At 46.6% G+C, this 72,089-nt stretch overlaps 1 protein-coding gene across 1 annotated transcript; it reads right to left on the bottom strand.

Moving 5' to 3' along the window:
* Positions 1-12,835: 12,835 nt before the first annotated feature.
* LOC120914263 lies at positions 12,836-36,367 on the bottom strand. Its single transcript, XM_040324889.1, has 3 exons — positions 36,272-36,367; positions 36,062-36,190; positions 12,836-14,046 (listed from the first exon to the last, which is right to left on the bottom strand). Exons 2-3 carry the CDS (start codon positions 36,146-36,148, stop codon positions 13,510-13,512), a joined length of 624 nt encoding a protein of 207 aa, XP_040180823.1. The 5' UTR covers positions 36,149-36,190; positions 36,272-36,367; the 3' UTR covers positions 12,836-13,509.
* Positions 36,368-72,089: the final 35,722 nt, after the last annotated feature.

Genomic DNA, 72,089 nt, shown 5'->3' with positions numbered 1-72,089 from the left:
TACGGCAGTGGTATTTGCCTTAACAGCCTCAATAAGGCAATCCACTTTGGTGACCAGGTTGGCAGTGGTGGCCTGCAGGTCAACCACACAGGTGGTTACTGCAGAGCTATTGCAGCTCACCTCCTGCACTGCCTCCCTTAGTTGTCCAGCATTCTCAGCCATCTTCTGCAGATGCCCCGGAGATATCCCCCATATGCCGGGTCTGCTGGCTTTGATCCTGGGCACTCTGGTCCTGTACATCCACCGCTACACCCCTGGTCTTCCTGGTCGCCTTCCTGGGGCCAGAAGAGGCAACTGAGCGGGCGTATGGGGAGCCCCTGGAGGTGGTTCCCCTGCTGGTGGGTGATGCAGAGGGGCTTTCGATCATGGGGGTGGAGGTGTTAGAGGGCCCAACCATCAACATGGACTCCTCAATGATAAGCCCAATCTGGCTAAGGTCCACTGACTCATCCAACACCACCTCAATAGGAGAGGTGTGGACAGTCCCCACCACCACAGCATCTTGGGGGTCTTCCTGAGGCTCCTCGGACGATGTGGTGGGACGGCCACCGACACCAGATGTGCCCTCCCCTTCCTGCACATCTGTGGATGACATAAAGCAGTCACATGTTGGGGGACCCACACACTTGTCACATGTTCCCTTCTCCCACCCACACATGCTACACACCAGATAGGAAATATAAAACACACTTACCTGTCCTCAAGACCTCTTGCCAGGAATCAAACCCCTCAATACCCTCCACCTGCTCCCTATGCAGACACCGGGCGATCCGCTCATCCTCCGGCGTCAGCTCTACATCACAGGGTGGTCCACCCCCAGTGCAAGTCCGGTGCTTGTTAATTTTGGCAAGTTTCTCCCGCACACAAAGCCGCATGTCATTGATCTTTTTGGAGATGCCCTTTGCAAGGCTAGTGGCTATGGTGTCCAGGATCTCCTGCTTCCTGGCACGGGTGGTATTTCGGCTTTCAGGTCCAAGGAGGAACTCGTCAAACTCCTCCATCCCAGAGATGATGATGGCCCTCTCCTGGGCAGTAAAAATTGTTTCCTCTTGCTGACAGGAGTAGTCATCAGACAGAAAAAAACAAGCCGGGAGCAAAATTGCCACGCTCAGGGGGGGGGGGGAGCAGGATGTAATTTTGCGTCGGACGGACGCATGTCTGGGCGTATTTATGCGCTCGGCGCAAGCCAATAGGCCAGCGTACAACGGGAAGTTCGGCCGACGTAGATGCGCACAAGAAGGCTCTCTGGCTTGGACATCACTGCGCATGCTCCGTTGAAGTTAGGCCGGGCGTAAGCCACTGCACCACGCTCACACAATCATTTGCATAAGTTCACACCCACTTACACCAGCTTAAGCCTCCAATTTGAAGTTTGGCCGGCGCACATTGGCGAGCAAGTGCTTTGTGAATCATCAACTTTGCTCTCCGGCTTATGCCGGCGTAGCGCATATATGTTGCGTTACGCCGGCCTAAATATGCGCCCATCTACCTGAATCTAGCTACTTATGTGAATTACCAAGGCTCAAGTTGCTAAATTTTCAGTGCAATTTTGATCTGACTTTACTCTCTTGTACTAAGCGTCATCAAAGTAGTGTAGGCACCTTTTTAAAGTTGCTGTGACTTTGTGGCACCAATCTGTACGTGTGCCATTAAAAACCATGGACTGTGACTGTGTTCAAAGTCACATGACAATTCTCACAATTGTGAATGGAGCCTAAAAAAATGACTTTTCTGGCCTGTGTGCACTACAACTTTCCTGTAAATGTCCTCTGATCCTGTCAGGTGTTTGCATTGAACACATGCCAAAGTAAAAAAACAACTCCTTTTAGTAAAAAGGTACCTGTAGTTTATTTGGGATCTGGATGTAGGGACTGATGGCTTTGTGTGAGGGTCACAGAAATTTGGAACTGTGTACTATTCATGTGGGTCCCTAGAGAAGGGATAACAGGAAACCTATGGTCAGATAACTAAGGGTAACCATACATGTTACAACCTGACCATACAATCTTTATACAGTCAACCTTAGATTTAGTAAAACTATGTAAAATAACAAAAATCCAATCGGACAGGCATGTGCATGGAATATTTGTTGGTATATCTAAAGGAGGTTGTACAGAGGTGCAGCACTTTGCCATGATGATGCCCAAAAATAGTGCATAGAAAGGGGGAATAAAATGATGGTGTCCTTGCCTCCTGGAAACCCATCGCTTCCAGTTTAAGGGGGTCCATTAAGGTGTAGTCTACAACTGTTGTTTATATTAATCAGCCCAGCTGTTGTATGAAATCACGTGGACCTTTTAAAAGCAAACTGCCGAACATGACAAGGCAAACATTATCCAATATCCAGCTAAAAACAGGGAAGAGCAGTAACTAGAGATGTATAGAACGGTTCGCCGGCGATTTTCGCTTGTTCGCGTTCGCCGGCGAACATATGCGATGTTTGACCCACCTCCTATTAATTAACATTGAGCAAACTTTGACCCTCTATCTCAGTCGGCAGACACATTCCAGCCAATCAGCAGCATACCCTCCCTCTCTGACCCTCCCACCTCTAGGGCAGCATCCATTTTAGATTTATTCTGAACCTGCATTCTTAGTGAGAGGAGGCACAGTGTTCCTGCTGCTGATTTTATAAGGAAAGCGATAGCTAGGCCAGTGTACTCCAGTCCTGAAAGACTCCTCTGATCTCTGCTGTTAGAACAGCACCCCAAACAGCCCTTGTTAGGGCTAATCAATCAGTCTGCTTTTTTTTTTTTGAGAGAGAGATTTTTTGGAGTTAGGCAGGCTAGTCATTTAATGTTAGTGTGTGTAGAGGATATATATACATCCCAGGAGTTGTGTAATGTAAGGGGCCCAGTGGTGCAGGGTGCTGTGTAATGTAAAGGGGTCCAGAGGGGCAAGATGCTGTGTAATGTAAAGGGGTCTGTGGCAAACCTAGCCACTTCTGGAACACTGGACGTTACATGTCAAAGGGTTGTCTGAATTGTATGCTATGTATTCTGCTGGGTCTTATGTGGGCATAGTAATTTGTATGCTAGCAGCCGTAAGCCACTAGCATTCAAGTATTTCGTTTTATGTTGCCCAATCGGTGTTCGGCAGTTTTAAACCGAACTACCACAACACATAACCCCAGACCCCAGCTATCAACCGACTTTTCCCTCGTGCAGCAATGCCTGATGGGAGAATTATCCAAACTGTTAAAGCGGTTCTCCACCCTAAAGTGGAGTCCCGCTGATCGGAACCCTCCCCCCCCCTCCGGTGTCACATTTGACACCTTTCAGGGGGAGGGGGGTGCAGATACCTGTCTAAAGACAGGTATTTGCACCCACTTCTGGCCACACAATACGGGCAAAAGACAGGTTTTTCTGACTTCCCGTCTGTCGCCCGTTGTGTGCTGGGAACACTCGGCTCCCAGCACACAGCGTGTGAGCCAATCGGCGGGCGCAGCGCGACTCGCGCATGCGCCGTAGGGAACCGGGTAGTGAAGCCGGAGCGCTTCACTTCCTGGTTCCCTCACTGAGGATGGCGGGGGGAGCAGCAGAGAGACGAGCGATCGCTCGTCCTCTGCTGCGATCGGGGCTGGACTCCAGGACAGGTAAGTGTCCTAATATTAAAAGTCAGCAGCTGCAGTATTTGTAGCTGCTGGCTTTTAATATTTTTTCCCATGGCACATCCGCTTTAAGTTCCCCATGTGGTCCTCACTGTATTACCCCTGCTAAATCTGTTTGGCTGTTTGGAAACCCCTTGCATGGGGAATTATATAAATATGGAAGCCTGTGAATAAAAAGTCAGTTGACTCCCAGAGCTGTGTTTCGTCCGGTTACTGGGGGGGATTTGGGACATTGGCTTACTTTTCAGCGCTGACTGTGGATTCACCCTGGTTACCAGCGGAGATCGTGGATCTTAATATTGTACTCCGCTACAGGGTCCAAAGGTGCTGTGTAATGTAAAGGGGCCCAGAGGTGCAAGGTGCTGTGTAATGTAAAGGGGCAACGCAGAGAGAGGAGTCTGAAGAAGAGGAGTCAGAGGAGGAAGGTGGCTTTGAGGAGGTGGAAGACCAACCACAGCAGGCGTCCCAGGGGGCTTGTTGTCACCTTTTAGGGACCCTTGGTGTTGTACGTGGCTGGGTGAAGAGACATTCAATGACGTCAGTGAGGACAAGGAACAGGACATGGCTAGCTTGGTATCCAACCTTGTATAAATGGGGAGTTTGCGGTTGTGCAAATGGACTGTTTGCGGTGCGTTAAACAGGGAGTTTGGTCTGTCACTGTGAACCCTAACCCTGTCTGTAACCCTTGCACTACCTGATCTATGCGCAGTATCTCTTCTACTCTAAATAATACATGCTTTTTATTTTACTTATTGTAGCGCTACCCCCGCAGGAGGCGCTGATTTGTTTTGGGATCGGCGTATTAAGTTACCCTGCAGTATATCTAGGGGTGATAGCAGTGAGTCAAAACAGTGAGCGAATGTCCAGACCGTGAATAAAGTTTTTTTTCCAATGCTTTATGCTCCAGGCCAACATCAACATAAATTGGGAAGGACAAGGTTGATGAAGAGAGAGAGAGAGAAAACCTTGCAGTATCAGGCCTGGATATTGAATGGAGCAGTCAGTACTGCTGTATAGTACCAATTTGTAACTCGTCGCTACTCCAACTGAGTGGGCAAAGTGCTCCCGGACAGACCCCTTTCAAGAGCCTAGCAGCCGAGATGTCACTTAGGATTTCTGGGAGGAACAGGCCTCTCAGACCTGGCTCTAGGGCCTCTGCCACAGGCCAATTACAATAACTGAGCTAGATGGATAAATGGAGCGAATCCTCCCAGTAGTTTTCTGCATTGGTAACCAGATGACAGCAAGCATACCTGTCAGTACTCTGGTCACCAGATCCCCAATTGGTTTGTTCAGGCTCTGTTGGACAACCTGCCTCCGGGTCCTCCTCAAACCGACTCCCCAATCGAACGGCACCCAGCCTGGGATCCTTTCAATAGAACCGGGAACCCAGTAAGTCACTGGGGTCCCATTGTACCTCCGGATGAGGTTCCAAGTAGTCTGCAACTTTGGGCAGGTGGGCCGCGTCGGCGGGGTCCATGGATGCGCGCACCCTGAAGGTGGATGCTGGAACGGGGACCCCGCAAAGATTTTAGAACACAAGACCCCTGTCACAGATATACCCCTCTGCCAGAACCCCTATGGCGCCAACTGCCGGCCAGGGATGGTATCACATCCCTGGAATACAGACTGACTCAGTGGACATTTCTAAAAAAAAAACGCAATAAGCGACTGGTTTGCGCAAAAGCTATAGCGCCTACAAAATAGGGGACAGAATTATTTTTTTTTTTTTACTAGTAATGGCGGCGATCTGCGATTTTTATTGGGACTGCGACATGGCGGACACATCGGACACTTTTGACACATTTTTGGCACCATTCACATTTATACTGCGATCAGTGCTATAAATATGCACTAATTACTGTATAAATGTGACTGGCATTGAATGGGTTAACCCTAGGGGGTGAGGAAGGGGTTAAATGTGTACCCTGAATAGTGTTCTAACTGTGGGGGAAGGGGACTGACTGGGGGAGGTGACCGATCTGTGTCCGTATGTACAAGGGACACAGATCGCTCTCCTCTCTCCCTGACAGGACGCTGTCTCTGTGTGAGCCGGCAATGAGAGATGATCTCATATGTTTTACATTTGAGATCATCTCTCATTGGCTGCACAGATCGCATACCAAACGGCCACTCCGATTGGCCGTTCACGGCGATCTGTGATTGGCTGTGTCCAAGGGAGCGAGGAAAGGTTAGGATGTCAAATGACGTCCTCCTGGATTTTCAGGTCTGCGCTGAAGCCGTCATTCGGCTATAGCGTGGGCCTCAAGTAGTTAAGCATCATTAAAATAACTTCTCCAGAAAAAACGACCGTTTTTAAAACTTTTTTTCCATTGATGCATGTTCCCTGGGGCAAGACCCGGGTTCTCAAAGACGTTTTCAGACAATAACTTGGATATTAGGCTTTAAAATTAGCACTTTTAAATTTGAACGTTCGAGTCCCGGGGTTCTAAATGTTCGCGGGGGGCTGTTCGGCTCATCCCTACCTATTATGATAGTGATAACAGTATTGCTGAGTAGTTCTTTGACAGACTGGCTGTTGATACTTGTAGTTCCACAGAGGTGAATCTACTTTTTCATAGACCTCACACAGCAGGTGCTTGGGGCCTAAAGTTAGTACTGTAATCAACTTCTTAATACAGTTAAAGAGGAACACACATGTGATAATACGTCTTTAGACAAAGCTCCTTTTCTTCCCTACTTTGGATTACAAATTACACTGCAGTATAAACAGGTTAGCAAAAGATATCTGCAATTGAAAGAACATTTATAATTTTCTCTTTGCTATGCACCACTGCTTTGCATTCTATTGCTAAGTCATTGAACTACAAACCTAGGGGGAGCCAATCAGTTGAATATTGTCCAATTTACATTGCGGTTAAAACGGAGGTCCACCCGTTTTTTTTTTTTTTGTTTTTTTTTTTAAAGCCAGCAGCTACAAATACTGCAGCTGCTGACTTTTAAAAAATGGACACTTACCTGTCCAGCACTCCCGCGATATCAGCAGACAAGGCTGAACAATCGCTCAGTCCTCGGTTGCTTCCGCTGCCATTCTCGATGAGGGAATCAGGAAGTGAAGCCTTGCGGCTTCACTGCCTGATTCCCTACTGCGCATGCGCGAGTATCGTGGTGGGCCGTCACTGGTCCCAGCTCTCTCCTGGAAAAAGTGTTTTCCAGAAGACAGCGGGGGGGGGGGGGATGTGGGGGCTCGATGTGAAGGGGCTAGACTCCTGCGGGAGTCAGAACCCGGAAGTGGTGCAAATACCTGTGTAGCGCCCCCTTTGCTTTTAGCATGGGCACTACGCTAGAGTTAGTGGGGAATGGGAGAGTTACTTTGCTCCCATTCAAGATTTGTTCAAATCCCAGATGTCTTTCATTCCAGAATTGTCCACTGGGTCAGTCTGTGGTCCAGGGATACAGTGCCATCCCTGGCCAGCAGTTGGCGCTAGAGGGGCTCTGGCAGAGCAAGTTTTTCCAGCAGCTAATTAGAGGAGTTTTCCCTCGCAAGGCATGCTGGGGGAGAGTATATCTGTGACAGGGGTCATGTGTTCTAAAACTTTTGCGGGGTCCCCGTTCCAGGTGCGGTATGCGCATCCATGGACCCCACCAGCGCGGCCCACCTGGCCAAGGCTCAATACTGCCTCAAATCTCATCGGGAGGAAAAGGTGGACTTCAGTGTTTCGCTGAATTCCAGGACCTATTGAAAGAATCCCTGTCTGGGATCGGGTGTTCGGATCACTGACAGGTATGCGTGCTGTCATCCGGGGCCCTGTTTAGGAAAAAAGTCTACTGGGAGGAGTTGCTCTTTATTCACCCAAGTCCTTTATTGAAATTGGCCTGTGACTAAGGCCCTAGAGCCAGGTCTGTGAGACAGACCCGTTCCTCCCAGACGGTTCAGAGTGACACTTCGGCTGCCAGGCCTATCATAGGGGTCTGTCCGGGGGCACTTTACCCACTCCGAGTAGAGTGGCGACGAGTTACAGAAGTTGGTACTATACAGAGTAGTACTGACTGCTCCATTGTTATCCAGGCCTGATACCGCAAGGTTTTCTCCTCCTATCCTTTCATCAACCTTGTCCTTCCAAACTGATGTTGATGTTGGCAGTGTTGGCCTGGCAATAAAGAATTGAAAACCCTTCAATTACTGTCTGGACCTTCGCTCACTATTTGTTCTACCACTGCACCCCTGGAGCTATGTCAGGGTAACTTAATTTACCGATCCCAAATCAATCAGCGGCTCCTTCGGGGGTGAGCGCTACACCTGTCTTAGACCGGTATCTGCATCCCCCCTCCTCCCTGAGAGGTGCCAAATGTGACACCAGAGGGATCCAAAAAGCGGAGGTTCACTTTTTGTGTGAACCTCCGCTTTAATATATGTACAGTTGTGTTCAAAATTATTCAACCCCCAATGCTGTAAAGGGTTTTAGGGAATTTAGTGTACATTTGTAATTGTATTCAGAATGAAATCCTACAAGGACTTCTTAAAGAACCATATGCAACTAAAATGACATCAATCGGTTTTGTAATACAGTAGTAAATGTTTCTTTTGTGAATTCTTCATTTACACAATTATTCAACCCCTTAAAGACTACCACTCTGAAGAACAGAGGTTAATTGAAGTGTTTTCAATCAGGTATTGAAAACACCTCTGGATGTCAGGGAGCAGCAATAAAGCCTAATAAGCACCAATTAGGCAGCTTTAAAATGACTGTGATACTCAGCTCCTTCTAGACATTTACTGGTGTGGTTACAAACATGGTGAAGTCAAAAGAATGGTCCAGGAAGACAAGAGAAGAGGTGATTACTCTTCACAGGAAGGGCAATGGCTATAAGAAGATTGCAAAGATGTTAAACATACCAAGAGACACCATAGGAAGCATCATTCGCAAATTCAAGGCAATGGGCACTGTTGAAACGCTACCTGGTCGTCGCAGAAAGAAGATGCTGACTTGGACTGCTGTGCGCTACCTGAAGCGTAGAGTGGAGAAAAGTCCCCGTGTGACTGCTGAGGAACTGAGAAAAGATTTGTCAGATGTGGGTACTGAAGTTTCTGCTCAGACAATACGGCGCACACTGCGTAATGAAGGCCTCCATGCCAGAACTCCTAGGCACACCCCCTTGCTGTCTCCAAAGAATAAGAAGAGTTGACTGCAGTATGCCAAAAGTCATGTGGACAAACCACAGAAGTTTTGGGATTGTGTTCTGTGGACTGATGAAACAAAATTAGAACTGTTTGGGCCCATGGATCAACGCTATGTTTGGAGGAGGAAGAACAAAACCTATGATGAAAAGAACACCTTGCCTACTTTGAAGCATGGCGGGGGGTCATTCATGCTTTGGGGCTGTTTTGCTTCTGCAGGTACAGGGAAGCTTCAGCGTGTGCAAGGTACCATGAATTCTCTTCAGTACCAGGAGATATTGAATGACAATGTGATGTAGTCCGTCACAAACCTGAGGCTTGGGAGACGTTGGACCTTTCAACAGGACAATGATCCCAAGCATACCTCCAAGTCCACTAGAGCATGGTTGCAGATTAAAGGCTGGAACATTTTGGAGTGGCCATCGCAGTCACCAGACTTAAATCCGATTGAGAACCTCTGGTGGGACTTAAAGAAAGCAGTTGCAGTGCGCAAGCCTAAGAATGTGACTGAACTGGAGGCTTTTGCCCATGACGAATGGGCGAAGATACCCGTAGATCGCTGCAAGACACTTGTGTCAAGCTATGCTTCAAGTTTAAAAGCTGTTATAACTGTAAAAGGATGTTGTACTAAGTACTAAGATTGAATGTCACTTGGGGGTTGAATAAAACTGATAATGATGTGAGCACAGAAAAGACATTTGTGGTTATTTCATTATAAATGTTATGTTATATTTGTCTGACCTACACGTGCCTCTTTGATTTAATTGTAAGCAGGATGACTGAATGATCAAAATCAATGTCAAACTGGCCAAAACAATCAATTTCAATGGGGGGTTGAATAATTTTGAATACAACTGTACATGTCTATCACTGTTTGCTGGTCTGTGTGTTGAGGCTTCAGAGGGACGGTATCTAATACATGTTAAAATGCACCGTTAAAATCCCTTTTCTCCTCTCTTCAATGTTCTAATATCTTTGTTTGGGATGTGGTGCCTATAAAAATGGGTGTTTCTACATGTGTTTGGACTACTTTAAAACAATCTAATACATGTGCTATGAGTGTTGGATATATATGTAGCCCAGGGGTTGCTACTAAATTTATTATGTTAAGTAGTTTATTGTTTCATAAGTGAGGGTTTAGCTCCCTCTAGTGACCACTGAACTCTCAGTATCTTTCCTTCTTTTTAAAGTGGTGTTCCGGACAAAAATTACACTTTTTAAATTAAAATGCCCCAATAATACACAAGCTTAATGTATTCTAGTAAAGTTAGTCTGTAAACTAAGGTTCGTTTTGTTAGGTTATTACAGCTATTTGAAAGTTTATAAACTAGCATTAGACCGTGGCCATCTTAAGTGTGGGCATCTGAAGTCAGACTGTGTGTTATGTCACCCCAGGTTGCTAGGCCAAGCCAGAGGCCTATCCCGGGCACACCTGGCTGCCGGGGACCTGTCCAGGAGAAGTAGCGCAGGTTTGGGACTGCAGGATTGTAGTCAAACCGAGTTTTGAAGGTTCAGCCGGATGGGGAACCAGTCATGGTTGGAGGTAGAGGGGAAGCTGTTGCCACTAAGGTACCATCCACCTTGTTACCGGAGACTACAGTGAGTAAGCTGAAGCCAGTACCCGAGCAGTATTCTCACCAGCCGGGGATGGTGAAGAAGGGGGAAAGCTTCAGCAGGTGCCAAGCCAGGGACCCAGCAGGATAGTGGAGGGGAAGCTTGAGGAGCATCAAGTGCCAAGCCAGGGACCTAGTAAGACAGCAGGGTCGATGCTTGAGGATCATCGAGTGCCAAGCTAGGGACCCAGCAGGATAGCGGGGGTGATGCTTGAGGAGTATACAGCATGCTAGCTGTGGAAGAGCTCAGGAGATTCAGTGGTGATTGGATCTGGAAGTCTAGTGAGAGACTGGGAGCTCAGGAAGTAAAAGTCTACAGTGAGAGACTGTAGTGTAAGAGAAGAACTATTCTGTGTTGCCAATAGTTAAGTACAACTACCATTTGTACTCGGTCTCCATGCGAGATAGAGTAAGAATGTGGTAAATAACATATGAACAAGACCTGGGGTGTGCCAAATGTCACGTGGTCAGTATGCCTAAAAGGGGTGTAAAGTTTGGGGAACCAGCTAGATCGCAGGACACAGGCTATTCAATCAAAACCGAGGTTTATTAAACTTAAATGGTCAACATTGGATCATTCAGAGATTCTAACTGAACTTCTGGAGAGAGTTTGCTGCACTGAAAGTAAAGAGGCTGAATAATTTTGCACACCCAATTTTTCGGTTTTTTATTTGTTAAAAAAGTTTGAAATATCCAATAAATTTCGTTCCACTTCATGATTGTGTCCCACTTGTTGATTCTTAAAAAAAAAATAGTTTTATATCTTTGTTTGAAGCCTGAAATGTGGCAAAAGGTCGCAAAGTTCAAGGGGGCCAAATACTTTCGCAAGGCACTGTATCTTGTGGTGTGTGTGTGAGTATACATATACTAGACGTGCGCCGTCAATAAATTAATTTTGTTTAGTTCCGTTTCGCATTAGCCGTTATTTCGTATTTTGTGCCCGAAACTCAATTCGGGTTTGTACGAAATACACATTTTTGCTAGATTCGTTCACTTTTCGAAACAATTACCAACATTCGTTATGATGAATTTAAAAAGCTGGAAGCTTAAAGAGGACTTATAGTATCTGCTGTGCTCATTATGAGGGGTTCCCACCATCCCTGTGCTGTGCTGAGTTCCTGGGGCTGTACTTCTGCTGTGCTCATTATGAGGGGTTCCCACCATCCCTGTGCTGTGCTGAGTTCCTGGGGCTGTACCCCTGCTGTGCTCATTATGAGGAGTTCCCACCATCCCTGTGCTGTGCTCATTATGAAGGGTTCCCACCATCCCTGTGCTGTGCTGAGTTCACCTGCTGTGCCCATTATGAGGGGTTCCCACCATCCCTGTGCTGAGTTCCCGGGTCTGTGTACACCCGCTGTGCTCATTATGAGGGGTTCCCACCATCCCTGTGCTGAGTTCCCGGGTCTGTACACCTGCTGTGCTCATTATGAGGAATTCCCACCATCCCTGTGCTGTGCTCATTATGAAGGGTTCCCACCATCCCTGTGCTGTGCTCATTATGAAGGGTTCCCACCATCCCTGTGCTGTGCTGAGTTCACCTGATGTGCCCATTATGAGGGGTTCCCACCATCCCTGTGCTGAGTTCCCGGGTCTGTGTACACCCGCTGTGCTCATTATGAGGGGTTCCCACCATCCCGGTGCTGAGTTCCCGGGTCTGTACACCTGCTGTGCTCATTATGAGGGGTTCCCACCATCCCTGTGCGGAGTTCCTGGGTCTGTACTCCCGCTGTACCCATTATGAGGAGTTCCCACCATCCCTTTGCTGTGCTGAGTTCCTGGGTCTGTACACCCGCAGTGCCCATCATGAGGGGTTCCCACCATTCCTGTGCTGAGTTTCTGGGTCTGTACACCTGCTGTGCCCATTATGAGGGGTTCCCACCATCCCTGTGCTGTGCCGAGTTCCCGGGTCTGTACACCCGCTGTGTCCATTATGAGGGGTTCCCACCATCCCTGTGCTGTGCCGAGTTCCCGGGTCTGTACACCCGATGTGCCCTATTATGAGGAGTTCCCACCATCCCTGTGTTGAGTTCCTTCTGCTTCCTCCATCCCCCAGCACAGCACATTGCCACTCAGGGGCGGACTGACAACTCATGGGGCCCCCGGGCAATAGAAGACTATGGGGCCCCTGGGCTTACAAATGGCCATCACGCCAGGAGGCAGTGCAGAGGCGTGGGCAGCTAAAATCTCTGTTGGTTTCAGACATATCCAGACCCTGTAGTTCCACGGCTGTAGATCTGCTGCACCCGAGCATCTTACTTCCAGACTTTGGGGCCTTGCTTTTCTTCCTCCATGCTGTAAGGTCAGTACTGTATTACTCACACATTAAAGGAAGTACAAGTGGGAATATTTCTTCAGCTAAGGAATTCATAGCATCCTATTTCTACAGTTATTGCTTTTCCTCCGTTTCTCTTGGATTACAAATAATCACACAACTCAAACACTGCAGTATAAAATAAGCTAGCCAAAGACAAATTGGAGGAACATTCACTTCTTTATTCCTTTACAAAGCTTTACTGCTCTACATTGGAGAATTACTCTGAACTGCGACCTAGAGAGAACCATTTTGTGAGATATAGTTAGAATCTGTATTGTATAACTGTATTCACTGTTGTGCATTCTCTTACTGCATTGGCCTGTGTGCTGAGGCCTCAGTGGGAAGGTAATCAATACATGTGTTAAAAATATTGAAGATCTGTCTCCCTGTGTACCTGTTCACATATACCCTCATCAGATTGCTACTGGATACAAGTGTATGATATTATTTCATTGAACAAATACCTCTGCCAATCATAACATGTGTTCATTCATTGTTTAATCATACTATTTCGTTTACCATAGTAAACGTTCTTTGAGTGGTTCAGTGACTGTCTAAGTTTCTCATTACTAACGTGGTATTTTACAATGGATCCCAAGGTATCAGAGGTAAGAGAGAGTCTGCAGAGTCTGGGTGGCCAGTGGGGTATAGAGTCAATCAGCCGCCCCCATGGGGGTACCGCTACATTTGGAGGTCCCACGAGATACCCCATTTGGGGCACCCGAGCAGATCAGTTGACGTGTCCAGAGTGGAAGAGACCATGGATTCAGCCACAGCTACACAGTGGAGTCAGGAGTATGGAAGTCAGCCAGAGCAAATCATAGTTCTGAGGTTACCAGGAGTCCTGTGGTTTGACAGGGAGGTATGGAAGTTGATGAGGAAGGCTGTTCCAGAAAAGGGGTCCTACCTCTTGGACCTGAAACGTGAGTTCCAGAAGGTGTTGTGAGCCTAGCCAAAGGTCTGGAGGGCCAGGTGATCCAAATGCAGCTACCAGAGGGAGTTGGAGGAAGTCTTCCTGGGTCACCACCAGAAAGTCCTGAAGCCAGCAGCCCAACGGCCGGCAGTCCAGTTGCAAACGGTCGAGCTGTAGGAAGCCCAATGGCAGTAATGCCTCCATTCTCTTTCTATCTGGACATGAGTCGTCTGGTTGACAGCCTGATAAAGAAACACAATACCTCTGTGAATCAGGGATACAAGAAGCTGCCCACCTTTTCAGGTCAGGTCCCCAGACCAGATGGGGGGAAAAGAATTTGACAGTTGGATGGATCAGGCTTTGCAGGCAATGTAAGAATGGGAAGTGTCGGAAGCAGTGAAGAGGCAGCAGATCAGTGAAAGCCCCCGCAGTCCAGCAGCAGATGTCATTAGAAGCCTAAAAAGGGGGAAACCAGACTGTTAGGCTATGGACTATATCAAGGCCCTGTATAAGCTATGAGTAAGCACTAAGTGTTAATGCGAAAAGCGACAGTGTGTGTATTGATTTTTTCTTGCTGTGGCATGTAGTGTTTTATCCAATTTTACCAATAAAGACTATTTAAGGAATTTATACCTTGGAGTGCGGCTGTCCAAACATTCTCTTCGTTCTCTGCTATATGCATTGCCAGCACCCGTGGTCTCTAGGAGGAGACTGATTACCTAAGCACATTCATCTAGAGTGGTCACTTTCCAAGGCCCTGTATGCCTAGAGAAGCTAACGGATCTGTACAAATTCGAGCGCACTCATCAGTGGAGGGGAGAAAAGTTGTCCAACTATGTTGTTCAGGTGGATCGAATCCTGCACCAGAGCATCTTGAAGAAGGGAATTGACCCCCGAGAGGCAGATAGTCAGGGCTGGTGCAAGAATTTTTGACACCCTAGGCGAAACCTAATTTTGCCGCCTCCCCCACTCTCTCTCACACACACACACACACACACATTGACTCCGCCCCTGACTAAAAAATGTGCGGCACCTATTTCTTGAGCAGTGGTCCACAGGTTTGCACCTGTGCCTCTGGACCTTCTCACCCAAACACTGTATCACTCTGCACGCCTGTTCCCCTCTGCACACACCCCCTCCCCGTGTACATCTGTCCCCCACACACATCTGCTACACCTCTGTAACCTCTGTACCCCCCTGCACATCGCCCCCCCCACACACACATCTGTCCCCCCCCACACACACAAATATCTGTCCATCTGTCCCCCCCACACACATTCAGTACCCCCTGCACATCTGCCCCCCCACACATATCAGTATCCCCCTGCACATCTGCCCCCCCACACATATCAGTACCCCCCTGCACATCCGTCCCCCCCCCACACACACATATCAGTACCTCCCTGCACATCCGTGTCCCCCCCACACACATATCAGTACCCCCCCTGCATGTCTGCCCCCCCACACATATCCGTACCCCCCCTGCATGTCTGCCCCCCCACACACACATCAGTACCCCCCCTGCATGTCTGCCCCCCCACACACATCAGTACCCCCCTGCACGTCTGCCTAAGCCGCCCCCCCCACATATCAGTTCCCCCTGTGTACACAGTGCAATGCATAACAGAGTCCATGCAGAGTCAGTGTTTGCTTTTTTTGTGACTGGGCGCAGGCTACAGCACGGAGCACTGCCTGTGCTTCCACTATACCTGAGCCAGTGGCGGTGATTTAGTTTATTCCGGGTCCAGGAGAGTGGCGCTGCCCCTGCCTGTCCTTTCAAACCAGATCCCGAGCGTCCAGGAGGAGGGGGGAGCGGATATCACGGCAACTTCGGCAAGCCCGCCGTAGTTAACACTACATGCAGCCGCAGGGCTCCCATCTCATCCTCCCCCTCCACCGATCATGCGGCACTTCCGGCCGGCTGCTTCTCATCCCGCCTCTCTTCCCTCTTCCCTCAGTCATCTTCTCACTGCCGTGCCACTACTGCAGGCTGGGGATAGAGCGGTCCGTCGGTATTCACAGGCGCAACCACCGGTCCTGGTGGGATTTTAATCATCTGAATCCCAGCGAGTGGCTGGGGATCCGGATTTTGGCGCTCCCCCTAATCTGGCGCTCTAGGCAGCCGCCTGATCCACCTATTGCTAGCGCTGGCCCTGGATGAGTCAGGTTGGATCGGACTCTACAAGGAGCCAGACCCAACCATCCAGTTGTGCTTCAGTTACTGCTAAAGGGCACCCGAGAAGCTCCTTCCTACCCTATGCTAATGAGACTAGTGAGAGAGGAGGAGGCCCTCCTGGATAAGAACCAAGGAGCCAGACCTGTAGAAAAAACACTCCAGAAGAGTGAGAAAGTGGTGGCACAGTCTGTTCAAGTGTATGCTACTCTGGAGGAGGGTGATGAGGAGTCTGAGTGGGGGGAGCACACTGAGACCTCTGTGTAACAGTCCGCTCCAAAAGTTACTCCCGTTTAACTGCAACTAAACCTCTGTTTTAATTACATACAGTTAGACAGATTAATTTGGTTTAGTGCTTTTTGGGTTGGTATTTTTGAGCCTGGTCATTGTGGAAACAATTTTTATATTTTTCCATATATATATATACTTAATCGCATACTGCTATAATCGCATCTCATTTAAAGTCCCAACCCTCCATTTTTTACACCCTTCCAGGGATGGACGCCTGTGGTGGTGCATACCACATGCCTCATACAAAGTCCCAACCCCATTTTATTTTTCTAACTCCCGTTAAGTCACCAGAAGGAGGGGGTCAAGTTCAAGAGCAGGTACAACAAGGGGGTCTCAGTGAGGGAGCCAACTGAGGACCCCAATGAGAAACAGAGCTCCAGTGCATCAAGGAAGAGAAAGGCCAGAAGTAGGCCATCAAAGAAGGATGTGTCAAAATTCATTTTTTTAAGACCACAGTCAAGTAACCTGGCACCGGGGTTGCAGAGCCAGGAGCAGGGGGTCAATGCTTTACCATCACCTAGGGCCATGATTAAGTCTTATCAGAATACCCCTAGGCAGCCTGGTCTGGCAACATCATCTAGGGCCATGATTGGGTCCTATCAAAATATCTCTAAAAGACTGTCAGCCTAGTCCAATCAAAAGTGGTCTGGCAACGCCACCGAGGGTCACTGTCAGGCCCCCACAGAGTACACTCATGAAGAAGAAAACCTGTAAATTTAACTACACCCAAGACAATGCTACTGGTCTTCCCGGAGAAGCTATTGGGGCCATCCGTGATTGTGCCCATGCATGAAATTTTATACTGGTAGGAAGCAATAGGGATCTAGTGAGAAGGTTGTTATCAGTACTGACTGAAGATGGATCCACCAAGAGCCCCATCCATCCCCAGTTACTAAAGGCTTGCCGGAGAGTGGCTAGAGAGAAGTGTGGTGGCAAAATGGGCTGTATGCAGAGCATACCGCCATTTTGCCCTGTACTAAAAAGCACATACTCCGTCTTAATGAAATAAGCCATCTTAAAGCTAAATAAGTTCACTCACCATCCATTCCTTGCCCATCCATTCAAGTCAAGAGACCTCACCAATTGTTCTCATTCCATTCTAGCTCCCAGTCATCACTGGTTTGCCGACGCCCTCACAGGCAGTTTTATTAAAAACCCAGCAGGAAGTGAAGACCCCTGAAGGAGGAGTGGGAAGGTTGTGGAGATTGGAGAACAAAGTGAAAATGTTACAGCCGTGGGGAGGTTGCTCATGTGTAGGGATGAGCCGAACATACCCGTGTTCGGTTCGCAAGAGAACTTTTGAACGGACCGAACGTTTGCGCAAACATTTAGAACCCCATTTAAGTCTCCATTGAAGGGACTCGAACGTTCGAATTCAAAAGTGCTCATTTTAAAGCCCAATATGCAAGTTATTGTTGGAAAACGTCTTTGAGAACCCGGGTCTTGCCCTAGGGAACATGTATCAATGGAAAAAAAAGTTTTAAAAACTGTAGTTTTGTCTGGAGCAGCGATTTTAATGATGCTTAAAGTGAAAAAAAAATTAAAAATTTCTTTAAATATCATACCTGCTGGGTGTCTATAGTAGTGGCACATGTTTAGAAATGTCCCTGCACAACATGAGATTGCTATAAGAAAAAAAAAATTTAATACTGCTTGCGGCTTTAATGTAATGTTTGGTCCCTGCAATATGGATAAAAATTATTGAAAATAGCATGAGTTTCCCCGCCACCACTCCCCCCCAGGTCATTACAAGTCCCAGTGCCGATCCTGACCTCCCTGGGGCCCTAAGCAAAATGACCTGGCACATTAAAAATGAGAAGCGGAGGGCGCTGACGACGGTGACATGTCACATTAAAGAAAGTTGAGAAGCGGTGTTCTGCTGTCGGAAATGACTCAGTTCAGAAGCGGGGTGAGGGGGCGAAAATTACTTCTCACCAGGCGGGGCCTCTAGTAATTTGGGGGGCCCTTCGCAGCTTTGCAGGGCCCTAAGCGGCTTGCATAGTGAGCCTATAGGGAGGATCGGCCCTGACAAGACCCTTTGGCCCTATATACTTTGAACAGCAGTATACAGGCGGTGCAAACAAGATAAGGACTGTAGGTTTGTTATGTGGAATCTAAACCATGTCAGACTTTGCTGCTGCATATTGCACAATTTCCTAAAGAGACCCTCAACAAACTACATGACACTTGTGCCTGATGAGGCCACTGATGTTCCAGTGGTGGTGGCCCGTGAGACTGTCCATGCAGGCTTGGCCCCCCAAAGCGCACGTGCTGTGTGGCAACAATATGTCGATTATTTTAGGGTTGGGGGGGGGGGGCCCATTACAATGCCAGGTCTTGGCTCAATAAAAAAATATTTTGGGAAAGAAAAATTCTAGAAAAATGGGGGGTTGCCATCCGGGGGCCCCCTTTGAACAAATTATGCGAAGAACTCTTGTTCTCTGAAGGCCTCCATTATTTCTGCAAGTCAAAATTAAGCAAAAAAAGCTAATGTCAGTCAAGCCTTGGCTTTCTCCCCATATCTAACCTACAAACTCATCCACTGATCATAAAGTCCAAAATCAAGTTTTGTATCGTCGTACTGCACGAACGTTTTTCCGACGTTTTCTCCCGACTGAACAACGTTTTGTCCGCACCCAGGCAATACAACACGTTAGAGCACTGCTGCTAGCACAATCTACTGCCTGCCAAATAGGAATAGCTGATCTAGCTAAGCTATACAGTGTATAAATATATGTACAACTCCTAGGATGTATATATATCCTCTACACACTGTGGGCCGGATTCAGATGGCACTTACGCCGACATATCTCAATATACGCCGCGTAAGTGTAAATTTGCGCCGTCGTATCTATGCACCGTACCCAGAAAACTAGATACGCCGTAAAATAGGCTTCCTCCGACCAACGTAAATTTTTTACGCCGGCGTATCGTAGGCGCATATTTACGCTGGACGCATCTGCAGCTCCCATTGTTTTCGTGTTCAAATTTGCAAATGAGCGAGATACGCCGATTCAGAAACGTACGTTTTGGCCGGCGCAGGCTACGCGCGGTGCGCGTAAGTGGAATATCTGGCGTAAAGTTACCCCTCATAAAGCAGGGGTAACTTTGCACCAGACTTGCTCAAGTTAGCTGGAGAGCAGCTACAGCAGCACCGTTACAGACGAGCTGAGCAACAACACTTGCAGGACAACACATCTGTATGCCAGCATGCCAGGGGCAGCCGTGGTCATAGCACTACTGCGTCTATGGGCACGTAGGAGGGCACGGGAGAGGATATACTGAACGCGCATTGACGTCTTTGGCATGGGTGATTCGGAGGTGTATCTCGCATCTTCAGATTCAGCCCTGATGCCATCCTGGAATTAGCCAGAACCCTGCATGATGACATCACCAGCAAGACACACCGCGTACATGCAGTGCAGCCACTGGTCAAGGTACTGGCAACACTCCATTTCCTTGCAAGTGGATCTTTTCAAAGAACAAGTGGAGTTGTGGCTGGCATGTCACAATCCTCCATGTGCAGATGCGTGCACCAGGTTGTCCCTGCAATCCTCAGACGCATGTCCCACCACTTCATCAGACCCACCCAGGAGCATCTGCGGCAGAAGGCAATGGCAGATTTCGTCAGAATTGCAGGATTCCCACGCACCGTGTGGGCCATTGATTGCACACATGTGGCACTATGGCCCCCCCTGTGACACAGTGCACATATATTGCAATCGTAAGCATTGGCATTCCATCAACGTACAGGTGATAGCCGATGCCCAATGCCTCATGTGGCACATCCGTGCCAAACACCCAGGGGCCAGCCATGACAGCTACATATACCGTCAAAGCACCATCCCAACAGAATTCGAACAGAACGTGTACGGGAACAGCTGGCTGGTTGGTGAGTGACATGGGAGTCAGGCATGACTGTCCGCCCCCATGATGCAGACATCACGACTCACGAGGGGCACATGCATGACCAACATCCTCCTGTCTTTTCCCTTCCAGGTGACTCTGCATATGCACTTGGGCCCCATCTCATGACTCCATTCCGGAATCCCCAAACCCCAGGAGAGGGAACCCGTGCAGTGGTGGAATGCACCTTTGGCATCCTGAAGTCCTGTTTCCGATGCCTGGATAAGTCCGGGGGGACCCTGTTGTATTCCCCAAACTTTGTGTGCCAGATCATCGGTGCATGTTGCATGCTGCACAACTACGCCATGAGAAAGGGCCTGGAGATTGACCTACGTGAAGACCTGACCCCCGAACCCCAAAGTGCACCCCTGCCCGAGGGTACCCCGTCTGCTGAGGGATCAGCAGTCAGGAGATACCTCGTGGAACGTATCTTTACAAGTTGTTTAACACATTCATCATGGCACAAGGAGAATGCACGCATGCACACCACTGTGGTCCCTAGCAAACACCCCACATCCCCATCACATTGGATTAGCCCAAGTCCACCAAGCAGGACTTGGGAGCAGCAAAGCCACGGCAAGGCTCCAAGTATGTTGCTGACCATTCATACCACATTCACACGGCCGGGGGGATAAATTCTCCCCAACGAGCCAGGGTGACACCCCTTACTGGCAGGAGTGTCACCCCCACATTCACTCACAAGTCACACTGTAGCCTGCACTCCTGACCGTGTGCAGGGATTATAAATAAAAAAAAACTCATCACCTGAGTGCAACTAATAAAAAAAACTCATCACCTGAGTATACAAAATAAAAAAATAAAAATCTGCAGTCGCCTCGGGGGAGCTTAAGGTGGGTGGGGGGGTTATCTGGTGGAGGGACATGCCCCGGTCTCTCCCTGGCTGCCAGGCTGCCCTCCATTGCCAGGTGTTTGTCACTGCCTGCATCCGCAGCTGGTGGGTGGTGGTATTGCACTGGTGGCGCCGAGTTTGCCTCCCCTCCTCATGTACGGCAGCTGCCAGGCTCCTCCCCTCCACCTGCATGGCAGCCGTATTGGCCTGGACTGCCTCTGCCAGGCTCCGCACCTCTGTCACTAGGCCTGATGTGGTGGCCTGCAGATCCCCCATACATGTAAGAATGCCAGTGCAATTGGCACTCACGTCCTGCAGGCTGGAATTGAATGCAACATTATGTCCCTCCTGCTGGGTGAGGGCCTGCTACACAGAGAGCACACAGGCAACCTGGGTCTGAGCCGAGGAGGCCAGGCTCTCTGCCACCTTGTGCAGGTCCCCCACTAATGCTGACATATGGTGGGTTTGGCGGGCCTGGTCCCTGGCCAAATTCGCCTCCAATGCCTTGTTTTCCGGGTAGCCTTCCTTGGGGCAGGAGAGGCTTGGGGCAGGCTGGAGGGGGTGGCCCTTGAGGGGCTATCCCTGATGGAGGGGGTGGCCCTTGAGGGGCTATCCCTGATGGGATAAGAGGTTGGGGAGGGTTCAGGTATGTGGATCTCCTCCACTATAAAAAACCTGTCCTCAAGAGTGACCTGCTCCTCTTCCACTTCCTCAACAGGTGAGGAGGGGTCACTCTCGGCCAGGGATGGGGTGGGTCGCCCAGCAGCCAACGACGGCCCAGCTACCTCCTGGACATCTGAGGATGACACAACATTCACTTGTTGGTGGACCCACACACTTGTCACATATTCCCTTGCCCCCCCACACATGCTACACACCAGAGAGAAGATAAAACACACTTACCTGTCCTCAAGGGCTGATCGACAGAATCAAAGCCCTCCAGGCCCTCCACCAGCTCCCTCTCCAGGCACCTGGCAACGATCATCTCATTGGCAGTGAGGGTTAGGTTGGTGGCTGGTCCTCCTCATGTGCCACTGGCATGCCTGCGGATCTTGCCCAGCTTCTCTTTGACAAGACGCCGCAGATCGTTCATTTTTTTGCTGATATCCCTGGTGGTCCGGGCCGCAACGCCAACGGCATTCACCTGGGTTGTAATTTCCAGCACAATTCAATCCTTCTCCACCTTGCTGGTAGTGCCAGTCTGTGCGCCATATTTATCCAGGCCCCCAATAATCAGAGACTTCTTAGCAGGGGAGAAATTGAGCTTCCTCCTTCTCTTAGGAACTGGTGCAGACATGCCTCCAACAAAATGCAAAAGTCAAAGCAGTCCTAAAAAATGCTTGGATACTTTTGCACTTGACGGGCGCATCTATGGGCGTATTTATGCGCTGGTCGTAGGCGTTGGGCCGGCGTATCTTAGGGGTTACGCCGGGCGTAGTTGTGAGCATGCGCAGATGGGTGCAGACAATCCGTCCACGTCACAGCGCATGCGCCGTTTTAGATACGTCCGACGTAACTCTGTGCAACATGGTCAGACCATCATTTGCATGGGGTGACGCCCACTTACACACGCTGCCTTACGCCGTTGAAAATATGTTACGCTGGCGCATCTTGGTGAGTAATATCTTTCTGAATACAGTACATGCCTCTCCACGCTGGGCCGGCGTAGTGTAAATAAGATACGCTACGCCGGCATAAATATGCGCCAATGTATCTGAATCCGGCCCTGTGAATTTAACTAAACAGACTAGCCTGCCTGCTCTATCTACCTATCTATCTGGTAGAAAAGACACTGTCTCTCTTTCTCTCTCTCTCTCTCTCTCACTGACTGTCTGATCTGTTCTTAAACAACGCCTCAACACACTACACGCGGCCGACTTGCAGGCGGCCTTATATAGTGTGGGGCGTGTACTAATCCACCCTGGCTTTGGCCAATTATGGCTCTTTGTTTTTTGCGCGCTGTGATTGGCCAAGCATGCAGGGTCATAGTGCATGCTTGACCAATCATCGGCGCGCAATGCCGCAGTGAATTATGGACCGTTGAGCGTCACTCGAATTTGGCGCGATTGACCCATTTTGTTCGAATTTCGTCGAACGTACGAACAGATGATGTTCGAGTCGAACACAAAGCTCATCCCTAGTCATGTGAAGGCCACCATCAAGTTGACTAGGGACCAGCCTGCTCCCTTTGTGGTACTGGAGACGGATGAGCAGGCCTGAGTGGCTGGGCTAGAAATGGTCCCTGAATTAGTCCCTACCAGGGACCAGTTAACAACAGGAAAAGGGTGCCTATCAGCTTAAGGAATGTGTCTGATCAACTTGTCAAGTTGGGAGTAGAGATGAGCTTCGAGTTCGAGTCGAACTCATGTTCGACTCAAACATTGCCTATTCGCCTGTTCGGCGAACAACAAACAATTTGGGGTGTTCGCGGCAAATTCGAAAAGCCGCGGAACACCCTGTTAAAGTCTATGGGAGAAATCTAAAGTGCTAATTTTAAAGGCTAATATGCAAGTTATTGTCCTAAAAAGTGTTTGGGGACCTGGGTCCTGTCCCAGGGGACATGTACCAATGCAAAAAAAACGTTTTAAAAACTGCAGTTTTTTCGGGAGCAGTAAATTTAATAATGCTAAAAGTGAAACAATAAAAGTGAAATATTCCTTTAAATTTCGTACCTAGGGGGGGTGTAAAGTTAGCATGTGAAATAGCGCATGTTTCCCGTAGATAGAACTCCCTGCACAAAGTGTAATTTCTGAAAGAAAAAAATACATTTAAAACTGACTTGCGGCTATAATGAATTGTCGGCTCTGGCAATTCAGAGCGAATTCATTCATAAAAAAAAAATAGCGTGCCCCCCCCCCCCCCCGAATTCAATTACCAGGCCCTTCAGGTCTGAAATGGATATTAAGGGGAACCCCGCCCGGTGGTTGTGGGGGTCTGCGGGCGGGGGGCTTATCAGAATGTGGAAGACCCCTCTAACAAAGGGGGACCCCCAGATCCTGCCCCCCCCTATGTGAATTGGTAATGGGGTACATTGTACCCCTACCATTTCACGAAGGAAGTGTATATAGTTGGAAAAAACACACACTCACACACCGTAGAAAAAAAGTCCTTTATTAATAAAAAAAAAAAAGAAAAAAAAATCCAGCGGTGGTAATCCACTCTCGGTCCGGCTTCCTGCTCCAATGTTGTCTGTATCCAGCAACGGGTGATCTCCTCTCCGGTCCAGCGATGAGAAGATCTTCCGGCATCCAGAGCTCCAGAGCACAGCATCGGAGGCCGCCTCTCTCCGCCGGACACAGCCCAGCGGAATGAAGCGGCTGGAGCTTTTGACATTTCTTATACTTGGGCCATGTTCTGCAGGAGGAGTTGCTACCAACCCACAGAAGCTGGAAGCCGTTACCACCTGGCCCCGGCCGAGTAAAGTAACCAAGTTACGACCTTTTCTGGCATTCTGTTCCTGTTACCGAAGGTTCGTGGCCAACTTTGCTAAGATTGCCCGACCCCTTAATGAAATGCTGCAAGTGGTCACAGGGGAAGGAGAAGCCAAGAACAAAAGGAGTAGTGTCCGCTAGAAAGGGGAGTCGGTCCAAACTCAGTGGACTTCACAATGTGAAAAAGCTTTCTGGCAGCTGAAGAAGAACCTTGCAGAAGCCCCAGTCTTGGCCTATGCTGACCCTGGCCTACCCTATGAATTGCATGTGGACACCAGCAGAGAAGGGCTAGGTATATTGTATCAGGAGCAGAATGGAGGTCTGAGACCGGTGGCCTATGTGAGTAGGAGTCTTACTCCAGCAGAGAAGAATTATCCTGTTCACAAGCTGAAATTTCTGGCCCTTAAATGGACTGTGTTGGATAAGTTGAGAGATTTCCTGTACGGGCTGAGTTCATTGTCAAGACTGATAACAGCCCCCTGACTTACATACTGACATCAGCAAAGTTGGATGCCACAGGGCACAGATGGCTGACAGCTTTGGCCGGATTCCGGTTTAGTCTGGAGTATCGACCCGGGTTGGTAACTGAGATGCGGATGATTTATCCCGGCGGCCCAATGGAAGGGAGGAAGACTCAGAGGAATGGACTCATGTTACTGAGGAGGGAGTACAAGCCTTGTGTCAGGGTTTGGATCAGAACATGAAGGGAAGAGTGGTTGCAGAACACATTGGGGTTCACCCCTCTGGCATACCAAGACATTACTGTGGGTTGACACAAGTGAGGAGAAGGTCTTCCTCAGCTGACAAAGAGAGATTTGAGGAGAGATCAAGAACAAGATCCATTGGTCCAAGTGGGGATTCAAGCTATGAACAAGCGGAATCCTGGAATATTGTTAAATAGCCTCATCAAAGGAGCAAAGACTTTGCACAGAAAATGGGATCGATTTACAAATCAGAGATGGAGTATTGTACAGGCATTGCCCAACTGGAGATGGAGAGGAGAAGTGGCAGCTGTTCCTTCCAGAGAAACATGGACCCACTGTCTTGACGTCCCTGCATATGACGATCATGGTCACTTAGAAACAGACAGGACATTCTGTTTGATTAGGGACACTGGGACAGGTTCTATTGGCCCAACATGAGAGGGTAAATAGAGTTATTGTCACTCATGTCTGACCTGTATCTAGTGGAAAACGTTGCCAGTTAGGGCTGCCCCAATGGGTCACTTGCAGAGTCAGGAACCGTTGGCTCTGGTTTACATTGACTTTCTGTGCCTTGAACCCGATACAAGTGGAAGAAATGGCATCTTAGTCGCGACCAATCACTTTACCCGCTATGCACAAGCTTAGCCACTGTGCTGGCTTTCTGATCTTTAGTAGGGTAAGGTGCTTAATGGAAACTTTTTTTGTGCACTATGGGTTACAGATTTATTCAGATCAAGGAAGAGACTTTGAAAGTCGACTATGTGCTCTGCTGAGTATCAAGAAGTCTCTTACCACACTGTATCACCCTCAAGGAGATGCCCAACCTGAACGATTCAACCAGACATTGCTAAACATGTTGGGGACTTTGTCACCAGAGAAGAAATAGCATTGGGGAAACCATATAGCTGTAAACTGCGCTTTCGTCGCCGTATTGCGTTCCACGCTGGAAAGCTTTCGGACGCTCTCCCTGGGGTCACGCTGTGTTTCCTATCATCTAATGCCAGACTTATTGCCTTATGACTAGCTAGTTATTTGGCTACCTGTTTCCATCGCATTGGGTGACTTTACCCGCCTCCATGTGCCCCAGTTTACATGAGTGTGTTATAGCTCATGTGAGCCCGTTCTAATTATCCCCCTTCATGCGCCACGGGGTAATTACCAGACCCAGTGCTTGATCGTCTTGACCAGCTTAGACCCTCCTGAAGAAGCGGTACAACTGCGAAACCGGTCGAGGTCATTGGCTCCACCTATTAGACACAGATGGTTCTGTTATCTAATTTGATCTGTGGGGTCTGTCCCTAAATGCTTTTATATTGTACTTTGTCTTATGCAAATATTTTTTTTTTTATACTAATCTGGTTTCCTATCAGTGCCGTGAAAGTCCCAGCCAACAACCTTCCCCTCTCTATTGACCTATGATTATTGATGCCAATTGGCCACAATCAGCCTTTGGTACTTTCTCAATTGGGTCTCACTTTCTACATATTAAACGGGATGCTGGCACATTGAATTTATTTTTACAATTAGTCTAATAAAGGCAATACTCTTCCCCTTTAACACTCCTTTGCTGTCACACAAGGGATACGTGGACAGATTGCGAAAGAACTTGCTCTATGGCCTTCTCATAAGCCTGTCGCATGCTTCTGTCAGGGAATCCCAGAAAAAACAAAACTTTGATCTTAAAGTCAAGATACAGGACTTGCAATCGGGTGACTGAGTGCTACTGAAGAACTTCAGTGCCAGGAAAACATAAGCTGGCGGATCGATGGAGGCCACATCCCTATGTTGTGTGCAAACAACTTCCAGGCCTACCTGTGTATCAGATGAGACCGGATGGGGAAAAAAGGACCCTTGAAGATGTGGCACCAAAATCACCTGCTACCAATATCAGACGCAGTAAGAGTGCCTCAAGTGCCTGTACAGCCCCCTCCAAAACCAACTCCACCTCGGACACGATCACAAAAGGGAACCTCTGCCACAGTGGACATGTGTGTTTTCCAGTCCAGTGTCTTCTTTCAGTTCAGTGTCTTCACAGGAGGATTGAGGAGGAAGAGGATAATGAGATCGTGGGTGTACCTTTTTGGTGGTGGCCTGCCGAAGACAGTTCAGTGAATAGTCCCTTGAAAAGAATAAAGGAAACTCTAGACCAGTGGTTCTCAACCTGGGGGTCAAATGATGATTTGCCCGGGGTCACCAGATCCTGGGCTGTTACCGAAGCCTGCACCACTCTCTCTCCCAGCCTTTTTGCAGCCGCCCATTCAGTTCAAGGCATCGCTGGGGGCAGAGACTAGAGGTCAGCTGACTGGTGAGGAATGTAAAGTGGGAGGGGCTGGAGGAGACCCTAGCTCCTGATTTTGACATAGGTGTCACTGCTACAAAACACCACAAAGTCGGAGACACAGTGACGCCAGAGACAGTGAGTAACACTACCTGTGATTATAGTTGCCAATTTAAGTCCCCACTGCAGTACTCAGATCCGCAAATGATCAGGAGCAAGTTGGCCAATCAGAACTCCCCGCAGCACTGCCACTCATCGCAACCCCCCCCACCAGCACTGTCACTCATCCCAAACCCCCCCCGCCAGCACTGCCGCTCATCCCATACCCCCCACCTACCCACCAAGGAGTAAGAGAAGGAAATAAAATAGAGAATACATGAAAGGGAGAGGAAAAGAGGGGGGGGGAATAAATAAAAAGGAAGAGAAAGAGCAAGAAAGACAGCTAGAGAGGGATGGGGGTAAAAAAACAAGAAATTAGGATAGAGAGAGATAAAAGGGAAAGAAGGGAGAACAAAGAGTGGTACAGCCTAAAATGTACCATAAGGGTTTTAATACTGTATGAGTGGAAGGGTCTTGGGAAGCGCTAAATGTGCGTGGGTTAGGGGCGCAAACTACTTGTCTTGCCTTGGGTGCTGACAACCCACACTACGAAAATAATTTTACTGTTAGGGGTCCCAACAACTTGGGAAATTTTATCAAGGGGGTCACGGCACTAGAAAGGTTAAGAACCACTGCTCTAGATGCTATTAATGTGTTGCCACTGCAGCCACACAGACCAGCTAAAATGGTATCCTCACAACCTAAAGAAAGAACTAAGGGTGTACGTCGTTCTCTTGGACCAGAGTTGGAGTCGAAAATACACACCAATAACAATAATAATGAATGTAGCTGCGCTGTAGCATACAAATAATAAGTGAATAATAATGTGAAGTATAAGAAGGAATAAATCCTAAATGTGACAAAAAATTAACATAATCAAAATCAATAATGAATGAATGAACAAATAATGACATGAAGAATCAAGATGGTCAATGAAGTCGAAATTAACATAACACAAGCAACACCAGCAAGGCCTTTAGTGAATAGCATGAAGAAATTCCACCACGAAAAAGTGAACGCACCGTAAGAAATGCGCGCTTACCACAAGGCAAGCATGGATAGTTTGCGGCTGTAAACCCCAGTCCAGGTCTTTGACCAGAGACACAAATTGCAGCTAAAACAGTCACTGGGGGATCACTGGATACTTGTACAGGTTTGGTTGCCAACCAAGGAATTCGGTGTACCAGAAATACAAAGGGGACTCGCCATAGTGAAATTCCGTATTAATAAATAGAATTTTATTCTGAGCAGAGGCTAGCTACTACGCTACGCTACCTGGCAACAGGGAGAAGCTTGCAGGACCTCAAGTTCTCGACAGGCATCTCCCCCCAGGCTCTGGGCCTCATAATCCCAGACACCTGTTCTGCCATAATCCAAGTCCTGCAGGAGGACTATATTAAGGTAAGTTTTGTCCTTTAACCTCACATTCTATGTATTTAATGCTTGCTAATGTATAGTATTTTTTGAATCAGTCCCTAATTACCATGATTGTAATATGCTGTGAATGTCCCCTGTGTCCCCATGCATGCTGTAAGCTTTTAAAGGGGTTGTAAAGGAATTTATTTTTTTCCTAAATAGCTTCCTTTACCTTACTGCAGTCCTTCACTTACCTCATCCTTCCATTTTGCTTTTAAATGTCCTTATTTCTTCTGAGAAATGCTCACTTCCTGTTCTTCTGTCTGTAACTCACCACCGTAATGCGAGGCTTTCTCCCTGGTGTGGAGAAAGCCTCTTGAGGGGGGAGGTGGCGAGCAGGCAAGTCAGGACACTCTCTACTTTGCAGATAGAGAAAGGAGCTGTGTGTTATTGGGCGTCCTGACACTCCTGCTCGCCCCCTCAAGAGGCGTTCTGCACACCAGGAAGAAAGCCTTGCATTACGGTGGTGAGTTACAGACAGAAGAACAGGAAGTGAGCATTTCTCAGAAGAAATAAGGACATTTAAAAGCAAAATCGAAGGATGAGGTAAGTGAAGGAGGACTGCACTAAGGTAAAGGAAGCTATTTAGGGAAACATTTTTTTCCTTTACAACCCCTTTAATGCTCCTTTTTTGGCCTACATGCATATTTCCAATAGCCAACCTCTCCCGCATTCTATCCTGGGCCCAAACACACCTAGCCTAGTCACTTCCCAATGAATTTTGTCTGCTCCATTGTAGTGCTTGACCCCCCCCCTAAAATGTGTACATTTTATTTTGCTAGAGCCTTTATTTCTGAGGTCCCCAAGTCATCTTGAACCCCCCCCATAAAATTATTTTATTGGGCCATCAGAGGTGGTGAGGAATCGGATTAGTGAAACTTTTTTTTGTCTTAGAATACTCCTTCAAATTAATGATATACTGATGTTTTGGCAAGAATGTTTTTCGATAATCTGCTAGCAATGTTTATGTCTCAAAGTAATTTATTTTATTTATTTTACTCCACAGTTCCCTTCTACGCCACAGGAATGGCAGACTGTGGCATCGGAGTTTTCCCAGCGTTGGAACTTTCCCAACTTTGGAGGAGCCATTGATTGCAAGCACGTCCGCATCGTGCCACCACCCCGTTCGGGATCCTATTATTTTAATTATAAAGGGTTCCACAGTATCGTGCTGATGGCGGTGGTGTCTGCCAATTATGAATTTATTTTTGTGGATGTAGGGAAAAATGGGCGGATGTCTGACGGCGGAGTGTTTGCCCAGACGGAGTTCGCCCAACGTCTCCAATCAGATGACCTGGCATTGCCACCTGCGGCAGAGAATGAAGAGGGACTACCCTTTGTGTTCATTGCAGATGAGGCGTTTGCTCTGGGTCCCCACCTGATGAGGCCTTTTCCCCAAAGGACCCTCACCCCTGAGAGGAGGGTGTTTCATTTCAGGCTAGCCAGAGCCAGAAGGGTTGTTGAAAATGCCTTTGGCATCATGGCCAGCCGTTTCCGCCTCCTTCTGACCTCCATAAATCTGGTGTACAAGTGGGATCACGTTGTGATGTGCTGTTGCATTCTACATAACTGTTTTAAAAAAAATCCCCAAATTATTTAGCTTCCATTGGGCCTGAGGCCACTCTATAATCAGAAATGCCATTGCCGGCCCAGGAAGCTGGCCCTACAGACTTGGCCCCCCAAAGAGGCCGTGATGTCCGCCAACAATATTTAGAGTATTTTATGGGTAGGGGGGCCATTGCAATGCCTGATGAGGTTTGAATAATTTTTTTTAATAAAAATATATTTTCTTTTTTTTTTTTACTCATCTTTTATTTTTCCAACAGATAACAGAAAATGTTACAGCTATAAATACGTATTCCACACATTTTAATCTGTCTCTTTATTTTCCCTAAGCCATCCTCGCTCCTATTGCCCTTTCATCTGGTACTCCCTCTCCCTACCCCTCCCCCCCCCCCCCTTCTCCAAAAAAAAAAAAAAAGCCTGAACCTAGGAGATTATATATATATATATATATATATATATATATATATATATATATATATATATATATATATATATATATAATCTCATTTTGGATGCAACAGGGAATTTAACCTGCCTACTGTCACATACCCCCCCCTCTTGTTTCAACCTTGGGAGTGGAACATCAGCATTCAGGCAGGCATGCACCTGAGACAGTGCGTCCACATTCCCCATTTGGATGCCAGGGCAATGTTTTACAGTAAAGTTAAATTCTTGTAGGGCCAGAAACCATCCGTTTACTCTTCTGTTGTTTCCTTGTTTTGGGCTATCCACTTTAAGGGAGCGTGGTCCGTAACTAGGTCAAAGTGCCGACCCAGCAGGTAGTATCTAAGGGAATCTAAAGCCCATTTTACCGCTAAACACTCCTTCTCAATGGTGGCATAATTTACCTCATGGGACTTTCATTTCCTACTGAGATAAATGACCGGATGTTCTTCCCCATTCCAGACCTGGGACAATACTGCTCCAAACCCCACGTCCGATGCATCCATTTGTACCACAAAGTCCCTGGAGAAATTTGGTGAGTACAGGACCGGCTGGCTACATAAGGCTTTTTTTAAGGCCTGGAAGGCTGCTTCCGCATCTGGGGTCCACTTAACCATGACCGAGTCTTTCCCCTTGGTCAGGTTGGTTAAGGGCACAGCCTTAGAGGCAAAGTGGGGAATAAATCGCAGATAATAACCAGCGATTCCCAGAAAGGCTCGTACCTGCTTCTTGCTGTTAGGACGTGGCCAATTCTGTACAGCCTCGACTTTATTGACTTGAGGTTTTATTACTCCCCTCCCAATGGTGTACCCAAGATATTTGGCCTCTTCCTGTCCAATGGTACACTTCTTTGGGTTGGCCGTAAACCCAGCTTCCCGGATAGAGTCTATGACTGCTTGCACTTTTGGCAGATGGAAGGCCCAATCTGGGCTATGGATAACTACATCATCCAGGTAAGCTGAAGCATACTTCTGAATGAGGCCTCGGAATCTGGTCCATTTTCTGCTGAAAGGTTGCCGGGGCATTCTGTAACCCAAACGGCATTCTTTTATACTGGAATGCCCCGTCTGGGGTTACAAACGTGTTTTTCTCCTTGGCCGATTTAGCCAGGGTAATTTGCCAATACCCTTTTGTGAAATCGAGAGTTGTCATGTACCGGGCTGTTCCCAGCCGGTCGATTAACTCATCGATACGTGGCATGGGGTAGGTGTCAAATTTTGTAACTTTGTTCAGTTGTCGAAAATCGTTACAAAAACACCAGCTCCCATCCGGTTTAGGCACTAAGACTATAGGACTGGACCAATCACTTTGGGATTCCTCTATCACTCCCAACTTAAGCATTTTCTGCACTTCCTCCCGTATTGCCTCTTGTCGGGCCTCTGGGATGCTATAGGGTTTTAGCTTCACCCTTTCACCGGGTGGGGTAATAATATCATGCTCTACCCGACGTTTGTCCCGGCAGCTCAGAGAAAACCTCTTTGTTGCGAAGCACAAACTCCGACTGCTATTCCAACCTCAGGAATCACACAATCAGACTGAGCTGATGACAAAGTTTCTGCGACTAGGGATTCCCTATCCCTCCAGGCTTTCAACAGATTGATGTGATAGATCTGTTCGGGCTTTCGCCTTCCTGGTTGTCTGACCTTGTAATTCACTTTGATCACTTTTTCCAATATCTCGTAGGGGCCTTGCCATATGGCGAGGAACTTGCGTTCAACTGTAGGGATAAGTACCAATACCCTATCCCCTGGGGGGAAGGTATGGGTCTTGGCCCCATGGTTATACACTCTCTGTTGTGCCAACTGGGCTTGGGCCAAATGTTCCTTTACAATTGGCATTACCTGTGCAATTCTATCTTGCATCAGGACGACATGCTCAATCACACTCCTGTGGGGAGAACTCTCACTTTCCCAAGTTTCCCTGGCTATATCCAACAGCCCTCTTGGGTGTCTCCCATAGAGCAACTCGAAGGGTGAGAAACCCGTAGAGGATTGGGGTACCACCCTAATGGCAAACATTAAATAGGGAATAACACAGTCCCAATCCTTTCCATCTTTATCTACCACCCTCTTTAACATTTGTTTAAGGGTTTTGTTGAATCTTTCAACCAACCCATCTGTTTGGGGGTGATACACAGATGTACGCAATTGTGTCACTTTGAACAACTTGCACAGTTCTTTCATAACCCGGGACATAAAGGGTGTACCTTGGTCCGTAAGCAGTTCCTTACAAATACCCACGTGGCTAAAAAAAAAAAAACTCTTTGGCTATGGTTTTGGCTGAGGTATTTCGGAGAGGAATCGCCTCCGGATAACGGGTGGCATAGTCCAATATAACCAAAATGTACTGATGCCCCCTAGCGGACTTCACTATTGGACCTACCAAATCCATGGCGATCCTCTCAAAGGGAACCTCAATGATGGGAAGGGGTACTAGCGGGTTACGGAAACGTGGCATAGGTGCCGACTTCTGACACACAGCGCAGGAGGAACAATAATTTTCTGTTTCCTTCATGATCCCAGGCCAATAAAATCTCTGCAACACACTCTCTCGGGTTTTCTCTGTCCCAAGATGACCTCCAAGAATGTGCCCATGAGCCAACTCGAACACCAACTTCCTGTAAGGTTTGGGCACCACAAGTTGCTCAATGGTTTCTTCTGCCCTTTGAGCCACCTGATAGAGTAGGTCCCTTTCCATGATGAAGTACGGGCAAGTGCAGGTCGTATCTGGGTTCACTAACTCGCCATCTATTTTCACTACGTTTTCCCGTGCCTTTATTAGTGTGAGGTCCTTTAACTGTTCGGTGGCAAAGTTTTCCCTGTGAACCTCGAGATCAGAAAGCTATACAGATGGCATGTTTTCGTCTGAGGATGTTGGCTCCTCCCCAGTTTCTTGAGTCTCCCCTGCCAATACCGATAAGGGGAATTCTGGAGAGTCCTCACCACTCTGAGGAATTCTGGTTATCGGATTCCTGGTATGTAGAGGCACCAGTGGGGGGCTTAGGATAATCCCATAGTTCCCAGAACTTTGGAAAATCCCTTCCCACAATGGCATCATGTGGTAAGTGAGACACTAACCCCACCAGATGTGAGAGGGTACCTTTGGAGTTCTCAAAACACACTGTAGTCACAGGATACTCTCGGGTGTCCCCATGCACACAAATAACAGCTACCTTGTTATTCCCAGAGACCCCTGTAGTAACTAATTCAGCCTTTATCAGTGTCACTAGGCTACCTGAATCCAGCAACACAACAAAATCTTTACCATTAATACACATTTTGCATAAATGTTTCTCAGTTCCCCGAATAGCAGTGCATGCGACTGTCGCAAACAGCGACTGACGTCTGTCTCTTAGAAAGTCGCATTGCATGGGTTCATCCACAACCGGACAATTTGCTGCAATGTGTCCCTCTTGCCGGCAGCGGTAGCAAACAATCCTTTTTTCTGCCTCTTGAGGCCTTGACTTCCCGGGCTGTTCTCACCAGACACTAGGGAGAACTCCCACTCTCTCCACCCTCACCCCTTGGAATCATCTTACCTGCCACTGGGGATGGTCTGGTCTTAGGGGAGAAAGTCTGAGTCTCTGGAAGAGGCAGTCAGGTTCTCTGTAGCCAAGTACCGCTCAACAAGATCAACAATCGGTCGTTTCTGGGTCTCCATGGCTTACCCACTTTTGGATGGGAGTAGGAAGAGCTCTCAGGAAGCGATCCATCACAACGCGTTCCACAATCTTTGGTGCGGACAAAGTCTCTGGCTGTAGCCACTTCCTGCTCAGGTGAATGAGATCATACATTTGAGATCTGGGGTGTTTTCCAAGCCGGAAAGTCCAGTTATGCACACGCTGAGCCCGGACAGCCAGGGTGACATCCAGCCGCGCCAATATTTCAGTTTTTAGCACCACATAGCCTTTTGCTTGGTCAGGCTCCAAGTCATAATAAGCCTTCTGCGGTTCTCCAGTTAACAGAGGGGCTGGTGGTCCAGCCCACTGCTCCTTGGGCCATTTTTCCCTTTCAGCAGTCCTTTCAAATGTGGTCAAAAACACCTCTGGATCATCCTCTCCAGTCATTTTTGTCAGTAAACGACTCACCCCAAAGGATGCGGTATTGGTGGAACCACTTTTCTCACTGGTCTGCGGACATTGCATTAAAGTCTCTATTTGTTGTTGTAGCCTTTGCTCTTGCTTCTGCAACAGGTCTATGAAGCGGGCCTCAGATTGCTGCTGGGCTTGTAGCTGAGCTTCCAGACTCTTTTGGTGAGCTTGCTGCTGGGATGAGAGGCTCTGTTGTTGAGCTGCAATGCTGTTTTGCAAACCTGCATTTGTCTGCTGCTGATTGGCATTTGCTAGAGCCAGCTGTTTTATTATCTCCTCCATGCTGGCCTTTAAAAAAAAAACGGCCACTGGTTCTCCACCAACTGTGAGGGGGTTAGCCCGGCAGCAGGTGCGTGTGACCCCCTGGACGGGTTCACCACACAAAAACAATTAGGCACAGTAGACGATGGTAGGGGGAAAACAAAAAGGTGCAGATTTTATTTGAACTATACCTGTATACAAAACAAATGTGACAGAAACAAAAGAAATACAAAAATAAATCCTGGTCACTTGACCGCTTACTAAACACCTCGGTCTCCCTAACTAACGCCTGGGTACAGCCTAGTGCTGCCCCAATCCCTAACTCCCTGCTGGTTAGAGTTTTGGTAATAGTAGCCACACAGGCTTTGTCTCACCGCACAAAGATCTCTCCCCAGACTATTCGCACAGATCTGGTTCCAGGTTGGAGCATCTCTCCTAGCATGCTGGGAGTTTTTGTAGAGCACCTAATGAGCCCACCTGATACAGCTGGACTCATCAAGTCCTCCCAGCAGGACTCCCAGAACGCCACCTAGAGGTACAAACTGGCATAAAGCCTGAACCTAGGAGATATATATATATATACTGTATGTGTGTATATATATATATATATATATATATATATATATATATATATATATATATATATATATATATAGCATCTTGTATGCAACCAGGGAATTTAACCTGCTACTGTCACAGTATATATATATATATATATATTTTTTTAAATATAAAATAATTTTTTCTTTTCTTTTTTTTTTTGGGGGGGAAAAATATAAAATATATATATTTTTTTAAATATATTTTTTTTGGGGGGGTTATCTTGCTAAAACGCATGAACATGTACAATTGTACTAAAAACATTACAAAACAACAAACAAAATTAACATAATTTTTGTTGGCCATATTCCACTTTAAACCCTCCCAAAAACATCTAGTATGTTTTTTAGTCTTTGCTCCACCTGCTTGGTCTTTTGCCTGATCTGGAGCAAGTTTTCATTGATTTGATCAAGGTCATGTTTGCAGACCCTGATTTCATGGATCACCATCTGGACCGCTGAATGTTTCTTGCTCCACAGGCCGAATGTCACCTAAAAATTTAGAAAAACACCATGTATTATAAATATGCAGGCCTACATCTATTACCTGAAGCTGTGGTGTATGACACTGACCTGTTGTGGTGCCAGTTTCCACTTTCTCCACTTCTTTGTCCATATCCTGCGGGGGTGGGTCTTGGTTTGGAGGTGTGGGGTTCGTAGGCTCCTGTCTTAAAGCTCTTTGACACCCTATGAGATTGAAACTGTTATGGGTTTTGGTGAAGATAATAATAATATATTTTAATATTTTCCGACAAAAATATGGGAAGTCCATTAAGCCTCAAATTTGAGATAAAACATTGAAATTAGATCTTTTCAGAAACAAAGTCATATTTGACCAAGTTCCCAATACATTAGCTATCTCTAACTTTTACAAGCTTGGGTGAAAGTCTGAACAATGGAAACTCTCATCACAGAACAATGAAATGGCTTTCTCACCAAACAAGGTGTTTAAACTGGCTTCAAGTGAGTAGATATACCCATTGTGGGGTAGCTTTCATGGACAAGAACGTTGACTTTAGATATCCGAACACAATGGACCATGTTGACCAGCGAAGAGTCTCTAAGAAGAGGGTATTTACACAGCTTGAGCTATTAAACTGTCTTTATTAAGTCCAAGCTTCACAAACCAATGTACAAGTTTGCAGTATTAATACACATGGCATTAAAAGAATATATAACGACATGAAATAAATAAAAAGTAATGTTTAGATGATCAATGACATCTTAGGACTGAGGGAAATATATCCGTTAAGTTAGAACTTTGTTCGAAGAAAGAATTATATGAGAAATTTGTTTTATAAATAGACGTGCATTGAAGAAGCTAATTAACATTATGAAAGATATCACATTGTGATTATAAAAATGTGAATTAACCTGTAACACATATCCATCAAACACATATCAAAATAATTCACGTATCCACATTAATAATTATTTTGCATTGATTGAGATATAAACCTATGCATGATTGGAAAGAATGTTGTTGGGAAATATGCGGTTATACAAGAATATAAATAAGAATATTATGTGGGATGCAAAGGTAAACTAATTGGATTTTATGAAATGTAGAGTTCCCAGAATGGGTATGTGTATATGTATATGTATATATATATATATATATATATATATATATATATATATAGAGATAGATAGATAGATAGTTTCCCCCAAAAATATAAATATTAACAAATGGATTATCTCACAATAAAGGTGAGACACCTAGTGGTTGGAAGTGATATTACTTGATGTTCTCCAAGCCCAGGGAACAAGTTAATTATTAAGCTGTCAGCCAATAGAAACCAGACACGTCTTGACAGGAACGCCCATATGTGCCACAGGCCTATGAGTTAAGGACAGTTGTCAGATGGGCAGAACTGAGTATGATCTTTATAGTCCTATTGTTCTGATCAATATAAAATTAGAGAGTGAGAGAGCTAGAAAAAGGGAGAAGAGAAAGAATGAAAGAAGACCCCAAGGAAAACCCCATCAATAGGAGCGCCCCATGAGAGCAGGAATGAATCAAAGACTGAAGTATGATACAGGGAGGACTGACTCCGATGGGGAGGGGGCACACTTGCACTATGCATGAAGACTGCAACGATTTTAGCTCTGGTCACTTGCCAGTAGGAAATAGACATTTTTGGAAGTGGTAACTATGTCATTTTTATTTTATCTGAAATCTATTATTGTTCCCAAGAATTGTTGAAATATTGAAGTATTGAATATCGCGTAGTTATGGTTTGTTCTCATAATCAATAACTGGTAATTTTTCCTTAAAGAATTTCCTTAAACAATTTTAATTATATTTTTATTTTTACATAGTCCTAATTTTACTGACAAAACCTCCAATATATTTCACATTGTTAACCACTTACTTACCTGCAGTATAGTAACGGTTGGGCATGTGAAATAGATGCTTTTGTTTCATTGTCATTTACATAAAGTTATCTTGAGAACTTACCATGACACAAATCAAAGGTATTGCATGCCCATTTTGGGGGTATTTTATTGAATTTCAAGTCGTTAATGTAACGCAACTGGTATTTTCATTTCATGTAAATATTCATAATTTGTCTACCAATAAATTAGCTATTTTGTATGATCATACGTCTCCGTGAATAAGTTTCATATTACAGACTATATCATATAGATTGTCTTGTATTTAAAAATATCTTCATTATAAAAGAATTCAATATAAATTACTGTGCGGGTAATAACCTTAAAAAAGCCTTAAAAAAGCACAACAAAACAAAAGAGATACTTGGGGAAAAAAAAGATTAGAGGCCTGAAAGAGGAATATTAATCATTCTTTGGAGGTGTGGTACAATTGTCTGTTTTATCAATGCTTCTAAGCTGAACACATGATTGTATCCATTACCAAAGCTGGTACATTTATCTATTTTGGTCAAGTTTCTCACATGGAAACACACCAAATATCCACTGGATCACCTGTGTGTGACACCCTAAAAAGGTTGTTCTTGTGGCCCACACTTGTGCTACTGAGTCCAGATGTGTAACGAGCCGCTGAGCATAATCTCCTTACCGTATACTGAATCCAGTTAGATTCGTTAAATATAGTTAAGAACACATCTACACAACCATGTTCCAAAAAATAATCTTACATAAATAGTTCAAGATGTCAAGTTTCATGTTCGTGGGCACAATAATCGGTCATAGGAATCATCGTTTAATCGCTCACTAATAATAATACGATCTTTTTGTCTGATACAGTGTTAACTACATTTGACCATGCCTAAATAGGCATGGTGAAATTTTGTAAACACTGTATCAGACAGAAAGATCATATTATTATTAATGAGCGAATGAACGATGATTCCTACGACCGATTATTGTGCCCACGAACATGAAACTTGACATCTTGAACTGTACTACATTAAAGAAAAAGCACATGCAGCATCATGATATTAATACTAATCTGAGTACACAGGAAAATTACTTACTTTTTCTAATAACTCTTAATTTGCTGGTATTGCTCCGGCTCCCCAACTTGATGTCAGACCATCTTTTGCAGAGCTGTTCCTTGAATCTGCACACCCCAAATTTTTGGTACAGAGTTTTGACCACTTTGTCCATTATTTGGGCCTTCACCTTATTAGGGTATTTGTATGGGCCATGTTTAGCATCATAATCCTCCCTCAATATTGCTACCATTTCAACCATCTCCTCAAATGCCATGTTTGTGGTCTTGTATCTCTGGGATCTGGTGTGTGGTTCTGCCTGGTTTTGCTCCTCGGTTGAGGTTGCCACTTGCCGAGTGTCCGCCATGTTGTCTTGCACTAGACGAGCAAGAAGGGGCAGGGAAAGTACTAGAACGAACGTCAGGGGCAGGTAATCCTCTTGGGTCAAAACGACGTTCAGTGTGTGGAAGAAGGCGGAAGCAACGAACGTGTAGAACGAGGGTACGTAACATTTTTTTTACTTTACTGATCAGTGGATGAGTTTGTAGCCTATATATGGTGAGAAAGATTATTAGTAAAGGCTAAAAAAAAATCCAGAAAATGATGATATATGTGCTTCTCATGGTCCCAATTTTTTTCTTGACATCCTGTTGTCCCGTTGTTTGCTGTGGGGATATGTGTCTGCACAAATTCAAGCAGGGTCTCCAGTGCTGCCTTCCTGGCCTCTTTGTTTTTATCCGTGTTTTTGGCTTGCCTTCAGCCTTTATTTTATTTTGAACCAGAATAAATGGATTTTTGGTTTTCTGTCAAAACTTGACCATGTGTTGTTTTTAAAAATAGAGCGTTTGCTAGTGAGTAGGCAGGCACATTTAAAAAAAACATTTTCAAATTAACAAGGGACACCAACCTCCTTGTGGGTAAATAATACTAAAATAGTTAATATGCAAATACAGTGATACCTATTATAAATAAGGTGCCAAATGTGATATTAAACAGCGCTCAAAAAAATAGGTGAAAATGTAAATCAACAAATATAATATTGGTACAGTGACATAGTGAAAAATAAATAAATAATCCACCCTCTAAGTGAGTCAATATATAAGTGTCCAAAAATCCGTGCAAAAATCGCATCAAAAAATACCAGGTTGGCAAATAAAGTCCATGAACTGTCTAAGTGAACAAAAAAATATATATAAATAGTTCATAAATGGAGAGCAAAGGAAAAGAAAAAATCCTTCCCGATCTTCAATAAGTGCTTTCACCACACCACAGTGACTGCGTGCTTCCACCACCCATCAGAAATGCAAACTCACCGCAACAAATGGCCTGACACTTTCGTGTTTAGGCACACAGGCTTGTTAACTGACCCCCTCAGTTTAGTTGATAGAACTCCTTCTTTTCATATAGAGTGGAGCATTCAGTTAAACAGATGGAGATCCGAAGCAAAAAGAAAACTCCAAGATAACAGCCATATGCAAATAAGAAAAAGAGAGCACAATAGTGTGATACTGTAACACAACTTTTAATAACACACTACAAATCTCCCAAAGAATGCACTCACAAAGGTAACTCTTGTTACAAGCAGTGTATAAATCAAAAAACTGACACGGTGTAAAACAAAAAATAAAGATATCCTCCAGGTGAACTAGTGGTCACAGCGGACCAACGAATAGCCCAAGTGTTACTCACAGCCCTTGTGCAGGTGTACTGGAGACGCTGCTTAGGTAATTGAGCTGGTGGCAGATTAGACCATTCCACGTTCAAGCTTAGAAAGTTAAGGTGTGCGGTTGTGACTTCAGTAATCACTCCCCGACATGTTTCATCGAAATGATTTCTTCATGGGGTTACTTACCAGCTGTCTAGTGCCGCTTTATATAGTTGCCGCTTTATATAGTTACATGGACACACAGAAATTCATCAGGACTCTTAATTTAACCACTTCCCGCCCGGCCTATGGCCGATTTACGTCCGGGAAGTGGTTATGAAATCCTGACAGGACGTTCTAGAACGTCCTGCAGGATTTCATGCCGCGCGCGACCGTGGGGGCGCGCATCGCGGCGATCGGTGATGCGGGGTGTCAGTCTGACACCCTGCATCTCCGATCTCGGTAAAGAGCCTCCGGCGGAGACTCTTTACCACGTGATCAGCCGTGTCCAACCACGGCTGATCACGATGTAAACAGGAAGAGCCGTTGATGGCTCTTCCTCACTCGCGTCTGACAGACGCGAGTAGAGGATAGCCGATCGGCGGCTCTCCTGACAGGGGGGGTTCGCGCTGATTGTTTATCAGCGCAGCCCCCCCTCGGATCGCCACACTGGACCACCAGGGATGCCCACCCTGGAGCACCAGGGTGGGCAAAAAAAAAAAAAAAGCCAGAAAAAAAAAAAAAAAAGTTAAAAAATAAATAAAAAAAAAACATAAAGAAAAAAGATGCCAGTCAGTGCCCACAAATGGGCACTGACTGGCAACAATCAGTGCTGCCACCCCAGTGTCCATCAGCGCCACCCCAGTGTCCATCAGCGCCACCCCAGTGTCCATCAGTGCCACCCCACAGTGCCCATCCATGCCCAGTGCCCACCTAGCAGTGCCCATCTGTGCCACCCATAAGTATCCATCAGTGCCGCCCATGAGTGCCCATCTGTGCCGCCCATGAGTGCCCATCGGTGCCGCCCATGAGTGCCCATCAGTGCCGCCTATGTGTGCCCATCAGTGCCGCCTATGTGTGCCCATCAGTGCCGCCTATGTGTGCCCATCAGTGACGCCTATGTGTGCCCATCAGTGTCGCATACCAGCGCCGCCAATCAGTGCCACCTCATCTGTGCCCGTCAGTACTACCTCATCGATGTCCATCAGTGCCATCTCATCGGTGCCCATTAGTGCCGCCATATCAGTGCCCGTAATTGAAAGAGAAAACTTATTTACAAAAAAATTAACAGAAAAAAATAAAAACGTAATTTTTTTTCCAAATTTTCAGCCTTTTTTTAGTTGTTGCGCAAAAAAAAAAAAATCGCAGAGGTGATCAAATACCACCAAAAGAAAGCTCTATTTGTGGGGAAAAAAGGACGCCAATTTTGTTTGGGTACAGTGTAGCATGACCGCGCAATTGCCATTCAAAGTGCGACAGTGCTGAAAGCTGAAAATTGGCTTGGGCGGGAAGCTGCGTAAGTACCTGGTATGGAAGTGGTTAAAGAAATATTTCTTGAGCCACCCTGTAACGTCTTCTATGAATAGTACCATTGTGACAACGAAAGTAGATAGTGAACTTAAGAATAAATCATTATTCAATCCCCAGATTTCCAATAATCATTTTATTGAGGTCTTCAAACAGTTGGTACTCAAAGATATTGAGGAATTATCTCTGAAAAAAGGGGTTAACCCCCGTTACATCAAAGAGGGTATTGAATCTTTGGAGGATAAGAAGGATATTGTGATCCGACCAGCGGACAAAGGGGGAGGGGTGGTAGTCCTGGACAAGGAGTTCTACTGTACCCAATTATCCCATATGTTGAGCGATACCTCCACATATAAAAAACTACCATCAGATCCTACTGAACCTTTTAAGGTACAACTTGATGCGTTGGTAGATTGGGGATATCACATTGGAGCTTTAAGTCTTAAAGAGAAAAAATACTTAGCTCCTTCAGCGTGCAGGATACCGGTGATCTATACTTTGCCGAAGATCCATAAGAATGAAACCATTCCACCTGCTCGTCCAATAGTCAACGGGATTGGATCAGTTACAGCCAGACTGGGAGAATATCTCGATAGGTTTCTTCAATTGAGTGTGCGGACCACCAAGGCATATCTGAAAGATACCACTGACCTGCTACAGTCCCTGGACAAAGTGAGCATCAAGCCTGATATAGACATCTTTTTGGTGACAGCCGACGTGGCGTCACTTTATACTATCATTCAGCATGATGATGCCGCACTGGCATTGAACTGGGCTCTTAGCAGGAGGGATGATTTATCGCACATTCAGAAGAGATTTATGGGACATGTATTAGAATTCTGCATGTCCCATAACTACTTCTGGTTCGATGGCTCTTTCTTTTCCCAGCAGGTTGGCGTGGCTATGGGGGCTAAGTTTGCCCCCAGCCTCGCCAACCTGTTTATGGCTGAGTGGGAGGACAGGCATGTTTTTCATAACCGGAGACCCCAATTATTATTTTATCGGAGGTTTATAGACGATATTTTATTTATATGGGAAGGATCACAACAAGAAGCACTCCAGTTCCTGGGAGAACTCAATAATAATTCCAATAATATTAAACTGGAATACACGATCAGTGGAAATACTGTCAATTTCTTGGATGTGACTATTCAAAGAGAAGGAAATAAATTAAAGACTAAAGTGTATTTTAAAACCACTGATCGGAACAGTTACCTGTCCATTAATAGTGGACACCATCCAGCGTGGATTAAAAATATCCCTAAGGGGCAATTTTTAAGAGTTCGACGCAACTGCTCAGATGTCACTGACTATCTCTCACAAGCACAAATACTCAAGAATAAATTTGTTCAAAAGGGATATGATGAGCCAGCTTTGAATACTATGATTGAAGACATTGCTGTTATCCCTAGAGATAAATGCTTGGAGAAGAAGGCAGAAGAGCCAAACAATAATCAACACCAATGCGGATTCCTGTCTGGGTTTCATGCCCAATATAGGGAGGTAGAGGCCATTTTTAAAAATCACTGGCACATCTTGGGTAAGGACAGACACCTTGCCGAAATTCTTCAGAGTCAACCACGATTCATCTACAGGAGGGCTCCTAATTTCGGTGATAAGGTGGTTCGTAAGATTTTAGATCCCCCAGACCAACAGGCCCTTAGAATAGATCTTAAAGGATTTTTCTCCTGTAGGAAATGCATCCGCTGTAGAACTGTACGAACAAGTAACAGGGGTAAACAACAGGTCATGAGTAGTGATGGGAAGAGTTTTTCTATTAAAGAATTTATTACGTGTAACTCTTCTTACGTAGTATACCTGATCTGGTGCCCCTGTGGGCTACTTTATGTAGGGAGAACCAAGCAGTTATTGCGGATTCGAGTGGCTGAACACCTTGCGAATATTAAGAAAGGCTTCGAGTATCATAGTGTGTCAGTCCACTTTAAAGAAAAACATAACCAAGACCCCTCGTTAGCTCAGTTCTGCGGTATTGACTGTGTGTACCCTTCGTGGAGAGGCTCAAATAGGGTGAGAGACCTGTCGCAGCGCGAAACTCAATGGATCTTCCTGTTAAAAAGCCATTTTCCGAGGGGACTAAACATAGAACTGGATGTGAATTGCTTCATTAGCAATGCCTAAATTATGAGCAATAGATTTGAGACATGCGTTTTTACATATATAGGATGATCATGAGCTATGTTTATATAAGGGGGCCAAACAACTGGGCTACCCGTCATGATCAGAGTTTTGATGAGTGCATGCATATGGGGATGATGTAGTACACCCACTTACGTCTAAACCAGAGCATTTATTTGTTTTACTAACGTATATTTATACACATGTCATTTACAGCTCATGGCCCAGTTTATTATCTTTTTCCAGTATTCATTTTAATATAATGTTTTTAAATAATTTTAACATTTTTAAAAATATATGTATTATTTTATATATATTGTTTATTCCTATTAATATCTTTTAACTAATATTTTTATGCATTTTTAATATGGATAACAATATCTGCAACTCTTTTATATACAATTTTTAAAATATCATTTATATTTTGTATATACACTTATTGTCTAGAGATGTGTTTGTAGATTTTAGAGTGCTATATAATATATATTTTATATATGTATACATGTCATTCATAACTATACACACCATTAATTGGCTGGCTCTTGTGCTTAAATAATGAGAGCCAATGTACTCTGTGTTTCTGAATTTATACTGCTATACTCTGTATGCATAGACCTAGAGGTAACTTGTGGTCATAGGGACATCCGAAAAGCCGACAGTCAGCAATATTTGGTTTTCATCCCTCCATTATGGAATACACTGCAGGCAGGTTGAGTGTCATACCCCAGTTTAACCATCGGGGTTAGACATTACATTCGATACTAGGCAGTGGGATGTGGTGTAATACACCGACGTCGCCACTGAGGGCCTCCACCACGTTGGAAGAATGCCAGCTACAGCGTCATGACGATGATGCTGCTCTGATTGGATGAGCGGATCAGCTGCATGTTAGCATGGCTGGGAGGAACGTAAGTCCACTCAGCTGCAGCTTGTTAACATCAGTAGGCACGCATCAACACAAGGGGGGAGGGAGGACCCTGGCAACTATATAAAGCGGCACTAGACAGCTGGTAAGTAACCCCATGAAGAAATCATTTCGATGAAACATGTCGGGGAGTGATTACTGAAGTCACAACCGCACACCTTAACTTTCTAAGCTTGAACGTGGAATGGTCTAATCTGCCACCAGCTCAATTACCTAAGCAGCGGCTCCAGTACACCTGCACAAGGGCTGTGAGTAACACTTGGGCTATTCGTTGGTCCGCTGTGACCACTAGTTCACCTGGAGGATATCTTTATTTTTTGTTTTACACCGTGTCAGTTTTTGGATTTATACACTGCTTGTAACAAGAGTTACCTTTGTGAGTGCATTCTTTGGGAGATTTGTAGTGTGTTATTAAAAGTTGTGTTACAGTATCACACTATTGTGCTCTCTTTATCTTATTTGCATATGGCTGTTATCTTGGAGTTTTCTTTTTGCTTCGGATCTCCATCTGTTTAACTGAATGCTCCACTCTATATGAAAAGAAGGAGTTCTATCAACTAAACTGAGGGGGTCAGTTAACAAGCCTGTGTGCCTAAACACGAAAGTGTCAGGCCATTTGTTGCGGTGAGTTTGCATTTCTGATGGGTGGTGGAAGCACGCAGTCACTGTGGTGTGGTGAAAGCACTTATTGAAGATCGGGAAGGATTTTTTCTTTTCCTTTGCTCTCCATTTATGAACTATTTATATATATTTTTTTGTTCACTTAGACAGTTCATGGACTTTATTTGCCAACCTGGTATTTTTTGATGCGATTTTTGCACGGATTTTTGGACACTTATATATTGACTCACTTAGAGGGTGGATTATTTATTTATTTTTCACTATGTCACTGTACCAATATTATATTTGTTGATTTACATTTTCACCTATTTTTTTGAGCGCTGTTTAATATCACATTTGGCACCTTATTTATAATAGGTATCACTGTATTTGCATATTAACTATTTTGGATTCTATAATTTTTAAAGCAGCAGCTCTTGCATATTTATTAATTTATTCATTTATTTTATAAATATCACTAGTGTTCACATTTATTCTCCAGCTACGCGCAGTGAGGGTGGTTCACATTAGACGGCCCTTATCTCCACCCCTTTTTTCTAGGTAAATAATACTAAATAATAATGTTGTTGTGGTAAATTGACACACTCCAAAAAAAAAAATGGAAACAGTCTAAAATATTATCCAATTAATAACCAAAAAAGAAGATCTTCATTAAAAGATTGAAAGTCTTACAAAAAAAAATTTATAGGGAGATCTGGCTTCCAAAAAATAAAGATTATTCATGAGAGAACAATAAATAATAAAGAAACACGTTTGTCATAACTGTGAGAATATCAGCAGCAAAAGATTTTGATTAGTGTAGCATTAAAAAGAATGCGCTGCATTAACCACTTAAGACCCGGACCTTTAGGCAGCTAAAGGACCCGGCCAGGTTTTGCGATTCGGCACTGCGTCGATTTAACAGACAATTGCGCGGTCGTGCGACATGGCTCCCAAACAAAATTGGTGTCCTTTTTTTCCCACAAATAGAGCTTTCTTTTGATGGTATTTGATCACCTTCTGCGGTTTTTATTTTTTGCGCTATAAACAAAAATAGAGCGACAATTTTGAAAAAAAATCTATTTTTTACTTTTTGCTATAATAAATATCCCCCAAAAATATATAAAAAAAACTTTTTTTTCCTCAGTTTAGGCCGATACGTATTCTTCGGACCGGGTCACGGGCGCGGACCCACGGCTGGGCACTAGCACAGGACGTACCTGTACGTGCATGTGCCCAGCCGTGCCATTCTCCCGACGTAAATGTGCAGGAGCCGGTCCTTAAGTGGTTAAACGATGCAATATTTTACAAAATGACGAATGTACTATCTCCATTACGAATGCGCACCCGTCTCAAAACTTGCTTCTGAGCATGCACGTTTTTTTCCCCGTCGTTAAAGCCAACACACGTCCTTTTTTCACAACGTGAAAAACAATGCGTAAATTTAATGAATGTTCTAAATTTTTAATGCCCATTTTTCATGTTGAGAAAAATGCTCTGGAGCCTACACACGAACGTTTTTAATGACCATTTAAAAAAATTGCATTTTTCACGTCATGAAAAACTGTCATGTGTACGCAGCATAACGGTGCATTCACTTTTTGGTGGTGGAATTTCTTCATGCTATTCACTCAAGAGGACTTTCTGTTGTTGCTTGTATAACACAAGAATTTGGACTTCATTGACCATCTTGATTCTTCACATCATCATTTGTTCATCTATTCATTATTGATTTTAATTATACAATTTTTTTGTCACATTTAGGATTTATTCCTTCTTATATTTCACATTATTATTCACATATTATTTGTATGCTACAGCGCAGCCAGGGCATTTGGGGGCCCCAAGCAAAATGGACTTAGTGGCCCCCCAACCCCCCCCCTGCACGCACACAAAGCCTACAGGAACCACAGCATAGCGATACAGTTTAAGTTCACCCACACTCAAAGACTGGTGTCCCCATCACAGACTGGTGCCCCTATCACAGACTGGTGCCCCTATCACAGACTGGTGCCCCTATCACAGACTGGTGCCCCTATCACAGACTGGTGCCCCTATCACAGACTGGTGCCCCATCACAGACTGGTGCCCCATCACAGACTGGTGCCCCCCCATCACAGACTGATTTCCATCACAAACTGGTGCCCCATCACAGACTGACCCCCCCATCACACTGGTGCCCCATCATAGACTGACCCCCCCTCACAGACTGACCCCCCCTCACAGACTGACCCCCCCTCACAGACTTGTCCCCCCATCACAGACCCCCCTCGATAGTAGACTCCTGTCCCCATACCAGCACAGCACTCCCCCTCCCCACAGAGCATTACCTTATTCACACACAAATCGATGAGAAGCACGGTAGGCCTGGACAACGGGCAGGACTTTTCATGTTAAAAGTGAGTGATTGATTGCTGGGACTGCCCCGCTGCATAGCAGCCAATCACCCACTTCTTAACTTAAATAGTCTGGTGCTTTGTCCAGAGCGGCCGGGTCTCTCATCTTGTGTGAATAAGACAGGCAGGGGGTGTGACCCCCACCCCCTGCCTGTCTTATTTACACAAGATGAGACGTGGGCGCAGTGCTGTGATCTTACAGAAGGCCGGGACAGACTCGTGTGCGGCACGCGTGCAAATGCAATGCAGCCTGTGAACAGGGCCGGTGCTAGACTATTTTGCACCCTAGGCGAGACCAGCTACTTGTGCCCCCCCCAAAAAAAAACAGAACTCCAGGTGGACAGGAGAGGGGGTGCAGCCAGGTGAGAGGATTAAACAGGTGGCGGGGTGAGCCAGGTGGCGGGGTGAGCCAGGTGGCGGGGTGAGGCAGGTGGCGGGGTGAGGCAGGTGGGGGGGTTAGCCAGGTGGGGGGATGAGTGAGGCGGAGGATGAGCCATGTAGATGGATGAGTCAGGTGGGGGGATGAGTCAGGCATGGAGATGAGCCAGGTGTGGGGGATGAGCCAGATGGATGGATAAGTCAGGTGGATGGATGTCAGATAGATGGATGAGCCAGGTGGATGGATGAGCCAGGTGGATGGATGAGTCAGGTGGATTAATGAGCCAGGTGGATGGATGAGCCAGGTGGATGGATGAGTCAGATGGATGGATGAGTCAGGTGGATGGATGAGCCAGGTGGATGAATGAGTCAGATGCATGAATGAGCCAGGTGGATGGATGAGCCAGGTGGATGGATGAGTCAGGTGGGGGGGATGAGTCAGGTGGGGGGGATGAGCCAGGTGGATGGATGAGCCAGGTAGATGGATGAGTCAGATGGATGGATGAGTCAGATGGATGGATGAGTCGGATGGATGAGCCAGGTGGATGGATAAGCCTGGTGGATGGATAAGCCTGGTGGATGAATGAGCCAGGTGAATGGATGAGCCAGGTGGATGGATGAGCAAGATGGGGGGATGAGTCAGGTGGGGGGGGTGAGCCAGGTGGGGGGGATGAGCCAGGTGGGGGGGATGAGTCAGGTGGGGGGATGAGTCAGGTTGGGGGATGAGTCAGGTGGGAGGGATGAGCCAGGTAGGGGGGGTGAGCCAGATGGGGGGGAGGGAAGTGCAGTCAAGTGGAGGGGGTGACACACCAGTGAAAAGGTCTGACTGGAAGCCCTCATCCCCTGCGCTCCCCCCCACCACCACCTGACAAGTTCTTACCTTGTGGCACTTTTTTCCAGCTCCCTCCACATGTCAGGCAGTGGGCGTCAGTCGTTGTCACCAGTCCCAGGATCACGAGAGACTTCTTCCAGCTCCTCCCCCGTTCAGATCAGCTGATCATTCGGTTCCACCCCCGGGCTTCGGCTGTTGGCCGCGGAGATGGCTTGTTTTAATGGGGGCGGGCTGCAGCAGCAGCATCTTTACTTTTGACTCATCCAGCTCCAGAAGTGGCCTGGAGACCTCGGCCCAGTGTGTTTCATATGTCCAGTATGTACCAGGCTGGGTGAATCCCTCCCGCTCTGTCCACAATGCCGCCCGCCGTGCTCCTCCAAAGCCTGCACATCACCAAGGGAGGGAGGCGGGGCGGGCAGAGAGCTGACACCCACAGCTGCTGCTGGACATCGGCATGGTCGCCCCTGGCTCTGGGGAAGGGGGGATCTGACTGCACATTCTCCCCGCCCAGCGACTCTGCAGTTGGCCATCTGGAGCTGCCTCCCGCTACACTCCGCACGCACCAGCCACCACCCTTCAAGGGATCCGATCCTCTGGAGGGGACCTAGGCGGCTGCCTAGTTTGAGCGCCGGCCCTGCCTGTGAACATAGCAGCAGGCAGACAGACGAGCCAGCTTGGGGGCCCCTTGCTAGCTCGGGGCCCCAAGCAATTGCTTGGTTTGCCTGTCCTGTTGCGACGGGCCTGAGCGCAGCTACAAGCATCAAGAGAGTCCCCCTTTTCTCTCCAAAGAGAATGATATTCCATGTCCTGTGCTGAGCCCTGAACCTGAAGAAGAGTCTTCTTTAAGGGAGCCTGATAGTTCCAACCATACTAATGAAGCAGCAGGGGGCTCAACACAGACTGCTGGAACCTCCTCTGTGGTATGGCTGAGACAAAGTGTGCATCCTCCCAAGAGGATCACGTATGACAAACTGGGAGAGAGTTTGGATGAATTTAACCATACCATTAGCAGGACAGCTCCTGATGCTACACCCCCTACCGTCAATTGGGTGGGGGAGCGATGCTGCTCTAACCTCTGACACCCAAGGGTGGGACACATAAATTGCCCTGGCCTGTTCAAAAACTGAGTATGAGCTGACTAAAAATGTATACAGATGGTTCTTAAAGGGTTAGTAAAGGATTTATTTTTTTCCTTTATAATAACAAACATGTTATACTTACCTCCACTGTTCAGTTTGTTTTGCACAGAGTGGCCCCGATCCACGTCTTCTGGGGTCCCTCGGCGGCTGTCTCTGGTCCTTCCCGCAAGTACTGACCACAGTCATGCAAGAGAGCTTGCATAGTGGTGAGTAATTACGGGCGCGCTCCCGTGATACAGCTCGCTGTATCACTCGAGCTGCATCACTGGATGTGATTGACAGCAGCCCCAGCCAATGGCTGCGCTGCTCTCAATCCATCTGCTCTAGCCAATCAGCGACCAGGCTGAGCAGCGAAGAGGATCTCGAGGAGTTTCGCGGGGTCAGGTAAGTATAACGGGGGCTCTCTCCCCTCCTTGTCAACGGAGGGGCCTGAAGTGCTGGATGCACCTATCTCGGTTAAGGAAATTGCTGCAGCCATTTCACAAATGCCTGCACATAAGACTCCGGGCTTAGATGGTTTCCCGACTGAATGGTACTCACAATTTAAAGACCTTTTGTGCCCCTTTCTTTTGCAGGTCTATAACAAAGCTCTAGATGTCGGGATCCACCCCCCAACCATGTGAGAGGCTTTGATTGTACTTCTATTAAAACCCCGTAAGGACCCACTTAAATGAAAATCTTACCGTCCAATTTCTCTTATTAATGTGGACGTTAAGATTCTGGCCAAAATATTGGCAAACCATTTGAACGCTGTATTCACGTCCTTGGTCAATAGACCAAGGGGGCTTTATCCCCGGCAGGTCCACCAGAATGAATATCCGCAGGCTGTTTCAAAACCTGCAATATCCACATGACTGTCACTTGCAAGGAATTCGACAGTGTAGAATGGCCATATCTGTTTCGGGTGTTACAGATGTATGGCTTTGGCCCCCGTGCTGTAGCATGGATAAAACTCCTTTACACCTCCCCTGTAGCTCGGGTACGGGCCAATTCCTCTATCACTGGCCCCTTTCCGATTACTAGGGGCACACGACAGGGGTGCCTATTGTCGTCCCTCTTGTTTGCCCTGGCAAAGCTCAGGTAAAATGGACCTCTCTGGACATCTCCCTGGTAGACGAGGACTGGTCAGAATTTAGTGATACGTATAAAACCTCTGTTATTGCTTCCTGGGACCGCATCATACAGGTCAAAATTTTCAATCAAACCCACCTCACTCCGGCTAGGTTACACAGGATGGGTCTCCTGCCCTCAGCTGGCTGTTTCCGCGTCTGTAGTAACATTTCTGTCTTTTCAGATGACACCAAGCTATGCAGTGGAATAACGTCCTTGCAGGATGTCTCCAATTTACAAGCCGACCTCAATGCTCTGTCTAATTGGGCGACTAAGTGGCAGATGAGGTTTAATGTAGATAAATGTAAAGTTATGCACTTGGGGGCTAGGTGGCGGGGCTCAAGATTAGAAGAACTAAATCTATTCACTCTTGAGAAGAGGAGAATAAGGGGGGATATGATCAACATGTACAAATATATGAGGTCCATACAGTGAACTTGGTGTCAACACTGAGGACAAGGGGGCACTATTTACGTCTAGAGGAAAAGAGATTTCACCTCCAAATACGGAAAGGTTTTTTCACAGTTAGGCCCCGTACACACGACCAAACATGTATGCTGAAACTGGTCCGCGGGCCAGTTTCAGCATACATGTTCGGTCGTGTGTGGGCGCGAGCGGGCGGAATTCCAGCAAACATTTGCCCGCCGGGCCTTTTCCCAGCAGACAAATATTCCTGGACGTGTTTTAAAACCGTCCGCTGGAATCCTGCCCGCTCGGACATGTACGGTCGTCAGTACAGACCTACCGTACATGTCCAGGCGCCCGCCGTCCCTCGCATGCGTCGAATGACTTCGACGCATGCGTGGAAGCCTTTAAATGGCAGGCCCGCCCACATCTCTGCGTCATCGTCGCGGCGACGACGCGGACACGCCCCGCGTATTGTTTACGCGCGGACTTCTGTACGATGGTGTGTACAACCATCGTACAGAAGCCCTCTGGCAGACATGTACGGTGAAAACGGTCCGACGGACCGCTTTCACCGTACATGTTTGTTCGTGTGTACCCGGCCTAAGAGCTGTGGAACAGACTCCCTCCAGAGGTGGTTCTGGCCAGCTCAGTAGATTGCTTTAAGAAAGGCCTGGATTCTTTCCTAAATGTACAGAATATAACTAAGATTTGTAGGTAAAGTTGATCCAGGGTAAATCCGATTGCCTCTCGGGGGATCAGGAAGGAATTTTTTCCCCTGCTGTAGCAAATTGGATCATGCTCTGCTGTGTTTTTTTGCCTTCCTCTGCATCAACTGTGGGTATGGAGTTGGGTGTATAGGATTGTACTGTGTTTTTTATTTTGTTTTTTTTATTTTTTGTGGTTGAACTGGATGGACTTGTGTCTTTTTTCAACCTGACTAACTATGTAACTGTGGCCGGGAGGCCGATTTCTTACACTGCTTCTGGACATGCCCAGTAGTCCAGGACTTCTGGGAAGAAGTGGGTGCTTTCATCTCATCGGTGCTAGGCCTCCCAAACATAATCCACCCCAAGAACTGCCTATTAGGCATTTTTGGCGAATTACACCTATCGTCACATGCCAAGAGACTGCTCCGTATACTCTTCTTCTATGTTAAAAAAGCTATTTTACCGTCCTGGAAGGGCGCACAGACCTCTCTGAAATCCCTCTGGTTAAAACGTATTAATGACGCTATCCCATTGTATAAACGTACTTTTGAACTCTGGAAACGGAACAAAACCTTCCACAAAATTTGGGGTAGATGGTTGGCTAGTCCGCTAACCCTCTCCAGCACTGATTGTACTACTCTTGCTTGACCATTGATGGGCCGTGCCTCACGGATCTCTAATGTCTGGACCTCCGCTACATCCAGGTATTATACCTGATGCTTTTACCACTGTGCCTACTTTATATTTTGCACTGATTTCAGTTTATATTTCTATGTTTGAGTGTATTGCCTAACGTTTATGACCAGGTTGTCTGGTGTTTTTTTTTTGTATGTTTTTTTGTTTGTTGGTTTGTCTTAAACCTAATAAAAATATCTTTAAAAAAATTAAAAATTAAAAGTATAACGGGGGCTCGGGGGGGCCGTCAGCATCATATGTTTTTTCACCTTAATGCATAAGGTGAAAAAAATGTTTTACTTTACAACTCCTTTAACCACTTAAGGACCCCTTCACACCGATATATGTCGGGAAAATGGCACGGCTGGGCACATCAACGTACCTGTACGTTGCCCTTTAAGCCCAGCCGTGGGGTCGTGACCCGGTCCGAAGCTCTGTGACAGCGGCCGCGGGACTCGCGGACCCGATCGCTGCTGGAGTCCTGCGATCGGTCCCCGGAGCTGAAGAACAGGGAGAGCTGTGTGTAAACACAGTTTCCCCGTTCTTTTTTTTTTTATAAATTCTTTATTTTCTCTGCAGCATTAATATTATACAATAACATACATTGACATTTTCATTCTACTTATGCTACTAATATTCTCTTCAACATTTACCAGCCAATACCACGTGTCCACACAGTTGCATTATTTTGACATACCTATGTTCATCCTTAACTATTATTTCCTCATAGTTCTAATACAACTCTGTTATTATTCCCTAACATTAATGCAGTACGTTTTCCTTAACCAGGGTGAAGCCCCAGTTATCCTCCCAGCCAGATATAAATAAACGTATTAATAAGACAAACATAAATATAGAAAGAAAAAAAAAATCAGAAAGAGAAAGAAAGAGAGAAAGATAGAAGAATTTTTTTTTTTTTTATTGAAATAAAAATGGAAAATTAAGTATAAAGCTCTCTCCCCCCCCCCCCCCCCCCCCACATATCCACCTAAGGATTTTGGGCCAGATTCACAAAAGAGATAGTCGTTAGTCGTCGTTTTGGGTGCCTTAACTTTAGTCAGCAATCGTATTGCTGTCTAAAGTATGGCCGTCGTTCCCGCGTCGAAATTTAATATTAAATGTAGTTTGCGTAACACGTCCGGGAATACGGAAGTACGCTACGCGCGTCGCCATTCGAAAAAATTACGTCACTTCGCGCAAAGCACGGCGGGAGTTAAGAAACGGAACATGCGCAGTAGGTCCGGCCCGGGATCGCGCCCAATTTAAATGGCACACGCCCATTTGAATTGGCCCGCCTTGCGCCGGACGTCTTTACGATACACCGCCGCAAGTTTCCAGGTAAGTGCTTTGTGGATCGGGCACTAAAACTGGAAACTTGCGGCGGTGTATCGTAAACGTGTTACGTTACACCGGCGCACTTGTATGTGAATCTGGCCCATAGTTCCCTATATTTAATATATGGTGTCCAGACCTCTCGATATTTTTCTTCTTGCTCTCTCAATATCATAGTCAGATTTTCCATTTGCTGGATCTCCGCTATTCTCCCCATCTATTGTATTTTAGTTGGAGCTATCACACTTTTCCAAAGGATCGGGATGCAGGCTTTCGCTGCCGTGAGTAAGTGCCTTACGAGAGAATTTTTATATTTTTCATTAGATAACGGGATATCGTGCAGCAAAAAGGCTGATGGATTTTCTCCAAGAGACACATCTGTAATTTCTTTAACTGTTTCAGACACCATTTTCCAAAATTCTTTCAGTCTGTGGCATTCCCAAAATATGTGTAGTATAGTACCCTCTGCATTATGACAGCGCCAGCATTGATTGGATACTTGTGGAAATATCCGATTCAATACTGCCGGAGTTCTATACCACCTGGTCAAGATTTTATACCCTCCTTCCTGGTACTTTGTTGCCATTGACGCTTTGTGTGCAAATAGCAATATCTTCTTTTTCTGTATCTCCGAAAAGGTAATTCCCAGATCCCTCTCCCATGCTTGTATAAAAGCCAATTCTTGAGGGGCTTCTGAATCTATCAACAGGGCATACATAACTGAGAGTAAATGTCTAAGTGGCTCCCTCTTTAAACATATCTGTTCAAACCCAGATGGTGTACGTGTTCCTGGCATGCGTTGCGTAAGTCACCGTAAAAAAGCATTGAGCTGTATTTGCCTAAAAGGGTCAAGATCTTCAAAGTACACTCTTTCAATCTCCTCCCTAGTCATTACCAAGTTATCTCTAGAAAAGTGTATGATCCTACTAATTCCTTGCTGCCTTAATTCTTTAAAACCCTGATCTATCAGACCCGGCTCAAAACTTGGTTTCCCCATGATTGGGATCATGGGACTTGGATGTGTCGACATCTTTGTTTTCTTAAACATTTTTTTGATAATCTGGATCGTGGCCCCCACAGTAGGGTGTCTCTTCACCTCCTGTGGTATCTCAACAGCTGAAAGCCATGATATTCCTTCCAAAGGTATAGCAGTTATAGTTTGTTCCAACTGTATCCATGGCTTTTCCTCCTGCACTGTACACCAATCCACAACCCGTGTCAGATGTGATGCTTCGTAGTAGCTCACCGGGTCCGGGAGTCCTACCCCCTCCTCTTTCTTTAGGTAAAGTCAGGATAGCTCTTCGTACTCTCGCGGACTTCCCTGCCTAAATGAATCTTACAAATCTTGATCTTAGGTCCCTCAAGAAACCTGCAGGTAACTTAATGGGTAGAGTCTAGAACAAGTATAACAATCTCGGCATTACATTCATTTTGATTATGTTAATTCTTCCAAACCATGTAAAAACCTCTTTGTCCCACCTCTGAAAGTCCAATTTAATTTGTCGAATCAATGGTGCAAAATTAAGTTCGAACACTCGATTAAGCCTGTTTGGTATTTTAGTCCCCAGATAACATATATGTGAATCTGTCCATTTGAAACTGAAACTATCCGAGAGCTGTTTTAGTGTTCCAATCATTTCCACTCATATTGCTTCGGACTTGCTGTATTTTACCTTGAAGTTAGACATCTCCCCATATCTACATAGTTCCAACAGCAACGGTGGCAGAGACATCACTGGTGAGGTTATAAAAAACAGCAAGTCGTCCGCGTAAGCTGCCAGTTTATGTTCCCTACTAGGGATGAGCTTCGCGTTCGATACGAACGTATGTTGGACTCGAACATCGGTCGTTCGACGAAACTCGAACAAAACGGGTCGTTCGCGCCAAATTCGAGTGACGCAAAACGTCCCATAATTCACTGCGGCGTTGAGCGCTGATGATTGGCCAAGCATGCTGTATGTCCCGCATGCTTGGCCAATCACAGCGCGCAAAAAACGAAGAGCCATAATTGGCCAAAGCCAGGGTGGCTTTGGCCAATTATGGCTCAGGGGGATTAGTACACACCCCACACTATAAAAGGCAGCCTGCACGGCGGCCTCATGTAGTGTGTTCCGGCTTTTGTTAGAAGTCAGTCAGACAGTTAGAGAGAGAGAGAGAGATAGAGACACAGTGTCTTTTCTACCAGATAGATAGATAGATAGATAGATAGAGCAGGAAGGCTAGTCAGTATAGTTAAATCTACAGTTTGTAGAGAATATATTCACATCCCTAGGAGTTGTCAATATATTTATAAACTGTATAGCTCAGCTAGATCTGCTATTAGTATCTGTCAGGCAGGAGATTGTTCTACATGCAGTGCTCTAACGTGTTGTATTGCCTGCATTAGGGTTTGGCTTAAACTTAGTACTCCGTGTTAGTCAACGTGTGCTAGTTAATTGCACATACACGCATTACCTGTTACTGCACGTGTGCAATTTATTTGCACAGAAACGCAGTCGCTGTTAATGCAAGTGGGCTATTGAATTGCACAGAAACGCAGTCGCTTTTACTGCGTGTGTGCTGTTTAATAGCAACTAAACGCAGTTGGTGTCACTGCGTGTGTGCTGTTACATAGCACCTGAACGCAGTCGCTCTTACTGCACGGGTGCTGTTTAATACCACCTAAACGCAGTTGGTGTCACTGTGTGTGTGCTGTTACATAGCACTTGAACGCAGTCGCTCTTACTGCGTGTGTGCTGTTTAATAGCAACTAAACACAGTTGGTGTCACTGCATGGTTGCTGTTACATAGCACCTGAACGCAGTCGCTCTTACTGCGCGGGTGCTGTTTATTACCACCTAAACGCAGTTGGTGTCACTGCGTGTGTGCTGTTGCATAGCACTTGAACGCAGTCGCTCTTACTGCGCGGGTGCTGTTTAATACCACCTAAACGCAGTTGGTGTCACTGCGACTATTTTGTTACATAGCACCTGAACGCAGTCGCTCTTACTGCGCGGGTGCTGTTTAATACCACCTAAACGCAGTTGGTGTCACTGCGACTATTTTGTTACATAGCACCTGAACGCAGTCGCTCTTACTGCACGTGTGCAGTTTACTAACACCTGAACACAGTTGGTGTGACTGCGTCTGTTTTGTTACATAGCACCTGAATGCAGTCGTTCTTACTGCGCGTGTGCAGTTTACTAACACCTGAACGCAGTTGGTGTGACTGCGTCTGTTTTGTTACATAGCACCTGAACGCAGTCGCTGTTACTGCGTGTGTGCAGTTTAATACCACCTGAATGCAGTTGGTGTGACTGCGTCTGTTTTGTTACATAGCACCTGAACGCAGTCGCTCTTACTGCGCGTGTGTAGTTTACTAACACCTGAACGCAGTTGGTGTGACTGTGTCTGTTTTGTTACATAGCACCTGAACGCAGTCGCTCTTACTGCGCGTATGCAGTTTAATACCACCTGAACGCAGTTGGTGTCACTGCGACTATTTTGTTACATAGCACCTGAACGCAGTCGCTCTTACTGCGTGTGTGCAGTTTACTAACACCTGAACGCAGTTGGTATGACTGCGTCTGTTTTGTTACATAGCACCTGAACGCAGTCGCTCTTACTGCGCGTGTGCAGTTAAATAGCACCTGAACGCATAAATATGGCTGGAAGGACAAAGAGAGGCAGAGAGTCACGAGGGCAAGCAGGCTCTGCAATTAGAGGTAACGCTGGTGGTGGATGTGGTGCATCCTCTTCAGCATGTGGCCGTGGCCGTTCGTCCTTCTTTTCGGGAGCTGGCCGTGTTGAGCCTCAACATGCAGAGAAATGAGTGGAGTGGATGACCAAGCCGTCCTCATCCTCCTCATCCTCTCTCACACAGACTGATCATAGTTTGTCTGGCAAAGCAGCTGCCAAGGCGTCCTCTTCCCTCTGCACAATGGCATCACACAATCCTTCCCTAGTGCCACCGTGTCCTCCTGAGGAGTCCCCCAAATTGTTTCAACACAGTGTTGGGTACATGCTGCATGAAGATGTGCAGCGTTTTGAAGACTCTGATGACGGAACACAGATAGAGGAAGGCATTGATGTGAGCCCAGGGAGAGGGGGTGGCCGAGAGGGACAACAATCTGGGAGTGATGTTCCCCCAGCTGGAGCATACTGCCAGGTTTTCGACAGTGATGATGAGGAGGGAGGGGATGATGAGGTCACTGACTCTACCTGGGTGGCTGATAGGAGAGAGGAGGAGGAAGAGGAGGAGGAGGACGACGAAGCACAGGCACATCTCAAAAGAGGCAGGATGCCCTTCAGGGGTCAGCTTAAGGGCAGCACACCAACGGCATTACGTGGCACTGCTGTGTCTCAACGGTACAGCAAAAGTTCTTTGGTGTGGGCCTTTTTCGAAACATGTCCATCAGATCGTACCTTTGCTGTTTGCAACATATGTCTCAAGCGTATCTCGCATGGCCAAAACATCACCCGCTTGGGCACCACATGCTTGTCCAGACAAGCATACCAGAAAGACCCACACCAAAGCGGACCTCCCCTTGCCCTTCTGTGACCTCCAACCCCACTAGACCCCCAGTCCTCTCTGAAGCCTGCACTGAAGTTGTAGAAATAGGTGTGTCACAACCTAGTAGTGGTAGTACATGCAGGCAATCTACTGATAGTACCAGACAAATTTCCCTGCCCCAGCTGCTGCAGCGCCGAAAGAAGTACACTCCCAGCCATCCTCATGCCCAGTGGTTGCTAGCACTTCAACTGTTACCTTTTCAGTTGGTAGATTCTGCCCCCTTCCGTGAGTTTGTGGAATGTGCAGTACCTCAGTACGCCACTTTTTCTCACGGAAGGCGATTCCGGCTCTCTACCGGCATGTGGAAGGCAATGTCCATGCCTCGCTGGACAGGGCGGTCAGTGGTAAGGTGCATCTTACTGCTGACTCATGGTCCAGCAGGCATGGACAGGGACGTTACCTGTCTTTTACGGCCCATTGGGTGACTCTGCTGGCAAAACAAAAAACAAGTAAATAATGTGCAAAAGAATACACAAAATCTCAGGTGTCAGAACAGTACATATAAATATGAGAACAAGGGAGGTGGATCAAAGTCAGAGAATGATGGTTAATATAGACCGATCCAACAGTCTGTGGTTAGTATGTTGTGGGTGTACACTTCCAGGGCTGCCATCAAAGGGGAACAGAGACCATGTTCCAATTCTAGAAAAAAAGCAAGGAGAGAGGCGCCTCTGGGTGTAGTAGATTAAAACAATTTAATTTATAGAAACATGATCATTTCACTCACATTTGAGTAGTGTAAAACAGGCATGTAAAATTTTCTTTTAGGAAGGTGAGCTGTCATCCGATGGTAAGTTCCTTCTCTGGTCTGTAGGAGCGCTGTGCGGGGGGGATGTCACTTCATCATGGAGCGATGGACGTCCATTGGAATGGAGGATTCCTCAACCCGAGGTGTGGAGCGCAGGTGGAGAGCAGACGAGGGTGGATAACGTCACCGCTGTGCGACGCGTTTCCGAGTTTTAAAGCAGCGAGTGGATTGGCTGCTACACTCCTTTATCAAGCATGACTCTGCTGGCAGCTGGGAAGGACGCAGGGCAAGGTACAGTAGTTTTGGAGGTTGTTCCACCACCACGCCTCCAAAACACTACTACTGCTTGTGACACACCTCTCTCCTCCACCCCCTCCTCTTCTTCTTCCTCTGTGGCCTCTTCCTGAGGTGATGTTTCCTCAGAACCAGCCGTGCTCCGTAGGCGTACGAGGGGCTACGCAGGAATGCAGGCCAAGAGATGCCATGCGGTGCTAGAGCTGGTGTGCTTGGGAGACAGGAGCCACACTGGGGAAGAGGTTCTTACAGCTCTGCAGGGGCAGGCTCAGAGGTGGTTGACACCACGCCAGCTGAAGCCTGGAATGGTGGTCAGCGATAATGGCACCAACCACCTCTCTGCCCTGCGACAGGGAAAACTCACCCATGTGCCCTGTTTTGTGCATGTTCTCAATTTGGTAGTGCAGCAACCTGCCCAAGAACCGCCTAATCTGTGAAATGCCCACCAGATAGAACTCTACGTTGGCCATGCTGCAGCGGCTGCACACGCAGCAGAGGGCCATCAATGAGTACCTGTGCCAATATGGCAGCAGAACTGGCTCAGGGGAACTTGTTTTTTTTTCACCACGCCAGTGGGCCTTGATCAGGGATGCATGCACTGTCCTGTCACCATTTGAGGAGGCCACGAGGATGGTGAGCAGTGACAGTGCATGCATCAGTGAGACTGTCCCGCTTATTCACATGTTGGAGCACATCCTACGTGGAATAATGGACAGGGCCCTTGAGGCAGAACAGAGGGAGGAAGAGGAGGACTTCCTTACCTCTCAAGGTCCCCTTTATCCAGACACTGTTCCTGCTTGCCCACCTAGAACCCAAGAAGAGGAGGAGGAGGAGGAGGAGGAGGATTGTATCAGCAGCATGGAGGTGGAGCCTAGCACTCAGCATCAACAGCAGCAGTCTTCAAGGGATCATTTACAGTCCCAAGGAACATGTGGACTTTTACGTGGCTGGGATGAGGTGGCTGCGGATCCTGTCATCCTCAGTGACCCAGAGGACTCTGCCCCAAATGCCTCTGCAAACCTACGCTGCATGGCCTCCCTGATCCTGCAAAGTCTGCGTAAGGATCCTTGTGTACGTGCTATCAAGGAGAGGGATCATTACTGGCTGGCAACTCTCCTTGATCCACGTTACAAGAGTAAGGTAGCGGACCTTATGTTGCCATCGCAGAGGGAGCAGAAGATGAAACTTCTGCGGGAGGCCTTGCAGCAGGGTCTGTGCAATGCGCTCCCAGAACCGGGGGGATTACCAAAACCTGGCCCTGGACAACGTCTTGCTGAGGCTTCGGTGAGTCAGAGAAGGAGCGGTGGAGAAGGTGACCATCTGACCGATGCGTTCAGACAATTTTTTAATCCAAAGCCCCAAGGTCTGACCTGTTCCAGCAACCATCACCAGCGTCTGGTTTACATGGTCCAGGAATACCTAGCGGCAAGATCCGACTTGGACACCTTCCCCCACGGAAAATCCTCTGGCTTACTGGGTCTTAAGGATGGATCACTGGCCAGAGCTTGCACAGTACACAATTGAGCTACTGGCTTGCCCTGCATCCAGTGTTCTTTCAGAACGCACATTCAGTGCTGCTGGAGGCTTTGTGACCGATCACAGGGTGCGCCTCTCCACCGACTCTGTTGATCGATTGACCTTCATCAAAATGAATCAGGCTTGGATCAACACCAGCTACCAAGCACCTGATGCTGATGTTACTGAATAATAATTTTTTTGTTGAAATGTCAGATCCCTTTGAGACTGCTGATGCTGAGTGACTGTCCTGTTATGCTGCTGATGGAATATCCTTCTCCTCCTCACTTTTCTTGCTGATAGCTAGTAAGAAATTTTGTTTTTCTGTGCTCCGCCACCAGTGCCTAAGGCCTAATTTTTCTGCCCCTGTTTAACAGGGGCGCCTAATAACAATTTGTGATGCAATACTTTGCACGTGGCTCCTTGTTGCACTCCAATTAAAGATATTGGGAGGGGTTGCAGTGTTGTGTTGTGCCTACGGACACATTTTTGTGCCCCTGTGTAGGGGCGTCTAATAACAATGTTTGATACAATACTTTGCACGTGGCCTAAGGCACAATTTTTGTGCCCCTGTGTAACAGGGGTGCCTAATAACAATTTTTGATGCAATACTTTGCACGTGGCTTCTTGTTGCGCTCCAATTACAGATATTGGGAGGGGTTGCAGTGTTGTGTTGTGCCTACGGACAAATTGCCTCATCCTCATGCCTCATCATTGTCCTACGGACAATGCCTCATCCTCCACCGCGTCATCCTCCAGAACTGTGCCCTTGCTGGACAATTCTGTACCTGGCCTTTGTTGGTGCATGAACCCACCCTCGGAGCCACTTGTGAATGACTGCCCTGAAAGCCTTGCAAATGATCCCGATGATTCCTCCTCCTCCTCCTCCTGTGCCACATCCTCTTCCATCATCGCAAGTAGCGTTTTTTCAAGGAGGCATAGAACTGGGATAGTTACGCTGAGAGCGGCGTCATTGGCACTGGCCATGTTGGTGGAGTACTCAAAACAGCGCAACAAGGCACACAGGTCTCGCATGGAGGCCCAGTTATTGGTGGTAAAGTGGTTCTGTTTTGCAGAGCGACTCACACGTGCGTGCTGCAGCTGGAACTCCACTATCGCCTGCTGCTGCTCGCACAGTCTGGCCAGCATGTGCAAGGTGGAGTTCCACCTTGTGGGCACATCACATATGAGGCATTGAGCGGGAAGGCCGAAGTTACGCTGCAGCGCTGCCAGGCGAGCAGCAGCAGGGTGAGAACGCCGAAAGTGCGCACAGACGGCCCGCACTTTCTGCAGCAGCTGTGGCATATTGGGGTAAGTTTTCAGGAAACTCTGCACCACCAAATTCAGCACATGCGCCAGGAAAGGGATGTGCGTCAAACCGGCTAGGCCCAGAGCTGCTACGAGATTTTGCCCATTATCGCACACCACCAGGCCCGGCTTGAGGCTCACTGACGCCAACCACTCATCGGTCTGTTGTTCCATGTCCCTCCACAACTCCTGCACGGTGTGTGGTTTTTCCCCCAAACAGGAAAGTTTTAAAACTGCCTGCTGGCGTTTACCCATGGCTGTGCTGAAGTTGGTGGTGAATCTGTTACGCTGACTGGATGAGGAGGCGATAGAGGATGAGGAAGCGGAGTAGAAGAAGTTAGGAACAGGAGGCAAACTGAAGCGCCCTGCAATCCTCGGTGGTGGAAGGACATGCGCCCAACTGCTATCTGCCTCAGGCCCAGCCGCTACTACATTTACCCAGTGCGCTGTTAGGGAGATATAACGTCCCTGACCGTGCTTACTGGTGCACGTATCCGTAGTTAGGTGGACCTTGGCACAGATGGCGTTGCGCAGTGCACACCTGATTTTGTCCCCCACTTGGTTGTGCAGGGAAGGGATGTATCAGGAATCAAGTACTTACCGAGACCGATATGCAGAGGGTGGCTCACCTTTACGACCAAGTGCGCCCGTCCCCTGAGGTTGAGACAGGAGGCAGAAGCACAAGGCGGTACCGGTGCCAGCGAAGAAGCGGTGCTTGCAGGTAGTAGCAGCAGATGTAGTAGCTTCAGCGGGACTGCAGCCGGAGACAGGAGATAACCGAAGATACGTCAGGGATGCAGGTACGGATCAGGTCCAGATGAAGACTAGGGACGTTCCAAAACACAAGCCGAGGTTCAGGGGGCAGAGAAGGTAGCAGGTCCAAGTCACAAGCCAAAGTCCAAGGGCAGGAGAAAGTACAAGTCCGGGTCACAAGCCAATAGGTCAGGTCAGGAGAGTTCAAGCAAAGTAGGTGAGACAAGCCAAGTTCAAAAGTTCCAGGAGAGAGCTGAGTCGGGAAGCAATCCACAAGGTAAGGTTTCCAGGAAACAGGATACGGGTCAGAAGCTGACGACGAACCAGCAATTAGCAGAGGGGAAGGGGCTGGCTTAAATAGGCCGCACTGGCCACTGATTGGTCCACAGAAAGTACAGGTTCAGCACCAGGCTCAAATGGATAGCACACAGGATAGCACTGAGCAGTGGCTCAAAGACAAAGAGCTGGACCTGAAACGGCGAGATCCCAGGTTCAACTCCATCCAGAACCAACTGGGGAAAGTGACCGCAAAAGGTCTGTGCCCTGACAGGATGGCTCGCCTGGAAAAGTAGTGGCGGCTGGGCACGACGTACTGTGGGACAGCCAATGCCATCAGGCTTTTAAAACTCTGCGTCTCCACCAGACGGAATGACAGCATTTCAAAGGCCAGTAATTTTGAAATGCTGGCATTCAGGGCCAGGGATTGCGGGTGGGTAGAGGGGTACTTCCTCTTACGCTCCAGTGTTTGGGAGATGGAGAGCTGAATGCTTCCATGGGACATTGTGGAGATGTTGACCCAGGTGGTAGTGTTGCTTGCCGGTCCTCTAATTGAGGGGTGGCAGGTGGCACTGTCACTATGGAGGTGGATGAAGAGGCAGAGAGGCCCGAGACTGATGCAGAAGAGGAAGCAGGAGGAGCCAGAGACCTTTCTTGGTTTTTGAGGTGTCTACTCCACTGCAGCTCGTGCTTTGCACTTAGATGCCTGGTCATGCAGGTTGTGCTCAGGTTGAGAACGTTTATGCCTCGCTTCAGGCTCTGATTGCACAACGTGCAAACCACGCGTGTATTGTCATCAGCACATTGTGTGAAGAACTGCCACGCTAGGGAACTCCTTGGACCTGGCTTTGGTGTGCTCGGTCCCTTGCTGCGTTGGGCAGTAGCAGGCGTACTGTCTAGGGGATGGACGCTCTGCTTTGGCACCCTGCTCCCTCTTCTGCTGTGCTGGTGGCTCTGTGCACATCATCTTCCACCCATCTTCCACCCACATCATCCACCCACATCATCTTCCACCCAGTCTTCACCACTGCTCTCCTTGTCGGTCTGCACAATTGCAAAAGCACCAGCAGTTGGCAACTGTGTTTCATCATCATCCAAGATGTGCTGTGATGGTCCCCCCATGTACTCATCTTGAAATATAAGTGGTTGGGCATCGGTGCACTCAATCTCTTCCCCTTCTGGGGCTGGGCTAGGTGGATGGCCCTGGGAACACATGCTAACAGACTCATCAAAAAGAAGAAGAGACTGCTGCATTCTTTGGGGCTCAGACTGCTTGGCTGATTTGCAAGGGGGTGAGGTGAAAGACTGATGGTGGACATCGGCTGCAGGCACCAACTCTGAACTTTCAGCACAAGACTGGTTGGAAAACAATGTGAAGGAACTGGAGGCACAGTCAGCAACCCAATCTACTACCGCCTGTTCTGCTCCTGGCCTCAACATTCGTAGAGCTGGATTAGGCCCGACCAAATACCGCTGCAGGCTCTGTCGGCTACTCGCACCTGAGAAAGGTGTTTCACTTGTGCGTGTAGCTGGAACAGATCGACCACGTCCTCTCCCTGTAACAGGAGCTCCACCAGCAGCACCACGACCGCGGCCACGTCCCTTATTTGACGTTTTCCTCATATTTCTCAAATTTAGGGTCTTGCCCTAATTTTGAGAAATTTTAAATACAAAAATAGTGTAATATGGTGAAATAGGCAGAGATTCACCTATATATTTCTCTACCTATAGCAAGAAGCAGGAACCCAGCCCTAAACAATTGTACTGCACAGACAGTATATGACAGGAGACAGGTAGAGTGTGCTGGTGAAATGGGCAGAGATTCACCTATATATTTCTCTACCTAGAGCAAGAAGCAGGTAACCCAGCCCTAAACAATTGTACTGCACAGACAGTATATGACAGGGGACAGGTAGAGTGTGCTGGTGAAATGGGCAGAGATTCACCAATGTATTTCTCTACCTAGAGCAAGAAGCAGGTAACCCAGCCCTAAACAATTATACTGCACAGACAGTATATGACAGGGGACAGGTAGAGTGTGCTGGTGAAATGGGCAGAGATTCACCAATGTATTTCTCTACCTAGAGCAAGAAGCAGGTAACCCAGCCCTAAACAATTGTACTGCACAGACAGTATATGACAGGGGACAGGTAGAGTGTGCTGGTGAAATGGGCAGAGATTCACCAATGTATTTCTCTACCTAGAGCAAGAAGCAGGTAACCCAGCCCTAAACAATTATACTGCACAGACAGTATATGACAGGGGACAGGTAGAGTGTGCTGGTGAAATGGGCAGAGATTCACCTATGTATTTCTCTACCTAGAGCAAGAAGCGGGTAACCCAGCCCTAAACAATTGTACTGCACAGACAGTATATGACAGGGGACAGGTAGAGTGGGCTGGTGAAATGGGCAGAGATTCACCTATGTATTTCTCTACCTAGAGCAAGAAGCAGGTAACCCAGCCCTAAACAATGTACTATATGAAGCAGAAGTCACAGAAATCAAGATTGCTGGTTTAGATTTCTGAAGCAGCATGCACCTCACTGACACTGTCCCTCAAAATCCGGACCCTGTCCCTGCCATAGCTACACCAGACTGACGAGTGGCCCATAAACCATAAGATGATAATGATGTCAAAGAAATAAATAGTGCTTTTTTAGATGTATGAAGCAAAATCAAACCTCACTGACACTGTCCCTAAGAATCATTCAGCAGCCTGTCCCTGTCATAACTAGAGCGGAGTTCTATGAATAAAGAATGCTTGTTCAGATGTATGAAGCAGGATCAAACCTGACTGACACTGTCCCTAAGCAGCAGAATCAGCAGCCTTTCCCTATCATAACTAAAGCAGAGTGACGATCTGTGCTGTGTGCCTCGATCTAATATAGAGGCTGGTCACATGCTGGGTCACATGCTGCACTGGCCAATCACAGCCATGCCATAAGTAGGCATGGCTGTGATCAGTTCCCAGTCACAGTAGTAAAACGAATGGCGATTGTCTGCCGTGCAGAGCGCCAAAACATACCCGAACTCCGAACCCGAACCCGGACTTTTTCCAATTATTCGGGTTCGGGAGCAAAAAAAACTCAAAGTCCGTACCGAACCCGAACTTTACAGTTCGGGTTCGCTCAACCCTACTTGCAATCCAATTCTGCATCCCATTTCTCAGTCCTATATGCTGTAGAACAGCTCTCAGGAATGTCCACTCTACCCTATCAAATGCTTTTTCCGCATCAGCGGATATGATCACTAACGGCTTCTGATAAGAGTCTGATAACTGTATAGCACTAAGGACCCTTTGTGTATTTTCCCTCCCCTCTCTACGCGGAGTGAACCCCACCTGGTCTGGGTGTACGATAGCCGGAATATATCCCAATAGCCTGTTGGCAAGTATTTTCGTCAAGATCTTAAGGTCTACATTTAACAACGAGATTGGACGATAACTGGCGCATTTGGCTGGATCTTTACCCTCTTTCGGGATTAATGTTATGTGAGCCATCAATGTCTCACCTCTCATCTCCTGACCATCTCGTATTGAATTAAAGGCGGCTAGGAATTTCGGTGCCAGCTTTTCAGAGAAAGTCTTATAGTATAGCAGCGTATACCCATCAGGGCCTGGTGCCCTGCCTGGTTTTAATGCTTTCAGCGCTTCTGAAAATTCCTCTATTGTGATCGGACCATCAATATTTCCTGCCTCCTCTTCTGACAATCCAGGCATTCCTGAGGCCACTATATATTCTTTCACCTGTTGTTCTCTATTACACCTCCTTGAAGTGGACTGTTGGCCCTCTATGTTGTAGAGCTTTGTGTAATAATCTCTAAATGCCTTTGCGTTTTCCTGTGTAGATTTGACTAAGGTGTCTCCCTGCGTTTTTATATGCTCGATATGATTCCTAGCCCTTGTCTCTCTAAGTGCATTTGCCAACATTCTACTTGGTTTATTTCCGTATTCATAGTATGCGCACTTACATCGAGTTAATTTCGCTTTTGCTCTATCCATTAATAAAACATTTAATTCGTCCCGTAAACTAATACGTTTTTCCTCTATCCGTTGGGTTTGGGATTTCTTGTGCGACAGCTCCAATACCTTGATCTCACTAATCAATGTATCCAACTTAGCCCCTAGAGTTTGTTTCCTATGTGCACCAAGTAATAAGAATTCCTCTAATATAACACTTGTGTGCTTCCCATTCACATAGTGGAGTTATTTCTTCTGATTCATTGGCTGAAAAATATGCCTCTAGTTCATGCGCTATTTGGTTCTCATACTCTAGTTCTTTCAGGAGCATCTCATTTATCCTCCAGTGCCATTCCCGGGGCCATTCCATGACACAGTTAGTTGGCCTATAGAGGCCTCCAATATACACGACAGAGCATTCTGCGATATGAAGATATAGTCAATTCTGGTATATATTTTATGTTTCGCTGAAAAAAAAGTGTAATCTCTGTCGTGTACGTGGAGGACCCTCTAGGTATCCATCAATTGCAGATCTTGTAATAGTTTCTTTGCTCTACGTATTTTAACATATGACAGATGAGACACTCCCTTTGAGACATCCAGAGTAGTATCCAATGCCATGTTCAGATCACCACCCATTATTAAAATCCCCTCTTTATTTTGATGAACTAAGTTCAAATATGTTTCCAGCGCCCGAACTTGATCTTCATTTGGTAAGTACAGATTTACCAATGTGACCTTTTGCTCACATAGAAATCCTATTACAATAAGAAGATGACCTGTCTCGTCTCTAACTGTCTTGCACTCTTTCCACGGTACTTGATTTGACACCATAATTGATACCCCATTTGCCTTTGTAGTCTGAGATGCACTATGATACACCATAGGATATCTACAGTTCCCTAATTTTGGAATTTTATCGTTTCTAAAATGTGTCTCCTGTAGAAATATTATTTGAGATTTCAATCTACCTAATTCTGCTAGCAGTCTCGATCGTTTTTTCGGGGCTATTTAACCCCTTTACATTATATGAGGTAAAATTTAACCTGGTCATCCTGCTATTTCACGTCCAGCTGGTCCCTAGGTGACCTAATTGTGGGGGGATGGGGAGGATACCGGAAGAGGAAACCCAACAACAAAAAAAATGAACAAGGAACAAAAGAATAGAGAGAGAGAGAAAGAAAGATGAGATAGAGAAAAAAAACGAATAAACACTAATAAAAAGCTGTAGCTCCGGGTCTGGCTAGTATTCCAGCACCCGAGTATTGTATATTCTAGACAGTCGCAGGTTCTATGCACCCACAAGTCTACCTGCAACTTATCTAGTAAAGGTAAACGTCTCTGACTTCCCCCCACTTGGAGGAGAGACGTTAAGGTTGGGAGAAATGAATAAGCACAGCAGTGATCCGAGCCATCTTATCTACCCACATGCACCCATCAATTATCCCGAACATCCTAATCTAACACATCACCTCTTAATTCCTAAATCTCAGCTCTCCTAGAGCTCATTGCGCTCTACTCATCTAGTATAACACATCTTTTCCTAATTTTCACCTATCCCCCCTCACTCCTATCGCTACCTAACTTAGATTGTTAATATAGTTTAAGCATAATCTTACGGAGCAAAAAAAAAAAATAGAAACAGAAAAAGAAAAACACAATGTATTCTTTTTTCCTCCAATTTTCTTTTCCTAATACAGTTACTCTTAACTGGTGTTTAGTTATAATCAGTTATATTCCCCCCGTCCCCTTACCATGGGGTGCCGTGGGGTACAGAGGCGTCTGGATTCCCCGTATAAGGGCACAAAATCTCTACACCTCACTTCCTCTATTCGGGGGGGCTCTCCCCTATTTCTAAAACACATGTGACCTGTGCTATGCTCTCAAGTGCTCCTCTTTAGCAACCCACCCCCCTCCTTCCCTCCCACAAACACCCATCACCCATTCCCTTCTTATCACCATGCTAATCCAAACAGGATACACATGTATATAAAATACGAATATTATATAGAATAATAGGTGAATAATAAGTGAATATCTTCAGTGCATAGTATTACATGTGGGATATAGTTCGGCCCATGGTAATCGCCGCTAGATATACCCTGACTACCCTAGTGAGAAAAAAAAAATTGGTTATTTATTTCTGTGATTTTCCCTTTTCCTTTTTTCTACTTTCCTTCCCCCGCCTCCCCTTAGCTCCCTTCCCCCCCCCCCCATCCTACTCACATTGTGGGTAAATTCACACAAACAGCCTGATAAAAAAAAAAGTGTTATTGAGCCCCTTTCTTGTCTACTGACCTTTGGTCTTCCATACCTCCAGACCCCCCCCCCCTCCCCATGTCCCGGGAGGCCACACTATCAATATTCTACTAGCTTCCCAAGCACCAAGCACCCAGACCTTTTGAGGAAAAAGAAAAAAACGATAGAGCAAGTTAAAAAAAAAAAAAAAGGGGGATTGCCAAGTTTACAACCGGGTTCCCGCATATACCCAGGCCTCATCTCTACATCTTAAAACACACTTATTTACGCCTGGCCGTAGCCTCCTCCCCCCAAAATTCATTCCACTTAATATTTCCAATCACATAACTCAAAAAAAAAAAAAAAAGATTCAAGGAATAGGTTACTGAGCAGCTTTTTTTTCCATTCCTATGACTACTTCCCAATGTTCCTCCTTGTCGTATTCTTAATAAGCAGAGTATTCCATGACTGTTAGTAGTTCTGTCCAATTAGGAACCTCGATAGGTTCTGATTCCAAGAAATTGAAGAGCTCTGGGAGTTGGGCCGGCTCTTTTAAGAAAAAATGTCCCCCCTTTTTTACTATGACTGCAAGCGGGTATCCCCATCTATATGTTGCACCTTTAAATAATATGTGCTCCAGCAAGGGCTTAAGCATACGTCGCCTAGTTTTGGTTTGCCTACATAAGTCCGGGTATATTTGTGTCTCACTCCCCATATACTTCACTGTTCCCTCTTTCCAGGCCGCCCTAAGTATGTCCTCTTTTACCCTGAAGAAATGGACTCTACACAATACGTCTCTAGGATTGGTCTGTCCTGGATTACGAGTTGTAGGTACCTTGTGTACCCGGTCTAATTCAATAGGAGTAGTTGGGGGGTTCTTCAATAGCTGATTGAAAATAGCTGTAACTGCCTCTCTGAGAGCAGCTCCTTCAGTTTCCTCTGGGACCCCCTTTATCCGGATATTATTCCTCCTACACCTATTTTCGGATTCTTCAGATTGCAGCTGTAGTACTATCATACGCTGGTGTTGTTTATGCAATTTTTCCTCTACAATTTCTAATCGCTTATCTGTTATATTTTGCGTTTGCTCCATAGTTGACACTCTGAGTTCCACCGTCTCTACTTTATTGTGCACCTCCGCAATCTCCTCTCTCAGTGACCCAGTTATACTAGATAATAATTGTTGAATGTCCTCCTTAGTGGGGAGAGCCTGAATGAGGTATTTAAGCTGAATAATGTCCTGCTCTATCCCCTTCTCCTTTATTTGTATATTAGGTATAATATGAGCGCATACCTGTGTCTCTTCGATGACCATTGGAGATGCAGTAGGGTCCCTTTCCACTACCCCCATCACCAATCCAGGTCCAAATTGTTGTGCTGAGACCGCCGACACAGAGGTCTGTTGCGCTGCCTGTAGTGTTGCCTCTGGAAACAGCTCCTGTGTCAGGACAGCTTAAACACCTCATTCAGGCACTGGTGTCCACCACCTGTTTCAAGTCCCTCTTTACAGTCAGATATC

Source organism: Rana temporaria, chromosome 9, assembly GCF_905171775.1.
Source record: "Rana temporaria chromosome 9, aRanTem1.1, whole genome shotgun sequence".
Taxonomy (NCBI): Eukaryota; Metazoa; Chordata; class Amphibia; order Anura; family Ranidae; genus Rana; species Rana temporaria.
This window is presented reverse-complemented; position numbering and strand designations above follow the sequence as displayed.

Coding starts and splice junctions, on each gene's coding strand:
- LOC120914263 (XM_040324889.1), bottom strand. CDS start 36,148: ATGGTGATCCATGAAATCAGGGTCTGCAAACATGACCTTGATCAAATC. Junction 14,047..36,061: donor TCAGGCAAAAGACCAAGCAG/GTGGAGCAAAGA, acceptor CCCCCTTTTTAG/GCTTCTAATGACATCTGCTG.